Raw genomic sequence first — 60948 nt, 5'->3', positions numbered from 1 at the left:
GCGTGTGTGTGTGTGTGTGTGTGAGAGTGCACATGCATATGAAGTTTTTTGGGAAAGGAAAGAGGCAGAGATGAATGGAGGAAGAAGTGGAGAGAGTGAATGAGAATGGAAAATAGAGGCCAGTGGAAGAAAGTGAGGGACAGAGAGCAGGAATGAAGTGAATGGGAGGAGAGAGGGGGAGAGTGGGAGAGAGGGAGAGAGGGAGAGAGGGAGAGTGGGAGAGAGGGGAGAGAGGGAGAAAGGGAGAGAGGGAGAGTGCAGCCAAAGGAGAAGGAAAGGCAGAGCACATGTTTGTGAAAGAGAAGATGAAGACTACTCTCCTTTTTACGGGGATATATAAATACACGTCTTCGCCTTTTTATATTTGCTCCAGTGGGAGGAGGACAATGTGAGAGACAGGCTATTGTCCTCGGGGACAGTATCAGCTCTTTGTTCAGGTTGCATGACGCCAGTGTCGCTGTCACAAAGCAACACTAACCCCCAGCACGGAGACAGAGAAGCAGTGGCAGGAAATTCAGATTAGGAAACATTGGCATTGACAGCATTTCATGTCCGACGCCAGTTTTTGTATTTCAAAATTGTTTTTCCCTCCGGCAGAAGGAAATAAACAGGATCATGAAATGGAGAATAAATTGCATGAAAGAGCAAGATGCTGATTCTTTGTAATGCTGTAGAACAAGTTTGGACATGCAGGGTCTGAAGATGAAAACAAAGAAATACGTGACCTATCTGGGAGGTCATATTTCAGAAGTTGGACAAAAGTATATGAACACGTAGTTTTCTGTGCTTTCTGTGCTTCGGCCTTTACCTCTGATTGCCAAATAGACGTTTTAATGCTACAATACAGCATGAAATGATTCGAGATCCAATGTTTATTCTTGACCTCTTGACACTCAACAGCAGTTAGAAAAACAGTCTGGAGCTTTTGATTTCAACATCTACACTTCCAATATGAACTCTGTCTGCTGAGGAAGATTGTGCGATACAATCAAAAGCTCCGGAACAGCTACATGGATACCACGGACCTCACGCAAGAACGCTTTCGTATGTCTTGACTTTCTCTTACTTTTCTCGTACGAGTCACATCAGACCCATCAGACGCTCTGTGTAAATGACTAGTAACATGAGGAGTTGTAAATTGGCATAATTAACACCCCAATAATACCATATAAGGCCCCCTATGTCCTATATTGAAGTCCTGCTTTCTGAGATCCATAAAGGAAAGTCTATTATTTTTAACAGCAAAAGCTTAAAAATTAAGGGACCTGCTAAAGCCAAGCATTGGAGAAAAATAACAGAAGCTGTTAATGCTGTGTCACCTGTGGGTCGTACTGTAAACTCAAATAAAGAAGAGATGGTCTGATTTGAAAAAATGTCTCGCCTAGCAGAAAATTTAAAATACGAGGAAATTGGTGAAAGTTCTCCAAAATCCACTTCACGCCACTTGAGAACGAATCTGTTCATACGACTAGTTCTTTCACGTGGCCGAATGATATTTGAATGTGCTCAGCAACTTAGTAGCACCGGTTTGGGCAAGGCCCTCTTCTGTCCCCTCGTACACAAAGTCGGATCCATGAAGAAATGCTTTCCCCATGTTTTGTGAGGAAGTACTGTGACTGGACTAAAGAGGTCTGACCTCAACCCCATCACACTCCTTTGGGATGAACTGAGAGAGTGACTGTGAGTCAGGCCTCAACATCAATGCTTGACCTCACTAATGCGCCTGTGGCTGGAAGTCTCTGCAGCCAGATTCCAAAACCTGGAAAACCTGAATAGCAGCATGATAATGACTTTGTTTTTTTAATGAGATGTTCAACAATCACATACATTGTATATGGGTGTAATGACCTGGCGTCAACTTACTTTGTTTGAGTGTCGCGTAAAACTGCTCACAACTCACATGCAATAAGTGACGAGGGGTCGAAATTAGACACTGCTTTGCTTAAAGGGTCAAAAGTGTTGGCACCCAATATTCTCATACTGACTTCTGGAGTAATTTTTATTCTTGATTCATATTAGTATAAGTGAGTATAGAATCCGTTGAGGTGGAGGAGATGTTTGGAAATATCCGATATCATGCATCATACTCTACATACTTGGATGGAAACCCAGCTGTTCCAGTAGAAACCTCACATTTACTTAAGAATTCTTCACCAAAACACTCTTCTTGTGTTCTTTCCAAAGCACAGAGAGATGGAAAAGACATATATAGAGAGAGGGAGGGGGCGAGACAGCGAGTAAACAGCATGAAAACTAAGTAATGGAGAGAACAACAGAAAGAAAGCTTGATCCGTGTGTCATATGTGATGCCACTCCTCTCGAATGTTGATTTGATCAAAGTGCAACGGGGATCAAACGGGATCAAACATCGAGTATTGAACTCCTGCAAACGTCTGAAGTTCTGCTCGTCGCTCGATGAGCTCAGAGAAAAGAAGAGAAAGAGAGAAGGCAGAGGTGGAGAGGGAACCGTAGAAAAGATGGGTAAAATCTGAGGAAGATAAAAAAGGGGTGAAGTAAACGTTATTGAGTAGTCGTAGTAACAGCGGTGGTGACAGTATAGTGGATCCATGAAAACGTCTGTCTGCCCTCAATACTCCCAGCTGTGCCCTCGCTGGCTGTTATCGATCCACAAGTAATCATCTGCTGTCACACTGACACACACATCCACTTAGATGCAAACGTAAAGAGACCGTTTGAACAGCCCTTTGACGTTTGACTCAACATATAAACCCGCCTTATGACCTCGGTTACTCCCGGTCATTAACTTGATATGAGTCAGATAAAATATTGCACATTCGGTATCTTGTTCCTGCGATTTGTTGAAGCAATATTATTGTGAGTAAAGCAACCTGAGTGACCCATTGACCACCCCTCCACCCCGCCCTTAGAGGACTTCCTTGCTCTTAATACTACTTCAGTTGCTCTCTGCTAACAATAACGCGGAGGAGTTTACATTGGAGTTAGTTAACAGCCGGATGCGTCTCATTTAGACGCTAAAGAGTGCCATGTGCGTCAGTATCGAGACGCCGAGGGCCTACATACAATACGAGTGAGTCGGATCAGTTCATTGTTGGTTTTGGTATTTTCATGAGATTTGTTCTCAATAAGAAAAAACACAGAATATCACCAGACGCATCCTTTAATTAATTTGTCACCCTTGTGGTGATTCTGAGGCTGCGTTTTGCGGTGTCTTAATACCATTTCATTATCAGGCGCTTGTTGTATTTTCCTCCTTCGTATAATATATATATATAACACCCGACAATATATTGCATTCTAAAGCAACGACATCACAAAGTGCGTCCTCAAAACGTATCAAAGAATTGAGTCAACTGGTGTTGCATCTCATGAGCCCTGTTTCTGTTTTTCTGGTCGCTCTGCATTAAGGGCTGCAGCATTACATAATTTGTATACAGTGCATCTCCTAATTCAGTCTGACCTGCTTGGTCAATTTAAAAACCTGTAAAATAAAGTTCTGTGGGTTGGAATGATGCCGGCCTTCAGTGCAGTTGAAGGTTACGGTCGAGGTTAAAGGGTCGGTTCATCAAAATTATAATAAAAAGCATATTTTCCTGCTTACTTCTGTGTCTAATCATGCAAATAATTTTTGCCCATGTTTTGAGATATCTCTCTCTCTGATGTGTCTGCCTCCATTCCAATACAGAGTGACCGGGACATTGTTTCTGGAAAGACACACTTCTGTTCAAATGTCATTTTTCACTGCTGTGTCACCACAAACAAAATTCAATTCACCTTAATTGTATTGGGGTGGCGGCAGACATCTTGGAAATAGATATTCAACACTTAAGCTAATTAAGTGTAATTTGAGTGTGCCAAAACCTTTAAATCAAACCTAAATGTGGTCTTATTCAACACCTGACCCTAAATCCACATCCTGACCCTCAAAGAAGCCACACTTTGGGAACATTTCCCCCCCCCCTGCTCAAAGCTGTTTTCATTAAGGTCAGAAGATGAAGCTTCACAGACGACACACACACACACACACACACACACACACACACACACACACACACACACACAAGCTGCGTCTGTGTCTGGATTTACAGGCAGCGTCCTCACCTCTATGTCTCACATGGAAAATGTCTTCCATGTGTGGTCGGCGTCTGGGCTGCGACCACAGGTCCTGGTTTCCGTATGCTTGCCAGCGCCGGGTCAGAGAGTTTGATTGACTTGTGCCTTGACTCACTTTGGCTTCCAGGAACTCTCCACCATCAATACACATCATCATCACTAGCCAGCCCTGTGTCTCAGTGTGTCTCAGTGTGTGTGTGTGTGTGTGTGTGTGTGTGTGTGCGTCTGTGTGTGCTTTCTCAACCAGTGCAGCACAGTGTGTCTCTCAGTTAAATCACATGGTTCGGCTTTTCCCCCGCGTGCCTGCTGCTTGGCCTATTTCCATGGTAACTAGCCGAAGATGTGGGGACACACACACACATGCACAAACACATGCACACACACAGGCCACATAAACAGCGCAGGGCTTGCCAGAGCAATCTCGGTTGTGTGTGGCTGTAGGGTGCAGTCAGAGAGAGGATGTGTGATCACACACTCCACACAGGCTCAGCGGGAGACACACACACACACACTCGCAGACACACACACACACACACACACACACACACACACACACTCGCAGACACGCGTACACAACACTGTATGCTGAGACAGAAGCTCAGGATGCTGTGCTGTAGAGAAAAAATGGCACACAGGGGCATGCTAGCCAAATCCCTTTATAAATCCTCCGGCAATTTAGATGTGTTTGTTTATGGATGAATGTATCAAACGTGAATTTCTGTGTTTTTGTTTTTATGGAGATGGGTAGTTAGATAGACGGATGGATAGAAGGATTTGTGTGAGAATCTGTCAGCATGCAGTAGGACTATGTGACATTGCAATGTTGCATAATGTTTCCTTCTGTATTCGCTCTGATGCGTTTCTCTTGCCCTCCTTGTCACGACATCACCCCTACCTCTGTCCCACCCCCTCATCGCCCCGCTATACGCCACCCAAATCCCATGTGGCCATCTCCATAGCGACAGCCCACGCTGCTCGCCGCAGCATCCCTGCGCCCTCTGGCCTTTAGCCAAGGGGGATGCTGTGGCGGCAACGCAACCTGGCAATCGGGTGAGGGAGCTTTGCCAAAAGTGGGGAAGCTATAGGGGAAATGGGAGGGGGGGGGGGGGGCACTGCGGATCTGTTATACTGCCCTGTGGTGTTATGCAACTTCATGTACACGCACACACACACACCCAAGCACACTTACTGTAGGGTGAGAAGCACACACAAACTGCCTATTTTTTCTCCCTCACTCACACATTTCGGAAGCTGTGGATAGCGATGCTGGAGCCAGTATAAGCTCCAGATAATGACCCTAAGTACCGATTATGAAAATGACATAACAGATTTCTCCAAGCGGCCCCTGTGTCATATCACTGATGCAGTGCTTCTCTGTTCAATGTGGTAATTTTCATGACTCATGGTGCGTAAGATTTCTGGCCACTAAGGGGCAGAAGAACATCAAAACAAGCTGACAAACACACAGACACTTCCTTAGCTTCAATAACTGTCATGGCTAAGGTGTTAGCACACAGTTACCTGCTTAAATATCATCCAGGGAGCAGCATTAGCATTCACATAGTGTTGTTTCAGCATAACTGACAAAACTAAATCCAATATTCACTTTCCTTTTAGCTCTGTTTTGGTCTCAACCAACCTCTGAGAAATATATCTGCTTGTTTAACGTTAGCTGCGAAATGTTCAACTATCTCCGAGAGCTAGTCGCTAGCTGTGTCTGCCTGCTTTTTGTTGCTGAGTAGATTGTATTCAGTGGGTTTATTAAAAATGATGCGAACAATTCGACTAAACTGTAAAGAATCTATGCACTAAAACCAAGAATAATTAGCTTAAAAGGCTAAAAGGCAACACAAAGCTACAAGTGTGTATGTGTTAATCCTTTGTGATTTTGTCACACTGCATATTGGATTTATTGATTAATGCAGGTTAAATGTTGATTTAATCCTTAAAGGCAACGGAAAGAATATTCGCTATATCCTTGTTTGCCAAACGCATTTAAAAATCGACCACATTTTTGGGCTATGCTAGGTTAGAATTATAAAGCTGAGCTCGCCTGTCACAAGTTAAGGGTAGGCTATAGACGACATTTGTTGTCCATTTAAGTAATTCGAAATTGTCAGTGTGTCATCATCAATTGAGATAAGCTCAGCAGCAGAGGTTACATTTTCAAACCAGGAGAGGGAGTCTAACCACCAAAACAGTATTGATCTTTTCGGTTTTTACCAGTTTTGCTGACAATAATTATACTACTGATGGGACTCTCCATACACAGAAGGGTATTTTATGCAGTATACAGTTAACAGCTTAAAAAACACGTTTTTGAGTGTGTATTACCAGCTGTTTTGTGTGAGAAGTACTAACATGTTGGTCTTTGTGTCTTACAGGCAAAGTGAAAGAAGTGAAGAAAGCATTGACGGGGTCCCCACATGGGAGAAGAAGTGCTGCCTCATCAACATTTTGGACAAACTCTCATGTCCTCAAACACAAACTGCTAAATCCAAGGAGCTAAAAAAAGAAAAAGCCAACCGCTGGCTCCAGAAAGTGGACAGATTTTAAAGTAAAAACACGGCTGGAGAGGGGGAGGGTTGTATGGGTGCCAAATCCCCAGCCACACACACCGCATCTCCTCGACCTACACCCGCCGCCGCCTCCCTCCTCTTCCTCCCTCCATCTCCTCGTCCTCCTCCTCTGTTTTTCTCTTATTCTCCCTCGTTCTCTCTCATGGGAGTGACATAGAGACCTTCGCTTGGTCTGCTGCCCCGCGCCTTCCCCGCCTCACCGTGGATACGGGGGCGTCCAGGCAGTGATGTCGTGGAAGAGGAACTACTTTGCGTCGGGTGGCGGAGCAGTAGGCGGGGTGCAGGGGCTGGTGACCCCGAGAACCATGACCTCTATCGCACCCAGCAAAGGCCTGAGCAACGAGCCGGGACAGAACAGCTGCTTCCTCAACAGCGCTCTGCAGGTCAGTCGGATAAACACACGCAGTACACAAGTATTAGGGGAGTAACATGTTTTTCATGGAGTATTTTACGACTGTGTAGCGCTCTTCACTGGCCTCAACCAAACCAATTATCAGAAAAGTGTCGCACTCTGGTCCAAAGGCCACAAATATTTTGGCATGTTTTATTATTATTGTTAGCAAAACTTTATGGCCATTTATATATAAAAACTGAAAAAGTTAAATTAAACTAAAACTAGCAAAAAGCCTGAAAACGAACTAAAACAATACAAAGATGAAGAAACCAGTTTTTAGAGAAATCAGATATTGAATATGACTTAATTAGATTTTATGTCACTTTAACCAATTACTTATTATTATTACTTATTATAATCTATCTCCTAAAACTGGACAGATGTGGTAAAAAAAAACGGCACAATTTCTAGACTGATTACCTGATCAGCGTGTGAATACTCTTGTGTTAAACCTGAAAATTGTCATTTTAATGTTGTATCAGTGTTTCATTTCAAATCCAACGTACTGGAAAAATGTGTAACTTTAGTGGCACTTAATAATGCACCCTGCCATGCAAAATATACATAAAAATGAACAATGTCAGTGCTCTGCCAGAATTATTGTGCTTTATAGTGACCGCAATAATATTTCCTGTGAAGTGGCAATAATGACAGAAGCTGTGTCCTTGATACTCTTCACGCTTGTATTCTAAGACGATTTTAAAAAGTTGTTTCATCCTCTCAATGTAGAATTTTTTTTTCTGCAGTAAATTGATATTTAAGCCCGACAGGGATGAGATCAGGGGCCACATTAACGGGTTGTTTGCGTGTGTCGGCGGGTTTTGGCAGCGCTGCCGGTCTGGCTTCAGCGTGGACATCCAGTCTGTGTGTGGAGATGCTTACACTGCGCTGCTACTGCTGCATCTCCTCTCTCTCTTTACACACACACAACTCTCCTCCCTCCTCCCAAGACCTCCAGCTGGCACAAACTTACCTTCTGTACATACACACACACACACACACACACACACACACACACACACACACACACACACACACACACACACACACACACACACACACACATAAATGTCTCTTGACTACTGGCTTGAAAGAGAGAGAGAGGCAGTAAGCTGAGGAGGGAGGGGGATGATGGGGCAGAAGCTTAGGGAGAGTTGAAGAGCGCGGAGGGATAGACTAGAAGAAGAAAAGTTGCTGAAGGACAAGAAGAGAAGAAAGAGGGATGAGGAGTATGCAGTATGAAAAGACTGAGGAGAAGACTAAAGGGGATACTGTCGGGAGAAAGAGTGGAACTAAAGAGTCTGATAAGGTAGGGGGCAAAAAGGGAAAAAAAACAGTGTTTGCGGTGAAAGGAGATAGATGAAATGACATTGTGAAGGACATAAGGTATATTTCTGTGAGAAAATGCCTCAATAAAGACATGCAAAAGCAGCTTCAATGGGGAGAGAAGTGGGCCATTTCAAGGACACGCACACACAAGTGCACAAAGAGGGGAGAGGGATGTTTAACAGGACACAGATAAGTGAGGATAAACTGAATGTTAAAGTACTGAGATGCTCGTTGGCTGTTTCACTGTGTATTTCTAGGTGTGTGTGTGTGTGTGTGTGTGTGTGTTCCCGTTTGCTCATATTATCTTGTTAGATTTAAAGCGTGCGTAGGTGAAGAATAAGGGGTCAAAGTTTAGGTTCACAACAGACTACACTGGCAATTCAGCTGCATCTATCATTGATCGTTTGTCTTTTTTAATCATTTACCAATTTGTTTCTTTGGTCTTAAATAGTGAACATCCAGCACATTTTCCCAGAGCTCACGCAGATGTCTTGAAATTGCTTGATTTGTGTGGCCAACAGTCCGAAACCCAAAGATTTTCAATATAAAGTGATACAGAATTACTCATTAATCAGTTCAAAATTTGCTCTCAACGAATGTGCTGCAGTTTGCTGTTCATTGCACTCATTGATAGTGAAATACTCTTTGCTGCCTTCTGGCACCCATGGGCCCATTGGGCAAGGCACTTAACCCCCCGCTGCTGCAGTGGAGCTGCTGGGCAGCAATAGCAGCAGCAATAGCAGCGGTGGTTGTTTTGTGTGCACGTGTGAAATTTAATGAGGGAGAAGGAAGGTGCTGTGAGGTAAAGTGTATGAACACGCTCAGCAACTTTTCTCTGTGTAAACACGGTGTAAAAATAAAATAGCTAAAGGAGTTATAGGCTTTGATGAAGCAGAAACACATGGGTCCACACATCCAGCAGAGTGTGTGTGTGTGCATGTGTGTGTGTGAGATGCACAGTAAGGAAGAAATATTTATTATCAGCAAGAATTCCTCGTTCATTTGTACTCACATTTTGCCATGGTAAAGGGTTACCAAAACTTAATTGTAAGTTAAGGCCTGCATCATCAATGTATCTATATATATGTATTTAATTATTAAAAGTAAAAAACAACAACATTCCCTTTGAGAATAATCCAGTCAGCGATTACGTTTACCATCACAGTGTAATTAGGAAAACTATTGAGTAATATAGAAGCGTAATTTGTAGGAGACCGGATTGCGCTGCAGCTGGAGGAATGCCAATAAAACACTGACATTTTCCAGCCAAATACCTTATTTAAGTATTTCTGCTGATGGTGTTCTTTACATTAGTGTGCTGCTTGGATTGTTTTACTCTTCTGTTAGGCCTCCCAATGGGTTCGAGCAGCAGGATTTAGCAGGAAGAGGAGGTAATAGGAGACTGGAACAGGAGGAGCAGGAGGAGGTCGAGGAGGGCAGGAATCAACCAACACAGTCAGGAACAGCAGTGTGAGGCAGGTAGAGCAGATTATGAGAAGGAGAGCTTGTTGGAACAGAAAGATACCTTTATTGTGTCAGTTAAATACAATTGCTGGCAAAAAAAAAGTGCCTTCAACAATTTTGTGGTTGTATTTGTGCACGGATACCATTTTTGCAACAGCAGCTATTAGAAATACTGGATGCCAGTTTAATGAGGCTGCATAATAAGTGGTTTACAAGTCATAACTAATTGATTTCTTTATGTGTAATAACTTATTTATTTATGCTTACTGTTCAGTAAGACGTTCATTATGTCATGTTAAATATAGTTGTTTATCAGGGAGAACAAAATCTATTTATTAACAGAAATGATTGGCTTTTGCTACTTCAGACCATTAAAAAAAGCTACTAATTAATACTTAATAACTCTTTATAACTGATGCATTTTAACAACACTGAGGCTACATGTTAGTTAAGCTTTAATTATTCAGGGAGTATTAGAGAAGTCCTAAAATCATATATACAACACACAACAACTCAAAAATACTGTGTATTATTACTGTATGCATATATATTTAAGAAGAACTTCAAAGTGAGACTTTGTCTCACTTTGAAGATCAATTAACAGAAAGATCAATTAACACATTCCTTTTTTACTGTGTCGCGTGTGTGTTTAAGGAGGGACAAACACATTGCATTTCCTGTTGCTCCTTCACAATAAGAGCCAACCTGTGTTTTAACAGTTGAACGCTTTTAATGCAGAGCAGCAGGAATGCCTGTTTGCATTAGCAGTCATTTTATGGTGTAAAAGGAATGAACAGTAAAGGCGGATATGAGATTAAATGAGCTGGATTTCATGCCTGCAAGGGAATTTGTTATTTATTTTAGATTTCTTTCATCCAACTTTTTCCAGGATAGTCCCATGGAGATTTAAAATACCTATGGCCAAGACAGCAGCATAGCAGCTTCACACATAAAAGCACAAATAGTGAATGGCAGACTCCGCTATTAAAACTATTTAGAGAGATAATTATGAATGTAAAGACATTGAATTACTACAGCACAGAAAAGCAGCCTTTATCTCGCATTAAAAATGGGGTTTTGTTTCATGAAAATCTGAAGGATTGTAACTTTAAATATCTTGGCAGCTTAGATAGCACGGCCTTAAAAATTAAAGCATAAAAATGACCTCGAAACTCTAGTATTTTATCTCGCAATCTACTTTTTGACTTCACAAAGAAGGAGAGAACCAAGACCACCACAGCCAATCAAATACGGGCGTTTCTGCCTCCGGCTTCATTGCTCAGATTTGTCTGTGACTTCAATTACATTGTCAACGAGCAGCTTAAAACACGGGCTGATGCGGCTAATTTCTATCCCGTGTATGTTTCCATCACTTTGTATGTTCGCTAGTTATACTGTTTCTTTTCTCTGAGATGCTTCTGCAGATAAACCGAGAGAAGTTAAAAAGGGGAGGGGAGGGGAGGGAAAACCAAATGACACAAATGGGAGACGAACAGAGGAAGAGATAGAGGGGTGTGTTTGGAGGAGGATAAAAAGACGGATAGATAGATACGGATGAGGAGAGATGGGCATGGACAGTAGTGTGCCCTCCTTGTGGCTGCTGCAGTGCTGTGCAGGGAGCCGATTCATCACGACCAAATAAACTACAGAGAGAGGAGAGAAAGAGAGAGGGGGGGGGGGGGGGGGGGAAAGGTAGAACGCATACACTAGCGTCAGCATGCAGCCTGGCATCCTCCGCCCCCTTTTTCCTCCACCTATCGCTCTATCCTTAACACACACACACACACACACACGTTGCAGACTTGTATTATTGTGGTTTTTGTGTGCGTGCATGTAGATCTACAACTGTATGTGCATTCTGTAGGTGTGTGAGTGCGCTGCAGTCGAAGCCTAAGGGACAGTGTTGTGTCAATATTATCTTTCAGGATGCTGAATGAATGCACTAAGAGCTCTTTCCTCTAATTAAGCACTAGAGAGAGAGAGAGAGCGAGAAGGACACAAGGAGACCTGAATCATGCAGACCACTTCTCTACTAGTTCTCATGGCGCTCCTCCTCGTTTCTTTTTGCTTTGCGCTGGTCGTTTTTCTGTCCGTCTGTCCCACTGAATCCCTCCCTCTGACTCTTTTTGTTGCTGGAAATATACAAAGTACGCACTCAGTGGGAGCTGCTGGGAAAAACGATTAGCTGGATGTGGCTGAAAGCCACACAGAGCTGCGGACTTGAGTTTTGATTCTGTGCAACCATCTCACATTTCAGGGAGCTTTGTTTTTTAACGCTACATGGAGAGTTTATTTTTACCCTAAATCTATACATGTGAGTTACTGAGCATCCAAAGTCAGACAAAGCATCAGAATAAAGTCACGAATAAAGGATTGCAGCATCATTTCTCACATATGCAAATGAAATCAATCGAGAACTGAACTGAAAGCAGCAGCTTCACCAGTTATTCTGACAGTAACGTCTGACATCCGACATCCAGATAATCTAGATGAGTGGTTTTTTACAAAAATAACTTTTCCTTCCAAATCTTTCCATCGCCCTCTCTGTCAGTCGCTATTCCTGACTGCTGCTCACCCAGAAAGCATGTTTCGTGAGCTGTCCACCAACAGCCAACCGTGAGCTGTCATGTCAATAATCTTCGCTACGGCATAACTGCATATTTAACAGGGTTGTTTAAATTGGTGATTACAGTGTTTAGTGCTTACTTCTGTTGCAAAACACAATTTCATATTGCCTGGTTTTTGTTTAGTGAAACATTATTACAACGATATTATAAAAAGACAGGAATGAGCAAATCATGTGGCCCCCTTGGCCCGTGTTTAAGGCACCCCACGGTGCCGTGACACCCATTTTAGGAACCACTGATCTAGATACAGATCGCTGTTTTTGGAAATGAGACTTTTTGATTAGTTTGCCAGTGGGCTGAAAAAGATACTAATAACTCAAACAAGATCCTGGTTTTCAAAAAAAAAAAAAAGCATCTTGTAAAAATGATTAAGAAAGTTAAAATATGAATTATTACAAGTAGAGTCTGGACTGTCCTCCCTCTTCCGATATTGCGATACATTGCCTTTGATATACAGTACATCCCATTCAGAATCACCCAGTTCATCACCCACTTTATCTCCTTTTCCTCTGTCTGTAAATGCGTGTTCTGTCTCTCAGGTTCTGTGGCATCTCGACATCTTCCGCAGAAGCTTTCGCCAGCTGACCACACACAAGTGCATGGAGGACTCGTGTATCTTCTGCGCTTTAAAGGTAAAAACACTCTGGCTTTGTACTCTAATGGCTTGTGGAGGTCTTAGGTTTTAAGCAGCGACAATTACTCTGGTGTGTTGGCCGTGCTGTTTTCTTTCCTTCTGCTTAACACACAAACATTGTTGCCTGAAATGTAAACCAGGTTTACTGAAGCGATGTACTTATGTGAGGCACAAGTACTTTGCTTGAGTGTTTCCCCTTTGGGAGACTTTCAGTCTTTCAGAGGGAGACAGAGTACTGCATTCATCAGACTAGAACAACATGATACAAAACCTTATGAACTCATATGACATATATGTTTTGTTGTTTTCTCTTCTCTTCTTCTGTCTATTATTTTGTGGTTGTACCCGGCTGCAGGAGAGACCGATCCCCTAATAAACACAGCACTGGAGATTCTTGCAGGGGGTTATGTAACCACCGCAATACCTTTTACGAGACAAAAGAGCATTTGCAAACAAAAGGAAGACCAGCTTCATTTGTACACTTCCAACAGTGAATATAGAACTATCATGATACCTGTGACGTTACTTTTTTACTGTTTTCCCTCCTTCTTTGTTCTGTGCTTTACTTTGTAACCTCGTTTCATCATTTCTTAACATCTTCCCTTCTATTTTCCCCTTTTTCTGTCCTTCCGTTCTTGCTTCCTTCTTTTTGTCCTTCTTTCCCCATCACTGTATACTTTCCTTTCCTTTGTCGAATGACTCTTCTCTTCTTCACAAGAAGTACTTTTTTTCTAATTACTTGATAAGTTACTTGTTTACTTTTAAACACTTTGAATGCAGGACTTTAAGTTGTGATACCGTAGTTTTTTCTCTGCAGTGTTGCTTCTTCTTCGTTGTCCTCCATCGTGTAAAACACACCACGTACTTTGCACCAGACGCTTTTTCCCCAGTAAAGAGCTGCCTTACAATAAAAGTTGAGAAACACAGCAATATAGCTTTTATAACGTAGTTTCAGGTTGAATCACCGTTGTGTTTCCTGCGGCTGCTGATAGAAAGTAACCGAACAGAAGATGAACATGGTGAAACCCTCGTAATGAACGAGCCTTATGCAGCTCTGCTCCAGCCATTTGTTGCATCGATGATGACAAATATGTGTCTGAGTGAAGGGAAGTGTTGTGTGTAAGGTGCTGTAGTGTTTGTGTGTGTGTAGCGTCGTTGTGTGTTCTACACGCTGTTCTGTCTCCAGCGCTTCTCTGTAATTAATTGGCTGACTGAAAGCGCTGAGCTAGCACAGCCCACGCTGGGATGCCACACACACACACACACACACACACACACACACACACACACACACACACCTACGTATGCACATACATCTTACTTGAATGCTGCACATGTTAGGCTGCTACACACATGCACCTTGAGGTGCTCATAAATCTCTTACCACGCTGGGATACCACACACACACACACACACACACACACACACACACACACACACACACACACACAGAGGCTTGTGGGTGTGTTGTGTGTGCGTCGGCCGTCGGTGTACAAATCAAAGGTATCGTCACCATGTTCACACTTTCCTGTCAGTTTTCATTAACCGTCCTGCCGCCGTCTCTCCTTTGTCAGAAACAGATGTAACGTTGTCCTTACAGTCTGTTCGTAGCCGCGGTCCCAGCGGCAAAGCAGATAAAAGTCTGAGAATAACTGGACGAGACCACCAAATGAACTTTAATGGCGTGTTAAGTTTTCAAACAATCCGTTTTAGATAACCTAAAGAGATGAATGATGATCGTGGGTTCTTTTATTTTGGAGGGATTGTGTGTGGATTTGGGTTTATCTGCAGCAGATAAAGACGCGCTGCCTTTCTAGTAAACATAAGTTCAGAGGCTGCCTGCGGCTATCCCTCTAGAAATCACTGCAACACTTTATCTCTCTCAACAGCAAAGCACGCATACACACACACATGCACAGACGCAGATACCTGCACACACACACACACACACACACACACACACACACACACACACACACACACACACACACACACACACACAGACAATAAATAGGAAGAGAGAAGAAGGAAAGGGAGAGAGGAGGAAGTGGGAGAGAAGAAAAGAGAAAGATGAATGAAGGTGGGAGTTGGTGTAGATTGTTCTTGTCTTCACACTTGGACCAGTGCATGCACACACACCCACACCTCCCTCTCTTATTCACTCTGCCTGCTGCCTCCCTCCCTCCTTCCTCTCCTCCCTCCCTCCCTCCTTCTCTCTCTCTGTAGGGTATATTCCCCCTCCATTCTCCTTGGCGCATTGCTGCAGTCAGCATAGCCACCATAACACATACACACACACGCACACACACACACACATAGACACACACACCCTATTGCTTGTACGGTCTCTTTTTCCTCTTCTCTCTTTCTCTGTTTCTCTTTCTCCCTCCCTCTCTTCCCCCTTCCTCCCTCTCTCCCTCACACACACCTACACACACTCCCTGCCAGTACGACTGCATTACCTTTCCCATTGCCAAATCTCAGCTTGCACACACTCATTCTATTGCTTTATAACATTTTCTCCCCCATCTGATCGCGGCTGTCTTGCTTCAAAAATATCACATATGGGTTCTACATTCTTTTGAAATAACCAAAAACGTAAGGAGTGGAAATTAAACTAGATCATGGTTCGTGTAAAAAATATTGAGGTAGTATAGCTTGCGTAAATGAACAACAACCAGCTTTAGGAGACTTTCTCACGTAAAGTTACCCAACAAGCGCAACAACGTTGTGTATGAAAGTTTGGGTAACAAGCGTAAAGTCAGCGTTTCTGGTTTCACATGGGACAAGAACAGCGATCTCCTAAGTGAAAGTCCTGTGATTGTTTGACCTGTCCCCTCCTACCCACTCTTAGTGGACTTTCTTGCTTGTTGTACTCGTTATTATACCACGTACTACGTTTCCTGCTCTGGGACACGAACAGACAAACTGTGTTAAAATATCTTCAGCGTTTCTCCATCTTCAGGACACAGAGCGACTCCTGGTTTTCAGTGCAGCCATCTCTAATCAGTGATTGAATTACCGCTGGGACGGAGAACCAGCCGAGCACCAACCACTGCTCCGACACGTCATGCTGGCTTGTGTTCATTTCTGTTTTGGGCTGTTTTTAGTGTGGGTCAAAAATAGTCGCTCGGGTTTTGCTTTTTTCCAGCCGAGAATTCTTACCCAAAAAAAAAATTAGGTCATTTTTGTCCGTTGGCAATCTAGAGAAAGTTGTCCCTGGTTCTATCTCTCCCTCTTTAGACGTCTGCAGCTCTCTTCAGTCCATAAGTTACTCTCACTGCCGCTGCTTGAACTCGGTGCTACTTTTTATAATCATGTTTACTGTATTTAAAACACAGGTTCATCTGGATCAACCCGCATGAGCCACAGAGTCATTTACAAGACTGTGTCGTCTGGTACTTCAGTACTACTAAAGGTTATACTGCTATTACTGCGACTACTGCCACTATTTATGACAGTAATGATAACTAAAAAGTATTGAGCTCATACCTCCTCCAGGAAGACAACACAATAACCTAATGGTGTCATTTTTACAACAATTGTAGATAAAAGTGCACAAAGTGAAAGTCCTGCTCTTTTGGAGAAATTCTTAACCCTGTGCAGGAATATTAGACTTCTTTACCAGAATGATTTGTGCGAATTTCAAGTGTGTTACTTATTTTGCTTTGAGTCGATATCTGCACCTCTCAAACTAATTGAATTCTAGTTGCACAATGCTTTTTTATATTTTAACCCGATCCCTTGAGCCAGGGATGTTGCTGTTCGTGGTTTGTTATCTTTTTTGTGGATAGTTTTACCTCCTCAGGCACAAAAACTTCTAACACCTGTGAGCCGATCGGTTTACCAGCAGACGTTGCTTCATTCTAATAGGTCAAAAAAACGTTGGGAACCAGTGGTTTTAGAAATATGAGCAGAAATGTGAAATGCTAAATAAGCACATGTGGAAGTAAGTACTGCAAAGACCAAATTTCTCAAATGTGTATCATGAAGTTTTTAAAGATATCCTGTTCTCAAACAGGAGATACAAATAGGACCGACAAGGGTCATTATAATAACACTTGCTGTAAGGCTGTCAATCATCTGGACCTGCATGGAGGCAAACCGTGTAAAGCAGCTCTGTCCTCTCCAAACCGACTGATCCTCCTCTCACGGCTCTGCCCTCGAAACACACTTCAGTGGCCTAGCTTTCTCTCCGAGCCCCCTGCAACAGTTGGATTCGGTTTCTACTTTGCTGCTACAAAGCACTCGGAGAGCTGTTTTTTTTGCCAGAGAAAAGTGCACTACAAATGCCATCTATTATTGATATGGTCTGATATTGAGGCCAGCTGTGATGTGAGGCTTGGCCGCGGTGTTTGTATTGGTCTGGTCTGGGTTTGTTGTGCAGCACTTTGGTTCCTGACAAGTTGACAACTGGCTCCACTGGTTCTGTTTTACGGGTCAGTTTACAGAACACGGAATACGGGAGAAATGTGTTGAGAGGGATTCGTTTCAGTCTGAGAGACGTAAATACACATAAATAAACATGAGTGCACGGACTCTAACAATTTTCAAAGCATTTAACAAAGCATTTATGGCATCAGTGAAATAAATAATTAATATGTTTCTATACATGTGTGTGTGTGTGTGTGTGTGTGTGTGTGTTTGCAGAGTATCTTTGCTCAGTTCCAGTTCAGCAGTGAGCGTGTGCTGCCATCAGATGCACTGCGGAGCGCTCTGGCCAAGACTTTCCAAGACGAACAACGCTTTCAGCTGGGTATCATGGACGACGCCGCTGAGTGCTTCGTGAGTCTGATACACCACACACACACACACACACACACACACACGCACACACGCATATACGAGGAAAAGGTGAGGAGTTGCCTAAAGGCTTATCTGAGTGAGTGTCTGAGGAACTCCCATCTTCACTGCAGTCAGAAATGTTCGGGGGATACCCAGTTCAGCAGCCTGCCAAGCAACTTTTTGTGTGTGACTGTGTGTTTGTTAGGCAGCAATTTATGTTTGTAGGTTTATTTCACTGTTTTATGGTGCGAGGTGTTCCTTGTTAGTTCGTCCACCTCTTCTTCCTTTGAGCTGGTGCACAGGCTCTATTTTAAAGCTACTACGAGGAACTCTCATTTTGTGTTGATTTTGGCGGTCCCTGTGGACAAAAGAGTCCCTTTAGGAAATCTCTTGTTTTAATGCAGCAGGTGTCTGACAATTTCCCCTGCTCAGTCCTGGTTCTGGTTCTCCCGTAACTCCCTTCCCTCCAGCAGCGTGGTGTCGGCGTTGACTCCCAGCGGTGGGAAGCTCTGCTCCTGCAGGTCAAAGGCGGCAGCGACGCTTGATCTGGGTTTGTCCACGGTCTGTTGGTTGCTGCCGGAGGTCCTGCTGGGGTCTGAGATGAAGGACTTTCTGTTGAATGATTTCCTGGGATTTCATCGGAATCCGACCCGGTGGCACTGATTACAATAATTTCCACATTGTGACTTCACAAGCAAAGATCTTCACATTAGTTTTATTCAACAATGAGTGCTGCATTTTTCAAATAGCAGGTGTCTCATTTTGGAATAATTCTTCTCATTTATAGAAGGGGGAAATCAAGACAATAAAACGCTATTAGTCACAGTTCTATTATTGTATTATGTCTTTGCACTTCCTCATCGTCTTCCTCTCTTCAGCTCTTCAGTTTGCTTTCTCTGCCTCTTTCTTTACACATAAAGCCCGTCACTGTGTGTGTGTGTGTGTGTGTGTGTGTGCATGGTCTGCGCTGTCTGATCGATTGGTAGTAAATGTGTTCAGTCAGGGAATCCGTCTGCTTCTTATGAAATATAGATGCTACTGCCACGGTCAGATTAACAGGAGCACCAACAGAGAGGAACGATCAAGCACACACACACACACACACACACACACACACACACACACACACACACACACACACTGCACATATGTATACAATACAAACAAGCAACTATGCCAACTAACCACACAACACACACACATGAATTGATGTCTCTTTTGCTTTATGTGTGTCTCAGGAGAATCTTCTGATGCGTATCCACTTCCACATCAGCGCGGAGAGTAGAGAGGACATCTGCACAGCCAAACACTGTATACCACACCAGAAGTTTGCCATGACTCTGTTCGAACAGGTAGGACGTCGTTCGGTCCCGCTGTCACTTTCAATGGCTGCCGCATGGTTCACATTTGGAGCTGTAATTTAAAAAATGAAGAACTGTCCGCACAAACATTTGAAAAACGAAGCTGAGGACGTGTTTGTGTTCGCAGTGTGTGTGTAACAGCTGTGGCGCCACGTCGGACCCCTTGCCCTTCATTCAGATGGTTCATTACATCTCCACTACATCCCTCTGGTAAGACCAGACCCCCACACACACACACACACACACACACACACACACACCCACACCCACACACACACACACACTGCAGTAAATCTGGCAGCAAGCTGAGGCTGGGTGGCAGTAAAGGAAGGTACAGTGTGTTCTCTTCTTCCTCGCATGGGTCACTGCTGAACACTGAACTGTGAGCACACACATGCGCACGCACACAATATGCACACCCACACACACACACGTGTATGTTCCTACATATGCGAGAGCAGGTGAGCTCGTGCATAATGTCTCTCCCATGTTCATGTGGATGTCGTCAGCGCAGGTAAATCCACACACAGGAGAAGCATCCTCCGAGCTGTTACACAAAACTCCCACACGCTCCGAGTCAATGAAATAAGGAAACGGGGGGAAGTAATCAATCAGCTGTTTGATTCAGTAGACCCAGGGGGCCACATAAATCTATAAGTGGAACAGTGGGTCGGAAAGGTGAACGAGAGGGAAATAAGAGGATATATCACTCCATATGCCTTTTGGAAATGGAACGCGGCAGAGGAAATAGAGGGGTGAATGGGGGGCAAAAGTACAAATAAACACTGTGTGTCAAGGTAGTTGTGGGGCGCAGCGGTGCCAGCGCTCTGTGTTTGTGCCTGTTAGCACTGCCAAGCTATTTTTACCCTTAGTGGAGCCTGTTGTTTACAGTCGAGATAGACAAACATACGAAAGCCAACATGAGTAAGAGGGCAAGCAAAAAGACAAACCAACATTTCTGGTTCACGCACATTCAGACAAAAGTACACAGAAGTGTGTTTGTCGCTGGTGTGTTCTTCTTCTTTTACGTTCTTTTAGCCTGGCATCTTCCCGTGCATTTAAAGAGGAGAGGACGAGCGAGAGGTTGAAATCGAGGGAGAGAGAAAGAAAGTATAGAAGAGGTTGAGTTCATTTCGGGCTAATGGAATGGGTGAGAGGACGGGAGGAGAGGGGGGAGGAGGAGGAGGAGAGATTTGGATGTTTTAAAAAAAATCGTTATTCTTAAAGGAATACTTCACCAGTAAAAAAACAAAACAATGCTGATTCATTGCACACATAATCCCACACGTGGTACTGAGCTGCACACAGGCTCGCACAAGTCCTTTTGGTGTTCACGGATGATAATAATGTATATTTGAGTTTGTCCTTCAGAGGACAATTGTACTTAAAAAAGGGATAAATGCAGCTCAGTGTGAAAGTTATTATGGTAGTTGTAGATAATCTATATAATAATGCTTCGGTACTGTTATTGCCCCCTGTAGGGAAATTAACGTTTAGCACGACTACTTTAGGAAGGTCAAAGATCATAATCCGTCACCGGGGAGTCAGAGTGAATCTTTTTCACAGTCTTAATGACTGTTTACTCTGGACTCTAGATTTTCTTTTCTTTATTAAAGCAGATGAGAAAAACCCTGCGGGACTGACTCAGAGTCAGTGTAGATATGTATGTGTGTGTGTGTGTGTGTGTGAATGGCTGCCTTAGCAATACGCAGGGCCAGTTGAACAACACACTGTGGAATTAATAGATTTTCTACAGATTTTCTACCAAAAACAACAAGAGGAAATGAAACAATCGCCTGCAAATTACCGCACAGACCACAAAGCAGACAAACTCGACACGTTTAAAGAATGGAAACAGTGTTTCTGGTGGCCACAAATCACATTTGGGCTTCACAATAGATGTTTTCTTCTGTTCACAAAAGCTCTCCTCCCGGGAAGCATGCACATTCACTGCGTTCATCGTTCTGTTGTCGTTGTTTTTGTGTGTGATCCAATGCTGCAGTAACCAGGCGGTGAGGATGCTGGAGTGCAGAGAGAAAGCCACACCGGACATGTTTGGAGAACTGCTCCGCAACGCCAGCAACATGGGAGACCTGCGCAACTGCCCTGTGAGAGCACACACACACACACACACACACACACACACACACACACACGCGTAACACACAGACGCACGTTTCGATGCACACACAGTACACTCAGCAACTTCATACTGTTAACTTCAGAATGAGAGTATAAAAAGTATTTTATATATTAAAAGAAGAGGGGGGAAAAAAACAAATAATGATGTGAAAAGCAGGGTGAAAATCAGGTTATAAAAATATAATTCGCAGCGTAACCACTTTGGTGGTTTCATCACTTCTTGCTTGCTTTTCTCCCTTATTTTTCTTGGTGGGTCTACGTTACATAATCAGCAGCTCGTTTGCATTTTCGTCCCATTTTTCTCTTCGCTTTCTATAACCGAACGCATTTCATGACTTCTCCTCATGACCTCCTTAACAGTAAAAGGTAATGATCATCATCGCCTCGCAGATGAACACGAGAGATTGTTTGTCGTGGGGGAAAAAGTCATTTTAAAATGCTCATTTGAGAAAAATATGTGGGTATTTTTGGGTGAAAAAAAAAAGAAAAAGACGAGCCTCAAATGTGTTGTTGTGTGCTGCATTGAAGAGAGATTACAGTAAGAGAGAGAGAGAGAGAGAGAGAGAGAGAGAGGGGGGAACGTGTATGATGCCTTTGTTCTGCAGGTTTGTGTGTTGTGCTGCCACATGGGAAAATGCTGCTGCTGAATAGATCCAGCTTGGCCCCGCTCTCTGCCAAAGTGTCCGCACAAAGAGCCTTCTCAGCTGCCCCTCTCTCCACACAGCGGCACCACCACAACCGCCGCCGCGGCTCACACATACCGTTAGCTTATTCTCGGCCCAAGCGTTGACGTTGTGTGTGTGTGTGTGTGTGTGTGTGCAGTCCTGCGGGAGTCACACGAACCTGCCTTCTGTTTATCTTCCATCACTTGCAGCGCTGATCTTTTGTTAATACCACGCCGGGCTTTGCTCAAACAAAGTGATGGTATTTGGACGGGAGCGAGGCTGCTGGAGGAAACTGTAGGTGCCAGACTGATGATAGGAGAGGATGTTTGCTTGGTGCCAAAGAGTTGACAGAGGATGATTAATTGAAGTCCTGAATAGACGGTTTTTAGTGTTTTGAAATATGCTAAAATGAATTGAATTAATTGAATATATAGAAGGTGTAGTCGAATCATTTTTCAAATCTTTTCCCATGTTAAAAATAGATAATCAGGCTAAACCGCTGGCTTGTTCACAGCCTGACTCATTAACTGCTTTTGTTTCTTGCCCCATCAGACTTTGTTGTAGCCATGTTGGCATTTTCCCAGATGCCATGTTATCATGACTAATGGAAATGATGGGCAAAACTGGAAAAATAACACCCGAGTTGTAATAAACTGGGATTAACTTTGAAGTATAGTGAATGTGTGGATGTATTTTCTTCAGCAATCCCACATCTGCCTCCTCAGCTGTCAAGTCACTGATAAAAGTGGGATTGTCTCTTTGTTTCGCTGCAGTATCGAGTCTAAGAGGAAGCACAAGCAAAGACATTCCCCTAAAGTTGTTTCATTTTGTTCTGAAGAATGCCACGATCAGCATTCTGCAAACCTACAGTATCCTTTGACCAGCAGCACTATTATATAACTCACTCTCTCCTGGAAAGGTCTGCATAGCCACAGCAACAGCAACAACAGCAACAACAAAAAGAAAGAAATCTTTGCATATACCATTCAGAGAGGAGACTGCACCGATCAATGTTGCACTATGAAGCAGAGCGAATCTGTTTGTACGATCATTTGATGAATGATGTTGTCAGCGGCTGTTCCCAGCAGTGAGTGCGGCGCAGAGAGCCAACCGAGGCTGTGTGTGTCCCGTCGATGTGTCCTGAGCTAACACGCAGCCCGGGTGTCTCAGCGCTGTGCTGTTTGGCTGCTGCTCCCTGGCTTTATGTTTGTGTCCCTTCCTGAGAATTTAGAAGCGGACCCTGGCAAAATACCTTCCTGCCGTCTCCGGTGCCAGCGCGAGACAGCACGCCGCCCACGAAGGGGAGAGCTCTGTGTGTGCTTGTGCATAAGTGTGTGTGTGCGTGCGCGCGAGTGTTGTGTTTGGCAAAGTGTCTGGTTGCCAGGGTGTTCTCAGGCTGTTTCCGAGCCCGCTCTGCCAGCGCTGCGTGCATGCTTGAGTGTGTGCATGTGTGTGCATGTGTGTGCTCTTTTGAGTGTATGTGTGTGTGTGTGTGGCCAGCTCTGTGGTGGGTCATGACTCAAAGGAAGGATTCAGAACAGGCGGTTCTGAACTCAACAGAAGGCTCGAGAGACAAATAAAACTCAGCACAGCGCTTCTTCCCCTGTCGTTCTCTCTTACAATCCCCCCATCATCTTGTTTTTTTTCTCCTGCCTTTTATCTCTGCCTCTCGTTCTCCTACTGTTCAGTTTATCCCCGTGTGTAACTGCGTGCGTGCCCATGTATTCATCACTGCCAAATAAAGGGATGGTTTTAGCGATGATAACGCAGGACGAATAAACCTGTTTGATCACACGCTCTCCCTTTTTTTATTTCTCTACCTCCCTCCCTCCCTCCTGCCATCCCAGAGTAACTGTGGGGAGGTGTTGCGTATCCGCCGGGTGCTGATGAACTCACCGGAGATCGTGTCCATCGGGCTGGTGTGGGACTCAGACCACTCTGACCTGGCGGAGGACGTCATACACAGCCTGGGGACCTGCCTGCGTCTGGGAGATGTAAGGGGATCACACACACATTACACACGCACATTACCGCTGTCATTACAACACATTAACATATGTTATGTACGCCTATGTGAGCCAAGCGCGCACGCCCACATAAATACAGACGCAAGACTCTAAATGTGTTTGTGAAAATAACTTTTTGTAGAGCGCGTGCCAATGAGATATTTATGGTGGTGATTGCACCGTCAGTGCCTCGGGGAGCTCATGAGACTTCCCATGGATGTGCCAGATTTATAGCTTATCTGGTGGCAGGATTGTGGGGAGGTCGTGTGGTCCACCACTATGGTCGAGATTGAGATGTTTCGACACATATTGGATGGATTGCCATTAAATAGCATTCATGTTTCACTGACTTTGGTGATCCTCTGACTTTTAAGTTAGCGCCACCATCAGGCTAAATGACCATTACCTCACCCATTGGTTGGTGGACTACGAATGTGAAGCCTCGAGTTCGTCATTTTGGCCGTCACCATCTTGGTTTTTTGGAACCAGAAGTGACACGAGAGGGTGAAACAACAGAAGACATTTTTAAGCGCCCAAAATGTTAACAGAGTAACATATAAATATGTATATATGTATATAATACAATATAATCGTAGCGGCATGCCAATCTCTAGGCCACACACTAAAGCATACTCCGCTTTATTGTCTATTTGACTAAATTATGAAATGAACATCATGCTGTGTTGAAGAAGACTTGAAACTAACGATTGAAATCATAAACTCATGTTTACAATATTTACAGAGGTGTTAAATAATAAATAACAATATAGAATAATAAATATCTGATGGATTGCCATGAAATTTGGTACAAACATTCGTGGTTTTAGCAGTTGCTATTAGAGACTGAAATCTATGTGATTCTTTTTGCTGTAATCTTTTCTGTCCAAAACTTCTAGAACATTTGCTACTTCGTCCTGCTCATCTGTTCTCACGATTCATTCGTACCCCTTGACTCGGCTCTTTTGTTTAGCCGCGATGTCAAAGGCCAATAAAAAACTGAAATATTAAATAAACGATACCAGAAAGACACGTGTAAATGCAACACTGTGCAACACTCAAATACACTCTCGACATGCGCTTCAGAGCCCAGTAAACTGAACCAATACCATTCCAGCTCACTCTGAAAAACAACACATTATAACACATTTCCCCACCTGACTTCCGTTATTCTCATGTAGCTGCTGCTTTCACACCTCACACGTGTCCGACCCCTGATACTCCGTGTCGCGACTGAGTAATGTTGATGCATTCCAAGGCAACTGTAACATCTCCAGCCGCATTCTGAAGCGATATCTATGAATAATGGATAAGTGAATATGTGTTACAGTGAGTCAAGTCCTTTCCTCTACAGCCTGCTGCTGTTTCCCTCCTTTTCATCCCGCTCCTGTGAGATGAAGCTAGTTGTCAGATACGAATCTGAGGCACAATCTGTCGCATTCTCTGCTTTTGTTTAGTCGTTGAAATCAGACAAAGTGAATCCATCTGCCTCCTGTATCTCTCCTCCTCTTCCACTGCTTTCACTTTCTCTCTTTGTCTGTCCTCTGCATCTGCTTTCTCTCCGGGTTTGCTTCCCCATTACTCTTTCATGTTCTTTCTCTCCTTAGATTAGATCATTTTAGTGCTGAAACGATTAGTCTATTGCAATTAATAGATGACATCATGTCTTTTATCAAGCAGAAATGCTGGAAACTTGCTGGTTCAAACTGATCAGATATGAGGATTTGCTGTTTTTCTTTGATTTGTATCGTTGTAAATTTAATATCTTTGAGTTTTTTTGATTGTTGGTCTGATATTTTATTTTCTGCTATTTTGTAGACAAAAGACTAATTGATTAAAAGCAGTTATCAACTAGAAAAGAACTCGCAGTAGAGTGCAGCTCTCCGCCAGGTGTGTCTGCAAAGACCACTGCTGTAATGTTAAATGAATGAAGCAGATTTTTCACTCGCACGTCTCACACAACAGATTCACGCTCACTTTAATCAACGCAGCTGTCTGCACCGGCTCCGTGCAGCTGAACTGCAGTTCACTGTGTATTAGCCCGGTTAGCTGTTAGCTCCAAAACACACTGTAGTACACCCACCGGCTGCTAACATCTAAGTAGTATAAAACAGCCAATAAAATATGTTTTTTAAAAAGTGTGAGTCAGTGTAACCGAGAGGTCCTTGAGCATACAGTCGCAAAAAAATATTAGGCTGACGGGTCCAGCAGTGCGCAGGATTAGCCGTGGACAGCCATTACTTTCTTAAACCAACACCTTCAGTACTTTACTTTGCATTGATCTGTGTATGTAACACCTGCAAATTGTATTACTGTGAGATCTGTGCATCCCATCTGTATGAAGAGCTGCAGTATATGTGCATCACTGTGCAGTATGTGCTGCATACAGTGAGAGAGTACAGTGTGTGAAGGATTACTGCATGCAGCATACTGTATAGGTGACCAAAAATGTGCTTGTATTCACATTAACTCCCCCTATCTCTATCTCCCTCCCCTACCTCTCTTCCCTGCATCCCCCCCCTCCCTCCCTGTCTCCTCTCCCTCCCCTCTCTACCTCTCTCTCTCCCTCTCTCTCCCTCTGTAGTTGTTCTACCGTGTGACAGAGGAGAGGGCTCGCCAGGCGGAGCTCTACTTGGTGGGCATGGTGTGCTACTACGGCAAGCACTACTCCACCTTCTTCTTCCAGACCAAGATACGCAAGTGGATGTACTTCGACGACGCCCACGTCAAAGAGGTGAGACACAGTGTGGAGTCTGCATGCTGCAACGCGGGCAGGGTGTGCGGTGCTGCACAGTATCCGCTGCATCTCCAGTTGTGCCCGTGAGAGCAGCAGTGACAACAACTACGCCGTGTGTGTGAGTTCATGTGATGCATGGTCAGCGGGGGCGGCTTGAGATGGAGTATGTGCTGGAGGTCTAATCCCTGTCTTTGTTCAATCGTAGCACGTCTTGTGTTGTGATACTTCATGATTCAAACAGGAGCTATCCTCCGTAAGGCTGGGAAATGATATACACTTTGCAGTGACTGAGCCGACGGAGGCCCGGTTTGTTTGTGCCAAAAGTGTGATTTATAGTAATACTATATGTCCTTGACACTTTTATCAGGCACTGTGCACACTGTCGGTCATATTAGGCCATTGAGCGAATGGAAGAATGGGATAATATGATATCAAGAAGTACCTACAGCAGCACAATGTGTGTTTGACCTTCTAGTTATCGTGGGATATGTTCTATCTTAATATGGATAGATTTACTTTCTCTTTGTGTGTGTGTTTGTGTGTGTGTGTGGGGGGGGTTATATGTATGTTCATGCGTGTCTTTGTGTGTGTTGCCCTGCTGCTCCTCCAGATCGGCCCTAAGTGGAAGGACGTGGTGTCTCGCTGTATCAAAGGCCACTATCAGCCCCTGCTGCTGCTCTACGCTGACCCCCGTGGGACGCCGGTGATACTGCAGGAGAGCGCCAACCCCTGTACCAGCTCCAACCCACAGCTGGAGCTGCAGCACTGCAGCAGCAAGGCTGGTTACGACAGCGAAGACTCAGGTACAGCAAAGATGCCACACTCTGCTACGGATCAGATTACTGAGTGTTTATCATCGGGGGGGGGGGGAGGCAGGCATTGTTTCAGCTTTAAAGCTCTGACTTTCAACCCTGTAATCCAACTTCAGCCTCTGTATACTGCAGAGCCTGAACTTATTTCCCTGATTTTGACTGTAACCATATGGGGATGCAGGATTAACTGAAAGGTCATCTCCCTTTCTCTTGTTCAGGTCGGGAGCCGTCCATATCCAGCGATACTCGTACCGACTCTTCGACGGAGAGCTCGAGTCACCGCGCCTCCCGCAGCCGATCCCTCCACCAGTCCACGGGCAGCCACCTCTCCAGCGAATCCCAGACCACGGTGGTCTGTAATCACGACACCGGCACACCGCCGCACGGTGCTGACGCCGGAGGTAATACTGCATTTGAGTCCAGGGGCAAAGTTACTGATACAAGTTACCTATGCTCACAGAGTAAAGCTGCACCTTTGGTAAAAACACTCTTACAGCTTCGAACAACTGCAAATACACAAGTGACTGCAGTGTTTTCAGAGAAAGTACTAAACTGCGGAACTTGTCCGAGGAACAAGTAAGAGCAAACAGTGGTAATGAAGTGAGTTGTTTGTGCTTCGTCCCTGCAGACTCTTTAGGTTATCCGCCTTGTTACTGGTTATTCTCATGTTTACTTGCACTGCTGCCTACATAATTGGCCCCTGTGGGATAAATGAAAATGTTATTGGGTTTACTTTTTCTGTCTTTCTCTCCCACGTTCAGAGTCAGCAGTGGAGGGTCCTCCCCGCCCTCCCTCTCCTCCTCTGCAGGAGACGGCCGTCTTCCTCCTCTCCTCCCGCCGGCCACTCACCTCCTCCTCCTCCTCCTCTCGTCCCCTGTCCTCCTCCTCTTCGTCAGGAGTTGGGGGCTGTGAGGGCGGGGCTGGGGGACCCCACTGGGAGGATGAAAGCACCAGCAGTGAGAGCAAGTCCAGGTACTGCGCCACTGAGACACACGAACACATCAACTTTAGGCACCCTGCCTTTTGAATTCCCATTCAAACCGTGTAAAGTTGCATTTCATATATTTTTTTTATTATTTTATTTTCTGACTATTTACATAAGCAAAGATCAGTACACCTTGCAGTTAATAAGTGAGAAGTCCTCTACCTTATGCAAACAGATGTAAAAGTCCTGCTCTCAAAATCTTACTGAAGTTAGTGTACTATTAAGAATAAAATGTACCATGTGCAACTTTTGACTATTTTTCACCAGTCAAGCAACTTATATTTGGCTAGGACATAACATCATTCTTTCCTCTCCTGGGGTCGTGTAACATCTCGTGTAACATCTTCCTCCCTTGCTTTGTAGTTCTTCTGGAGGACGCTACAGGCCAACCTGGAGGCCCAGAAGAGAGGCCCTGAACATCGACAGCATCTTCACCCGACCGAAAGGCTCCTCTGTGGGCTACAACACCCTGCCTGGTCCCTCTCTCCCTCCGGAGCCCCAGGACTTCTTTCCCTCGGCGGGACCCGCTCCACCCTCACAGCCGGGGCTGCAAGAGGCGGAAGGGAGGGAGGCTGGGGAGTTGGAGGCGGGGATTGGGCTGGTCGGACAGCCCAGGTCTCTGGGCAGCGGGCGGACAATGGGTCCCCCTCCCCCTCCACCTCTGAGAGGGGTGGAGCACCAGCCACGTCTGATTCAGAGGATGGAAAGTGGCTACGAGAGCAGTGAGAGGAACAGCAGCAGCCCCGACAGGTAGGAGACTCACCAATAACAATTACTGTCCCTTCCTTTCCGTCTCTGTCGTTCATTGTCTTTCCCTCTCGGGGTTTCTCTGCCACATTCAATTTCCCTTCATCAGCTTGAAATACGAATGTGAAAATGAACAACAACAACATGTCCAACAATCCATAACAAAGAATCAATCAATGGACAGATTTGTCAAGAGACATATGATCTGCACTCTCAACATTTCTTCCTCTTTTGTCTCTTTTTCTTGCTCTCTTTCCCTCCACAGGGAGGTGGGGCAACAGAAACGGGTGCTGATGTCAGGACCTTCATGGCGCTCGGTGCCCAAGTCAAAGAGCAGCGGTGCCATCCTGCAGGAGCTGCCCTCGCCCAGCTGGGGCGGCGGCACCAACACAGGTGTGTATTACTGCGTGTGTTTTCATTAATCTACTGCAACTTGGATTTGACCCGATTGATCGTTTCCATCTTTTTTTTTTGTGTTTGCTCAGGTGGACCAGGGCGCAGTGAGCTGGACGAACTGCAGGAGGAGGTGGCGAGGAGAGCCCGTCAGCAGGAGCAGCAGAAGCGGAGGGAGGCAGAGCGGGAGGCTGCCATGGGATTCAACCCCAAACCCAGCAAATTCATGGACCTGGACCAGCTCCAACACCAGGGTATGGAAACGGAAAGAGGGACGAAGAGAGAGAGAGACAGAAAGAGACAAGTGGGAGGGAGAAAGAAGAGATGGGAGGTTAGAAGTTATTTAAGGAGAGGGAAAAAGAACTGTTCACCCAACTTACAGAAAACATCTTCACTCACTTACCTCTAGTGGTATCTAACGATGCAGATAGATCCTGTTTTTGATGCCAAAGTTTTATAATATTCGTCTCTTTTTCCACACAATTGATGGGAATAGAATTCAATTTTTGATTCTTACAGCAGTACATATGGACAATTTCTTTTCTGGAAATTAGTTCCGATGCAAACTGTGTCTACATGCCATGAATCAGTAAGTGAAAATATGTTTTTGTATATTTGTGTGAACTGGCCCTTAAACAGCGGCATTAAAAGCTGCACAGGGAAACGTTTTATGTTTAAAGAAGAACCACATACATTTTCCCTCACAAAAAGTAAAAGCACGGCAAATTTATGGCATTTTCAGTTGAAGGGTTGTGAGGCTATTTTAGGATCCGGGCTAATAAAGTGTATTTTTATGTTAAAATCTGGCCCGGTGCAGATTCAAGGTCACATTATCACCTGTTGTCTAGTTTAGTCACAGTCACATTGACTTATACGTTCTGTCTGACCTCCTCTTTGTCCTCATTCCCATCTGTTCGTCTGTCTCTCCATCTGTCTCCCTCCGTCAGAATGTTTTATGTGTCTATTAATTCAGTGTGTGTGACTCTTAGTCGTACTTTATATATACAGTATATATATATATATATATATTTTTTTTTTTTTTGTGTGTCATCCATAAGACTTTTATGTCAGAATAAGTGTGTGTGTGTGTGTGTGTGTGTGTGTGTGTGTGTGTGTGTGTGTGTGACATTTACAGCTAGCAAAGTTCAGGAAGCAAATCCTGGTCAGATCAGGTTTTACCGACATGACTCCTGCGGGACGTTTACTGACCAACAATAAGAGTTGGAAACTTTTCAGGGTCATTTCCATTCAAAGTCACAAACCCAGTCCAAGTTCAGAGCTCTAGGGAGTTCACAATGCTCCTGAGTTTCTTAATTTGCATATTCCGAGTGTGTGTGTGTGTGTGTGTGTGTACACCGTGTATGTTTGTGTCTCCCTGTGTTCATGTAGTCATGTGTGTATCTGTGTATCTTTACGTATGTGTGTGTGTGTGTGTGTAGGGTTGTGTTTTTCAGAGCTTTAGATGTGAGACTTAAGTCAAACTTAAAGGGACACTCCACCAATTGTACATGTCAAAGTCAATTTACTAGAATAATGAGACTGTAATGTCTTCTGTGGCTCTGGAGGAGCTTCTGGGGTAATTACTCAATTTACATCAGATGAGTAATCTCATTTTGGGCTTTGGGACTCCTCATTTACGTTACAATGGGGCCGTGGAGTTATGAAAGATTTGGTCACATACCAGGAATCGAGGGTCCAACGAAAAACATATAGTGGTGCATTATGGGAAGTCCATTGTTTTGGGAGCTTGACTCATACTAGAGACTAAAAGCTGGTCGTTGCATCAATTCCTTCTTCAGCCCCCCTACCAGCTCTGTTGGTGCACCAATTTGGTCTCGACTGAAATATCTCAACACCTATTGGTTGGATTGCTTGGATATTTTGTTCATACATTTGTGGTTTGAAGAGGATGAATCCTCCCTGACTCTGTTGAGCTCCTGACTTCTCCTGCAGCACCCCAACAATATAATTTGTCCAAACTAATGAGTTTCCCATCAACCTCAGCTGTACTTTGTGTTTTTACCATGTGCTAACATGCTAACACGCTAAACAAAAATGCTGAACAATATATCTGGTAATTATTTTTAGCTCGAAGCGCCGCTGGGCCTAAGTACAGATAGTCACAGAGACGCCAGCATGGCTGTAGACTCTTAGTCTCGTTTAATCTGTCTCTGGCAAGTCCCCCAACTTTGTGGATTTGCACTACTAAATACACAATCAGGACTTGAGACTTGACTTGGACTTGATTGCTGTGAGCTGACTTATTTCAGACTTAAACGTTAAGATACAAAAACACTTCAACAGCAACATTGTCATGGGTAGCATTCAGACACTTTAAAGATCTATTGCTTGCAATTTGCAGACTTGTGACTTGACGTTGACATGACCTAAATGACACGAGACGTTTATCAGGACTTACTCTGACAGACTTGACACGTGGCTCTGGTGTGGTCCACATTCCTGTATGTGTGTGTTGTCGTGCATATGTGGTTCTTGCATCCACACATTATGTGTTTCTGTGCCTGTGTTACTATTTTAAGAAAATACGTGTTGGTGTGTGAGAGAGCCTCGTCTGAACTGCAGGTGTGCAGGTTTTCCCCTCCAGCTCAGCACTTACTAAATCTATATCAGGGATTATCATGTTGTGTCCTGTCTGTCCTACTGTGTGTGCTTCAGTGTGTTCAGCTTCACGTACCTGACACACACTCACACACACACACACACACACACACCCCTGTGAGTACACTCAACCTTGATGACGTGAAAGGACGACTTGCGAATGAACAGATGGCATCACTATCAGTGCCATTACGTAACAGAATTTGGTTTCCCACATCCGTATCGATGGTTTCAGCCGGACTCTAAACAATCTGCCTCAGTGTTTTAGAGGATGTTACAGCCAATGACAACAACAGAGCTGCCGTCAACCGTCCTTCATTCTGTCTCTATCAATCAAAAGTCTGTAAAGTCAAGCCAGGATGGATAATGGCTGCTCTTTTATTGTCCTCTTCTGCATCTTTTCTGATAACAAACTAACACCATTCAGGGTGCGTTCAAAAGGCTTCGCACCATAGAAAGCTTAGTACTTCTGGAGACACCCTGTCTGGTGTCTGTGGCTTCATCAACGTAGCCTTTACGTTGCTCCTCATGTATCTAATCTTGACTTTTTGACTTACTAACTACAGTCCAAGTTTACAGATTGATGCATTTACTGTAGAGTTGCAAAGTGGCAAGTGATGCTGGGTTTGGGAATATTCTTCCACCCTGTAAAGTCATTGTTATCCTCAATGTTGGTCAACATAATTGGTTAAACTAAGTGTAACGGTAGAGTAGCACAAGTAGAGAAGAGTCACAAACTCAGAGAACAGACTGAGTGCTGTTTGTTATACTGGACAGAAATATTGAATATGCTAACATTAGCTGACATTAGCCATCATAAGCTACTGGTCTTACCAGACCAGGTCATAATTGAGCATTATTATGTTATGTATTTCTTATGGATGTAACTTTTAATTTGTAAGAGTATAAATATCTCAAGAGTTACATGATCTAGTTTTAAAGATGCTATAAGTGGATCATTAACACATCAATATCATGGTATTTTGTATGTATTGTTTAACCAATCCAAAGAAGTTCTCCAACTGTCACATAACATTGTCACTGCGTAGACGCCCGACAATAAATCCTCCCACTCTGCAACTCTAAACATGTATAAAATAGACACGCACTGACTTTCAGCAGAGGAGCGTATTGCATGCCGGCCCCCTCATAACCACTCCTTCTGCTCTGCTTCTATTTTCTCTGTCTCCTTCTGTCTCAGCTGTTCTTTCATCCTCATACGTTGTCTCTGTCTTTATCTTTTTACTCTCTCTCCTTCTGGTATTCCTCTTGTTCGTTTTCATTCCTTTCGCGTTCCCTCACTCTTTCTTTCTCTCGGCCACTCTGTCGTTATATCTTCCTGTCTTTTTCTCTTTTTTATCTCCCACTCTGTTGTTAACATCCTCAGCTGTGCTCAGACCCCTGCATGAGGCTAACGCTCATAGCGGATTGGTTGTAGCTGCGTGCATGAGGAGCACTGGGGGCCCAATCAAACGCAGGCAGGAACAGGAAATGGAACGGGAGACAGGAAGCACCCACCCACAGGGGCCTCGCAGGTACCACCACTGTCCCCCTTTATGTGTCCGCAGCGGTGCCTGTCTCAAAACCACCTCAGACCCCCTTCCTCCCTTCCTCCCTCCCTCACTTGGTGTGTGTCCTCGGCTCAAGCTGTCCTTAAACCCAGCCCAGGACTTCTCTGTGTGTCCTCTGGGTACTGGCTGTCTAAAAACACCTCAACACCCTCATGTTTGTGTCTTCAGCTCTGGCTGCCCAAAATCCCAGAACCCTTTTTTTTTTTTTTTTGTAAATCCAAGCACTGCACTCTCCCATCCTGCTGTGTGTGTGTGTGTGTGTGTGTGTGTACGTGTGCCTGAATGTGTGTGTTCTCAAGCACACACTTGACTATATACAGTAACTTCTTATCCCCTTTGTGTTTGTGTGTTTGTTGCAGTGCAGTAAAAACCTGCTTTGCTCGGCTCTGTGTAGCCATCGAGAGTAAAAAGAGGGAGACGGAGTCGCTCTGCTTTTCCGTGCTTCACTGCTTCCCTGCGCTGCTGTTGTGCTGCTCTTTGTAGCCGTGTGCTGCCAAGGCTTCCCTCTGCTCTTTGTGTGCCGCTGATCTGTCCCTCTGTACACTGTAAAGCTGCAGTCCGTCGCTGTGTTTCTGTCCCGTGTGCTGCTGTGCGATTGTAGTCACAGATCCTGTGCTGTGGCTTGTTGTTTTGTTTTTGTTTGTTTTTTTGCTCTGTGTTTGTGTGTTGCAGTAAGTCAGTCCGCTTCCCACCTTATGTGTTAGTTTGGCTGTGTGAGGAGGGGAAAGAGAGCTTCAGCAGTGAAGTTTTCATAATAAGGGTATAATAAGGTATATTTAATATTTAAATAGAGTGAGGCAGCTTATCTAGAAGCTGATATAAAGAATAAATCACATTTAATATAGTTAAATAATAGTAGTTAGACTATGCAGGCAAGTATCGGGCCCAAGCATCCCATAGATTTAATTATTAGTTTATTTATACCTTTGGGTTTTGGACTGTTGGTCACACAAAACAAGCTATTTAAAGATGTCAACTGTTTTACTGACCAATTTATTATAAATGAATTAAACAAAATACTCGAAAAAGAAAATGCATCGATCATAGAAAATAATAATAATAATAATACAATTTAAAAAAGGAGATTAAATAGAATAAAAATGTGATTAATAAAAGTACGAATGCAATAAAACACAGAGAGACACAGAATAAAAACTATTTAAAAGCTATTTTGAAATAAAAAAATTGTTTTAATTGCAAAGGCCCTGTCTCCTGTTTTTATCACAGGGGATCTCGGGTTAAACTCATATGACGTTAGCAAGTTAGAAATATAGACAGAAGTTATGGTGATAAGGTAAGGTAAGACAATGATTGATTTACTTAATTAGTCACGTTAATGTTGGGTTAAGTCTTTGCTTCATTAGAACTCAATTAAAACTGCAGCGGAATTTGTAAAAAATGAATTAATTGTAAATCCAACAGCAGGAAGGAGGGATGAAGGAGGAGGTAAAGCTCAGCGCTCAGCCTCTTTTATTACCTTCCTCCTCTCCTCTATTGATCAACACAAGCCTCAGATTTATAGCTTGCTGCTGCAAAGCCTGCTGGGTAATTACTAAGGCTGAAAAGAGACGGGAGAGTTTAGTGTGGGGGATGGGGGCTGACACTCACGTAGACACAGACAGGTTAGCGCACACGCTCTTTAAAAATAGACCAACACATTTACAGACTTGTTGTTCACACATACCAACACACACATTAGTTTATCACACACACACACACACACACACACACACACACACACACACACTGCTTCACTGATAGAGTACAGAATCTCTGCAGAGAGGATCCACTAATGTTCAACATATATCATGTCCTCCACATATCAATGTATGTAAATCAATAACGTAATATAGTGGCCCGCCGAGACTGAATTACTCCAGACTGTAGAGGCCACATTTATTTTCCGTGTTGATCTACTGCATCAGCGCAGCAGCGGCTAGATTGCTGTTTTGATAATGAGATTGAATTCTTCAAGTCTTTGGTTGTTTGGGGATGTGGATGTGTTCGGATCAGAGAGTGAAGTTTGGTGAATCTGCAGCGAGCTGTCAGTCTCCGGAGCTGAGCTTGTGCCTCACTCATGAACAGCATGGCTGTGAGATCCCACACACAAAGCTGCATCATTGTGTGTTTGTAGCTGTTCGCTCTGTATGAAAGTGAGCTTGTGTGTGTGTGCGTCTGTTTTCTGCTTGTTTATCCTGGTGTGCTGTTGTGACCTTCCCTCTATGCAGTAACTCACCCGACGTCAGAGCAGCTCTGTTTGTTTTTTTGTTGGGTGGGGGGGTTTGTTCCGTGCTGCTGGCTGACTGACACCCTCCTTCCCTTGTGTCCTCCAGTGAACAGCCTGGCCCGGTCCAAGTACTGCTGACGCCCAATCAGGAGGAGGAAGAGGACCAGGCAACGCCCAACCAGGACGCTGCTCTGGGCCCGGACCCGCCCCCTCCACCCTATCGGCCCGCTCCCCCTCGACCCCCGCTCACCCTCAGCATCCCTCACCCTTGCGCCCCTTCCAGCCAAGGGGGGGAGGAAGAGGGTGCGTGCGCAGGGAGGAGAGGGGAGGAAGGCGAGGATGGGAGGGAGGGGACGGGAGTGAGGCTGTGCGAGTTGCTGCAGGCAGGGGGGGTGAGTGTCAGACCCCTGGGGAAGCACTTAGCCATCTCTCTGCCCTCGCTTCCTCTGCGTCTCTGGGATACACACACCACACACACCGCACACTCCACACACCTTGAACCCACACGCACACACCCTCCCCCTCCGCCCTCCTCTCCTCCCCCATCTTCCCCCCTGGAAGCTTCTGGGCAAAGGAAACCTCTCACGCCTCTCTGGCAGCCCCCCCAGCCCCATTCCACCGCCGGTGCCGCTCAGCATTGGCCGAGGCACGAAGCTGCCGGCGACAGCGGCACACGCCATTGGTCCTCCTGGAGTTTGGACCGTCCCGACGCCGTGGTGACGCCGTATGACACGCCCCCCGACCGATGTGTCCCCATCAGGCCGCAGGCGACCAGTCAGCACTACAGCTACAGTTGCCAGGCTTCTCCAGGGCACTACATCTCCCAGCATGCCCCAGGGCAACACGGGGATCCCTGCTGTGACTGTGAAGAGGCTGAGCTGTCTGAGCTTGACTCCCTTTACCAGGCCAGTCTGCAGGCTGGAAAGACAGGTACACACACACACACACACACACACACACACACACACACACACACACACACACACACACAGGCACAAACAACATAACTCAGAGCTACCACGGTACAACTTCTAAAATATATTACAATGACATATATTACATTACAGTTTAATTTGAATTAATTTATAGTAGAGCTGAAACGATTAGTCTATTAATTAATTTGTCAATTGTCAGAACATTGATCAACAATTTTGATTATCAATTAATTGTATGAGCAATTTATCAGAGTTACCTTTCGTTATTAACATCGTTAAAATGTCTGATTGTCGAATAAAACAGTTTAAAGACGCTACCTGAGAGCCTGAGAACTTTATGATCGGGATTTTTCACTTAATGATTATTAATGAATCAACCAACAAGCAACAGATCAATTGGTAATGAAAATAACTGTTGTAGTACTATGGTACTGTATAATAAAGTTTACTGAATTCAAGTTTTTGGTAAAAAGATACCATTTTTAATTGAATTGGTATATTGCATTATATCACTACCTGCTAGTATAAAACCGATGTATGTTGATTTGTTATTCATGTTGAATAAATATTAATGTTTTACCTCGGATATGTAAGGGTATAGATTTATGAACATAGGGAGTTTTTTGAAAGCTTCCACTAAAATGGCAGACAACATGTTTCAGAGACCATCCTTGTATGTTCGTGTTTTGACCTCCAGCCCTGCTTTGTGTGTGTTTTCAGGCTGCAGCCCATCAGAGAGGCTCATATCAAGGGTGGGAGGCCAGGCTCGCTCCAAGACCCCCAACGCAGACATGGAGAGGAGTGTGTACGGGACGGACTGCCCCCCCACCTACCTCAACAAGGTATAACGTCCACGTCTTTTCAGCCCCTCACAGGTCATCTGATCCATTTTCCAGCGTCTGACAGATCATTTTCTCCCTCTGCAGCCAATGATGTTGCGGGATCTGCGTTTCGGGGTGGAGCCTGATGATGGGGAAAACCTGAGACGAATCGGACGCAGTCTGAGCGGCACAGTGGTGACCTCGCGCCGCAGCCGCCTGACTGCAACGCGCAGCTTTGTGAGTGTGACTTCCTATGCTCTGCCGCCTCCCTGTGGCCGTGCCGTTAAACTGCACCCGCCCGACGTCCCGTGGCCGTTGCACTTTACACTTAGCTCTTCCCTGGGCTCCTCTCCCCCGCTGTTTGTCTCATTTATCCCTTTTGTTTCTGCTTTTTCGACTTCCAATCTGTCCCCCTCTCTCTGCTTGTCCTACTCTTTCTCTCTCAAAGGTGAAGCAGGCTGATGTCAGTGCCTCTCCTTGCTTACTTCCTCTCTTCTGAGTCCCTGTTGCTATTCCACCACTATCATCTCCTCCATCATCCTCATCACCAACACCTTCTCATCATCACCTCCCTCCACCGCTTCACAGGTAAACACTGCGCTGATCTTTAAAGGGAAATACAGTACCACTCATCTGCTTAGGACTTGGAAGAGTGTACTTATTTCCTTGGTTGAGCTACTTTGAGTGCTAGAGGAGAGTGTGTACGTGTGTGTGTGTGTGTGTGTGTGTGTGTGTGTGTGTGTGTGTGTGTGTGTGGGAGAGAGAGAGAGCAATTTCTAAATCAGGTCAGAATAGCAAAGTCAAATTCTTTTCTTGGTATGTTATTCATTTTTTTGGTGAACATTTTAATTTTTGGCAAACTCATCTGGCACAGAAGTAGGTTAAGCCCCTATTTGCACATAGCTATATCCTGGGGATGGGATGTGCATTCATTTAATAACTGTGAGGACCCACAGGTTATTTACACCCCTGTGCAAATGTGTCATGTGTCAAATTTCGTTAAACTCTCCAAAAGAAAACACCCAGCTTCTATAAAAAAAACACTATCTATCTATACCATCATCTTTAAGGATCACAAATGAGTTGTGAACAACGACATCATTTTAATCCGATCCTGCTTCAGAAACAACGGCGGTTATTTCTAACTTTTGTAGCTCTGCTCCGCCAGAATGACGCATTGAAAAACTGCTGAGCTGTCTGGTTTGTTTGAGTCAATTAAGGTCTCTCTTTTTAGATACTTTTTATAGTCCGCGGCATCTGCCGTGTTTTTACGCTTCTTCAGTTTCAGTGTGCGAATATCGCTGTGGGAGCTAAGACCAATGCGCATCGATCTGAAATATTTTTCTAGATGTTCTTGTTCTCTACAGTAGAAAAACTGTTGAATATTATAATTAGTAATAATTCCATTATTTTGCCCTAAACAACAGCTTGGAACAACTGGCTCTAGCCCTAATGAAGGCACTGCTGCTTTGAAGAAGAACATCTTGATATATCACATGTCAGTTCTCTTCAGCAGCTTCCTTTTGTAGAGGAAACACTGACAACAGAAAATACTTTTTTTTTTTTATCCCAAACAGATATGTAATACATCAAACTGAAACTCCTGTGGGGGAAGCTGCCTGAGGCACCCAAATAATAAACAAACCCGGAAACAGTGATATTCCAAATACAAAACAGAAGAAGAGAAAACACAGCGAGTCGACACTGACTCATAAAACCTGTCACATTTGTTTTCTGTCTGTTTTGGATGTGAAGCCGCGCAACTGCTCTCTAAAATACAAGGCTTTATTCCCCCGTTTGTTTTCGGCTGCCTTGCTTTCGTTCTGTGCATGTAAACGTTACATCCTGGTTTTCAGACACCTCGGTAAAAACAGCTCGAGTATTCTGAGAGGAACCAGGAAACTCTGATGTTCCATGTAAAGGTCATGACCGGACGAGGATGATAACATGTAAATGCTGTGGTGTGGCATTTGGGACTGTTTCTGGTTGACTTTTCACCGTCCATCAATTAGTCACATGACTGGAGAAGACTAGACAAGAGGACCATAAATTACCATAAATACAAGATATACAAAACATTAAAGCCATACAGGTCTTTCTTTTACAAAATAAAATATCAGGTTTTCATCCGTTATCGGGTAGAAAAGGTTGAATCCTGTTCATACAGTAACAATAATAACTTTCACTGCTCTTTAACACCTAAATTTGTGGATAGTTGAAATTGAATTGAATAAATAACAGTTCACCTGGAAACATCCCTCTTTTAATGAAATTCACTGTACGAATGTGCAAAAGATACCCCCAAAAAATATGCTGATGGTAGAAAAGTTTTGCACACATGTTGCTGAAGTCAATTCTTTTTTTATTCATGTGGATTTTCTACATCATATTAGATATATCTTGCGCTCCAGTCCTGTTCTGGAAGAGATGTTTTGGTGTGATGTCAAATCACTTTACTAAGAACTTTACATTAAATTTCAGCCACATTTAAAAGTTTGCATAGATAAAATTATATGAAATAAAAGACATTTAATTAATTCAACTGAAATGGTGCAGCAATAAACATGACATCTTGTGTTTAAGCAGTTCACTCAATGAGTGTATTGGTTCGGCGAACGTTCTACTTCGATTTAAGTAGAACGTTGGAAACGTCAGTGTTCAAGTAGTGAAAAGCTTCCACCGAAGAGCACACGGCATGCTGTTTAGAGCACCAGTGGGTTTGTGTTTGGACCTTCTGCATCTGTTTGCAAGCTGTCGCCCATCAGAAAGGCTCAAGTAGTTTAACACTTAAACCTCTCAAAATGGTTGAATTTGAGGCGCACCTTCATGCTGATCCGACCTGTTGTCTCCTGTCTCGTCTCAGGAGCTGCCGGGCAGTGCGGGGAGCTTCTGGCTGTGTCTGACGGGCGTCAAGCTGTCTTCTGACCAGAGTCCCGCTCTGCTTCACTAATGTCTCATAAGCGGCCACCTCCGTGCGGGGGTGGGGCGGGGGGCAGCAGCGCCGGCGTCCTGGACGGGGCCTCGCCTTGACGGACCTGGAATCGGCTCGGGAGGATCCAGCTCGACTCGTATCCTGTTTCTCCTCCTTGTCCCCGCAAACAACATGCACACGCAAACACATGCACGCACACATGCACATCTGCACTGACGTAGAGCCTCCCTCAGCGCCTGCAGCACCCCGCTTAGCCTCTCCTTGCCTTCCTCCCTCCCTCCCTCTCTTGACCTACTATTCTGTCTATGCAGTCACTCTGACCCCCAACTACAACCTCAACCTTCCCCCCTTACTTCCCGGGACTGTTGTTTCTTGTCTCCCCCCTGGGTTTTTAAGAGGGCTTCCCTATGCAGTCAGCCTGGCGAGCATGCCGCTGTCAGTGGTGTCGTCGGCTTGGCCGCTCACTCGGCCGCTCACTCGGCCGCTCACTCGGCCGCTCACTCGGCCGGGTCTGACGGGGACCTGAGCTCTCGGCAGACTTGTTCTCCATCCTATGGGACCCTCAGCTCAGGGGGGGGGACTCTTACCAAGTAGCTACGCCTCTTCCTCTTTCTTCACGGGCCTTTCCTGTTGGACGCACACATAGCAGAACTGGGTCTATTTCAGATGGACAGCCATATTTTTTCTCTCTTTGTTTTGGGGTTCGTTTGTTTCGTTTTTTTCTTCCTGTGTGCGCGCACAGTAAACCCGCCCGAGACCGAACTCACTAATTACTAAAAGTCATGTACAGAAACACTCATGTATGAAACCTGTATGTTAATTAATAAGACCTCATGGAATGTTGATAATGATAATTAACAAATATTGGTAAACTTAAAGTGGTACTTCCTCATGTCTGCATTTCAAATAGGAGTGGAGTGCACTTCACAAGTGTCTAGCAGGAGTTTCCGCCCCCCCCCCCCCCCCCCCCAAACCGCTCGCCGACCTAATGACAGCTCTCCCGTTTCTACCGGGAGATTAAACAAGAAAAGCGCTTCCTTTTTCTCTGCTTCTTTCCTCGTTCCCTTTTTCCCTCTTTCTCGCTGTCGTTTATTCGCGCTTTCTTTCTTACTTCCAAACAGGAAACGGTAGCACTAGAAATAGGCCAACAGGGGAGGAAAGTCATGAAGGAATGAGACGTATGTAGGTTAGGAAACCCTTCTCTTAGGCTTTATCAATGAATAAAAGAGATGACTCAAGTGCGCTTTACAAGGTTACTCGGCAGAAGTGCACTTTCCGAAGACTATTTGACTGAGAAGCAGCTGGAGAGAAGTCGATGGCGTTTGTTTTACTTAAAGGCCTCAGGTGAACTTTAGTGGCACTTATCAATTCACACTTTATTATTTCTCCCTCAAACTGAAACTGGTTTTGAGACCTCAGATGTGAATAGAAAATGCTCATCTTCAGCCTGAGACAGTGACATGTCTAATATGAATATGCTTTATATGATATATATGTATTAGAGGTATATTTTCAGCCAGTGAGCTATCTTCTTCAGAGATGTCAACCATTCCTCAGTTGTATGAACAGTTATTATAAAGTGTCGAACAGTTATAACTTAATTCACCCCCTTTACTGAGGAGCATTTTGACATGTGTAGAGTACATTTATTATATACTTTATTCTAATTAATATGATATATAATAACAGAGTCCTTATACAACAATTGGCCAATATAAAGTTCTTTAAGAATTTTAATGATGTTGATTGATCGTTGTAACTAAACCAAAGGTTGGCACTTAACTCAGAGAGCGTATTTAACATTGCTGTTTTTATTTTAAATTTAGGTTCAGATTTTGTTGTTGTTGTTGTGGTTTTTGTTTGTTTGTTTGTTTGTTTTTGGGTTCTGGATGTGGGAGAATGTAGCCAATTGTAGCGCATGAGTCCGCTATGCAAATCAACCTTCCCTCACGATCCTGTATCAGAGACAGTCAGGAGGCAGACACACCCACCCACGGGCGCTCTCATGGACTCTGGCAATGGCACGCAGAGGTGCAGGAGATCTCACGTTTAATGCTGCTGGGGAACTTTGTTGTTCTGCAATCTAACTGCTATGTTTCAACCGACGGAATGCAAAAAGAGAGCAACAAGTAGGGAGAGAGCAAAAAAAGGGAGAAAGAGAGCGAATGAATGTAAACCAAAGGATGAAAGTGTGTGTTTGCGAATGATGTGGTGGTCAGAGACGAGAGAGGTTTGGAGAATGCAGACGGTTCACCGTATGTGGGTGTGTGTAGACTGTGTGTGTGTCAGTTCTGGGGTGGTGTTGCTCGGGGAAAGAGGGAACCTGTATTTTTGCAATAAAGTTATTACCAATGCACTCCCACAGGGGGCGTAACCACCGTACGTCTGTGTCGTCATTTGTTGGTGGAAAGATCAGGAGTAAAGATGATGTCCACTTGTTTCAGCCTGAGAACTGCAGTGACCTAGTACAAGACAAAAAAAACATGTTCCACTCTCTGTTTGTAATAATTTATTCCACAAATCTATGATTTTATTTCTGCATGGAATGTTTACAATACTGCATTTCGTTTATTCTCTGAGGAATCCTTTAATATATTGTAATGGTGTCTGTCATTTCACACCACACAGGTTACTTGTAAAAAAAACAAAACATTTTAGAGCTCAGAAAAAGCTCCTGCCTAAATATTTGAACAGGTGTCAGCGCTTACACATGAAAAATGACCTAAATTACATGTCACAGCACTCATTTCTGTAGAAATAGTATATTAGAAATGACAGGTGTTAGAAATGTAAAATTAAAGAAAGCGCTAGGTTGTGGGCTGTCTCAAGGGCCTTGTGTCGTGATAAGAAACAATATCAATCATATCTTTGAAAAATGCACACTTGCACACAAAATATCCAGATGTTTTCTTAATTAGCCACTTAACTCCTATTGTATCCGGGGAGTGATGGCTGCATGGGCAAAGACAAGCAATTGTAATTTGATTACATAGTTTTACATAGTGATACAAGTAATGTTATTTATACTTTTAATTGGAGAAAATGCAAACATGTAACATGCTGAGTCCTTTTCTTTATTCCAATAGTTAGACATACGCTCATGTAAAATTAATATAATGTAATTTATCTTTTAAGACACGGAAACAATCACAACACAGAACACTTAATACTTTAACAAATTAACTGTAATGTAAGTCTTAATGTTAACAATATTTGGTATTCTTTTGTGCATGCAAATGAAGATGAACATCTTTTGGGCTATTTGTAGTCGGGCTGATTCATTTGCGGGGTGTAAACAGGAAGAAGAATGTCGACATGGGCCCACTCAGCTGTGGTATAACATGTTTTAGTTTAGCCTATATTTGTTAACATTTTGGCAAATTAGCACAATTAAAAGTATGCTGAATTAGCTGTTAGCGGTTCATGTTTGTAATGTAGTCATTGCCTTACAGACAACTATCACTACGTTTCTTTGACACCGAAGAAAACGTAAAAATGTGAAGATTCTCGGACAAGTTCTGGAGTATGGAGCGTCTTTTCTATGGTTTCTAAGCGGATTTATGGACGTTGTTTGCAGCGGACCTCGGTTATCGGTAAGTGTAAGTCACACTGAATCTAAAAGATGAATGTCTGTATGTCCATATTTGACAGAGTTAAGACACCGACGAGGAGTAAAACCATTATTTTGACGCTAATTGCAACTCAAGTCAGATGAAAAAAATCACTGGGGGTAAAAATGCTGATAATCGTTTTTAAATACTAATGCTATACAAATGTACCCTACGTGTGGTGTGTGGCCCTGTATAGAGCTCTGAAAGTGGTTACAAGTAATTTACTCAAGGTAGGAAGCCTATTTGGATATTTCCCTCATCTGTTTGGCTACTTTGTATTTCTACTTCACTACATTTCGGAGGGTATTCATTTAATTTACTCCACTAAATGTATTAAAAAGCTTAAGTATAATGAGTTAAAATGATCCCGAACTTTAGTAGCTGCAACATTAAAGTGATTTTAGTGGCCTGATTTAAGTTTATTTTGATGCTTATACTTTTGTACTTTTTATACATCATTTTGACAAGTTTTGGTTTTTCTTCAATAAAAGCAACAACTGCACTCTTGCAGTAGTGGCTTCATACAATGGAAGATGCATTGTGGACATTTTTTAAAAATGTAACATGGAGTAAAGATTCCTGCAGTAACATGAAGAGGATGCGTACATGTATACGTGGATCATATCAAAACTACCACCAAGTGCACCAGCCTGTGAAGCTCCCACGTCAATATGTTGTCATGTAGGCCGGTCTGCAGTCTGTGCTTCTACCACTAGATGTAAGCAGCGACACACTGGCCTCCCACATGCATTCACAAATTCAATCACTCCCACTCATTCACAGAAGCATCGACACACTGTCATCACTGACAAACACGCTCACACAAACAGCCTTTTGTTGTCAACGTTTTCTGTTTTAATTCAAGGTGACAGAGTTTGCCAGAATTCTTGCTGAGGAAACAGGAAGAAGAAATCTCAGGAATCCCTGCAGAACAGAGCAGAGAGAAAAATGTGATAAGTGAATAGCCTTTACCTTTCACATACACCTCTCTCCGGTACTGGGAGAGTACATTTAACGGTTCTTTTATGTCGGTGCGTGTTTATGTTTTTCCTGCTATCCTGCTGAGATCCAGTCACCTTAATTCAGAGATACTGGATGTTGTTGCTAAGTGCAGTCGTTTGAATTGGTCTTCTCTCCTCGCTTCTTCAAAGGCTGGAATGTGTGTACGCTCATGTGCTTTTCACATCTCTGGTGCTTGGAACAACCTTCTTGCTTGGTATCAGAAGTGAGGTGTTTGCAGTTGATTGTTAAAATGCAAATTTGCAAATATGGGCTTAATTTAAAGACGGACATGGCGGAGTACCTGGAAGCCAAGGCTACAGAAGCTAATGTTGGGGTGCAAATCAGAGTTTCTTTGTTACTGCATGTTAATGAAGAATATATGAACAAGACAAGTGTGTGCAACGTTTAGATCAGTCATGAATTAACTCATATATTAGGTAAAATTATACAATATAACTTATAGTATAATTATTTTGGGAATGATGCATGACTGATTCTTTTTTAATAAGCATCGTTAAATCCTCTCACGAACAACCTGCACAGCTCCAATGTCCCAATTAGAGGTAATTACAGTCTGCAAGTAGTGGTGAAGGAAAAGGTTAAACTAATTACCACCTGCCTGAATTGATTGTGAAATTGCTAGAAGACACATTGAAGAAGGGCGTCTTGCCCGAAACATAAGTGTAAAAAAAGCCAGTATTAGCCCTGAAAGCTTTTGTTGAAATAAGGTGGGTCAACATAACAAATACAGATAGTATAAAATATAATATCACAGATGATTTTCTTTTAGAAAACAAGAATGTGTCTCTCACGGCTGCCTGGAGGGAAAACAAACCACTGGAAGGAAACTGCTGTACCAAATGTTTACACTTTAAGAAAAATCCCTTCCTGACTGAGGGATAAATTGATGAAATCGGAGTTGTTCAGAAGACTGATGAGTCCACTGAATGTAGAAGGAAATCCAACTGGAAGTCTCGGAATTTGTCTCGATCCATAAAATCTAAATTGAGCAATAAAATGAAAAAAACGCTATCAGCATTCGGTGGATGAAATCACGATATGATAATCATCTCCCAATGATAAAAGCTCTTAATCAACATCCCATGTTGACTGTTGATTCTCAAGGCGTACATCTGGACATTTTCCAGCCAGTTTCAGAGAAAATAATGCAGAAATAACCTGGATTAAATGAAATACCTCAGACACAATTTGTCAGAAGATTAGAACCAGACCAGACAAGGTGAAGGTTATCATGAACATGTTAATGCAAAAACAGGTACTTTGTAATTGAAACTTTATTCCCATCCTATCTGAACAGACAGCACGGCTCCAAGAGCTCAGGCAGGAAGGTGTGACGTGGCACTGTGAGAATAAGCATGGAGTAAAAACTAATTACTCACTGCAACATTTGTACTTTAAACACTGTGGCGTCAACCTGCCTGTGAAATTGTCAGTGGATGCTTCCAGGAGTGGATTAGGAGCGGTCCGCCTCCAGGAAGGAGAAGCTGTAAAGCAGCGTGTGAAGACAGATTCAATTAGTTTTTCAGTGGAAAACATTTTGAATCTGATCGTAAACCACATGTTATATTGTAAATAAGACACTCAGGAGAGGTTACTGCTGAAAACACGCCAAAAAACACCCTGATTTAAATATACGAAGGATGTCTCAGTCTCACCTTTTCAGACTCGGATAAACTTTTCAATTTCAGCTTCACTGTTTGACTCTATAGCTCAACTTCCTTTAGCTTTGTCAGCTTACTTCTTCCCTTTCAGATGTCCGTCATCATCTTCAGCTGCGCCTTGCCAACTTCAGCAGAACTTTATTTGGTCTGGATTTTATTAATGCTAAATTCAGCACATTAGCATTGACATTAATCACAAGGATGCACCAATATGACTTCTTCAGTCCAGATACGGATACCTGGGCTTTTGGTATCGGCCGATACCGAGTACCAATCCGATAGAGATGTGTACCTCACTTTGTAAAAGTGACCGGGATCTTATGCAAAAGGCTTGACTTGAGCCTGGCTCTGTTCAAAGGTAACAAAATACACCGACCAGCATCTGTAAAGCTTAGTGATGAAAAAGGTATAGAACTTTGATTGAGGAATTTGGTCATAAATAAAAGTAGTGGGCAAAATTACATTTTGACCTGATTAATGCGCTAGAAGAGAAGTCAGGGGCAAGTTGTTATAATTCATCATGACTGTCTGTATTAAAATGTCATGGCGATCCATCCATGTCAACCTGCTGGTGGTGCTATAGACGAAACGTCAGCGGCTCACTTAAGTCGGTAGCATTTAGGTCCGAGAGCCACGCTGCTAGTGTGGCTGAAAATCCTACGAATTTGTTTTTGCCGTATCACATAAAGCCCAGAGTTCCTGCAGCCACATTAAGTTTCAAATGTCACATTCGTGCTCAAGAAAACACGTGCAGATGGTATCCCTACCATGCATTTTTTTTAACCAATGAAATGCAGCTCAGCTACATTTGGGAAGGTGTCAGAGAGCACATTCCTGCAGCACAAAAGCAGATGAGACCACATGCAGTCACAAAATCTGTAAAATTATTATCATCTATCCAGAATGTTATCTATCCTATCCCCCCCATCGTCTTTTCTTCTTCTTCTCTCCTGCTGCGGTTGGTACCGTCGGCAGCGGTGGTGTGGGTCGTGTCTCTGCACGTGCGCGGGACTCACGTGCGGTGTGGCGGCAGACAGAAGCTCACGCTCTCTGTGGGAGAGTCATCGCGGGCTAAAAATAGCACAGCAGCGGCCGAGGGAGATGAGCTGGAGAAGACAACTGAAATAGAAACGTTGGGGTTATTTTTACCCCATGAGTCCCTCTGCTGTATCCCGCCGTGACTTCCTCCCTGTAAAAAAAACCTTTTTCATCTATTGGTCTGTTTTTGTCTGTGTGCACCCCCCCCCCCCCCCCCCCCCCCCCCCCCTTGCATCTTTGTTCAGTTCAGACTCAAGGTCATAAAGTAAAAGCTGGCATGTTGCTTCCCTCATTAACACACACACACACACACACACACACACACAAACACACACAATGGCTGGGAGAAATGCGAACAAGCAGTAATCACTGCAATTATTATTATCATTATCACCGCCTTTTATTTCAGCCCTCGGAAGCACAGCATCTCTGCATATGTGTGTGTGTGATGGAAGTATTCCGCTCTTATATTAAAGCCTCCAGTTGAACATTAACTCTTAATCCATCACAGTAATGGTTGAAGCCAATGCCATCCGCTCTCTCCCGGCATAATGGACCCTTTTTCCGTTGCCTATCTCTGTATCTTTTTCTGCGACTTTATTTCCACTCTGCCTCTTATTAAGTCATCCTTTCTCTCATCCTCCCTGACTCTTCAGTGCATTTACAATCCTCCTTATTTGTCTCCACGTTTCTGTTCCCTTTCAGTCATCCTCTCCGTCTCTCAGCCCCCAAAGTCTCTCATATCTCCTCGCTTCATCCCTCCAGATCAGGTGGCTTAACTGTTCCCTGTCACTCATGTGGCAGCTCCAGCCAGAGGACACATTAATGATAATATACTGAAAAAATCAATTGAAACATTACCTTAAGGGGGGGGGGGGGGGGGGGGGGGGATATTGCGTTTTTAATGTCAGACAAAATGAGCAAAGTGACTCACCAGTCCGATGTTAGATGCACATGGTTAAGGTTAGGGAGAGATTATCGTGGTGGTAAAAAAGAAAGAAGGAAAAGAAAGCGGGATTGGTTGTTGGTCTAAGATAGGACATGTCCGTATTTCATTGATTTCAGTTTAAGCCCATATTGCAGAACTCAACTCCTCCTCGGAGGGATTCATTGCCTCTCAGAAGAAGTAAATGGAAGCTGGCTGTTTTGTGTAGCTTGTCTCATTCGGTCTGGCTAAATCCAATTTTCTTTCTTCTCCATGCTACATAACCAACACATCACTTACACCGAAAGTTGGCTCCAGATGTAAATTGTGTTCAGCAGGATCATCCAACTTGGGCTGATGTTTCCTGTCATCTGTGGTGCTACTTTTTCCAGGTATTGTCAAAGGGGCGTCATACGTTTTTTTTGGACTCACAGGCATTCTGGTGCTCTGTGACACAATACTGGCTAAATCTGAGTGACTGACGCGTCTGTCTCTTTTAATGCTCATCGCTGTCATTTCCGATTCCCAGAGAGAGATTTATCTCTCCTCCTTAGTGCCTCCATCTTCCATTCATCTCTGCTGACCAGCTAATTGGCCCTCAGCCCGAACCCCCATGGCACAGTTATAATTGGATGAGCAGCAGGACATCATACAGATTGTGTCACACAGACATGTGTGACGTGCGTGCGGTATGCTTGCCACATATACTGGACAAATTGAATTTAAACTTAGTTCGCTTAAAAGATGTTTGTTTCCACGAGGACTTAAGCGCAGCCTCCTGTGAACCAGTTCAACATGTTTACATTAGATCCCTTCATGATCTCCATGCAGATGAGCAACTATCTCACCAATCTCTCCTTTCTTAATAAATTAATAAATCGATAAAATAATCGCTGGATGCAACGCTAGATTAGCGGCACAGTGCAATGTGTGTTCAGCGTGAGAAGGGGATTCATATGTATGTGTTTGAATGTGGGTCACACCTGGCAGCACTGCACTGTAAACATTGTTGTGTGTGGTTAAGCATGTATGTATTTAGAGGGCTTTGTCATTTGAACACAAACATACCGTTTTTAGTCTTGGGGCACTTCTTCAAATGACTGTTTGAGTCGTTCTTTCTTTAAAAAAAAACTGGCTTTTCGTAGTTCAGGTTTATAAAGATTCAGAGTTTTCATTTGGCAGCAGCGAAAAGTTGTGGTAGTGAAGTCAATTTGTCTGTCTGGAGTGTGTGGAAGTCAAATATGTGCCACAGATGTGAAGGAAGCAATCAGTTATTCTTAAATAAATCTGTGCGATTGAGGACTAAATAAGGCTGTGCCTCTGTCAAAGCTGCATTCGAGCAAATAAATTATTCCTTCAGAGCAAATTAGAGTTCATGCTTTGGTAGTGGATTGATTTGCTCCATTGGAAACGTTCATTTACATGCGAGGGGAGAGATGTACAGTAATGATGCAATCCCAGAACAGATCCTAACAAGCAGAGACGGACCCCTTGACTTTGAACTGCTGGGATCATCTCAACAAACACAACCCGGTGGGCAGAGCAGAGGATATCTGCAACAAGACAGAGAATGGAACGTTTGGTTGGTTGAAGCGTGTCCAGTGTGCATGTAACTAATTGCAGCACTGATGCTCATCAAGTCCTTTTCTACACTGACAAGGAGTGCAGATAGATTGCACAGTATGTTGTATACGTGTTTACATCTTTCATGATGACACACGAGTGGTACGAAGTACCGACTTGGAGGATGATAGTGAATGAACGGGAGGACATCACTTAATCACAATTTATGGCTGACGTCTCTTAGTTTGATGGGGTCACCGCAAAAAAAAGCATCTGCCCCAAAAGGGAGCATCGCTCTACTCCTCACATAAAAGGCAAACAGATTACATTAAAATGGCATACAAGAGATTATGACGGCACAGCGGGTGAAGAGATTTCATACAGCTGGCAGACGAGATGAACGAGGGCATGTCAAAACTTTATCTGCGTGTATACGTGCATGTATAAAAAGAAGAGATTAGGTGAGACTGAGTAAGGGGGAGAGAAAGACATCAATCATCAGGTTTTTGAGAGAGTAGAGGGGGTTGAAGCGTGTGTGGGGAGGGGGGGATTTTGAATGTGGAATAAAGATGAAAAAACATAACAGTAAGAAGTGACTCTCAGCGACTTTAAAAGGGAAAATAATATGTCAAAGGGTACACAGATTTTGGCAAAAGAGGCTGTGCCGGATAAGCCGCTCTGCTTCTGACTGACCCTTGAAGTGAAGCACTCTGGGGTAGACAACATAGCCGTGGCATTGTGGGTAGAAAGCATAATGGTGGAGCAGGGGTGGCTGGACAGCACTGCTGCGTCCAAACATAATTTTTAGACATAGAGAGCTAGACAACAAAACATAGGCCATAGACGAGCTCTTATTAGGATTTTCCACCTGCTCATAGCTGTATGACGGGGTCAAAGGTGAAGTCAGGGACGTTGTTTCAAAACAACCTTTAACGGAGGAGCCCACTTTTCATCTCCTTTTTCTTACAGACAAACAATGTTGGTTCCTTTTAACCATGACCAAGGTTGTTGCAAATCCTTAGACGCATGTTCTGTTATTGTAATTATCACGACAAAGCTCCCTTTATCGAAACGAAGTAGTCATTGTAACCCAAACCAAGATTCCTGAACCCAACCAAGTAGTTTTTATACCATCCTGCCGATACGGGCTGAGATCAGAAAACGATTTATTTGACATCGTAGAGAGCATCGGCAAACAACGTCTTTTGTTGTATAATTCTCGGACCTAAAGAGACCAACAATTCAACTTATTTATAAAAAAAACTTATTTTTCTTTGGGCAGCAATGATCTGCTGTTGCTCATTATTGTTTAGAAGGCATTATTTAGCAAAAAGGACGTCTAGCTGGCGAACATAGTGGAACATTCAGCAACTGATGAGCGAGATATTTCCCTCAGGAGACCAAATACAGAGCCAAAAGAGAGTGAATATTGAACTTCCATTCACAATGTGGACAGAGGCATGACTCCAAATGCATGCTGATATGACTCTGTATCTGTGCAAATAAACAACTATTTGCTAACGAGTTCACCACATCAACTGAAAAAGTGCTAATATCTCAGTGTTGTGTTCACAGCTTGCGACTGTGGAATCACACACATGCAGAGCGTCTCTGTGATTGCTTGCCAAGGAGAAAGGAAACTTCAGCCAATCATTTTTTTTCAGAACAGCTTTGCAGACGACAGGAAAGTAGAACAGCTTCTATTGTATCTTCCCACGGACGGCTTCAGAAAAAGATTGCAGACACATGCACACATGATATTCCGTGCCTTTTTATTGGGCATCGACCTCACTTTTACATGATATTGTCGAAAAAATAGACTTAAATAGACCTAAATAAATGCTACACATTGGGATTACCCCCAAGACGAAGCTGAGACGCACGCCTGCACAGAGCCGGTGTTGTCATCTGCATAGATTTAAAATGAGAGCATATCTGTTGTGCGAGACATGCGAGTGAAAAACACGTCTGAGACACTTGTGTCACTTGTGTCTCAGACGTGGCACAAGTGTCGTGCAGTCTGTGTCCAATGGGTTGTGTTTCTCCAATGAAACATTACAGCAGTGGTCGATGCAGACACACCTGGCAGAGATCTGCACTCCACTGAGAGCACCTTTCTAGTTTTCGTTATGTTACTTTCCTGGAGTCTTTGTACCATCCTGAAGTGTCGCTCGCATGCATCAGAAGAAAGAGAACTGTAGTGTGTCTAGGAGGAAGTAATTTAAAAAGTCTCACTCTAGAGTCAAGGGGCCAAAACAAAGAAGGAAAAGCCTTCTTGAGCCTGACCTGGACATTTGCTGAAACGCGTAGGTGTCATGCAATATTAAAGGCTTTTTATTATACTCTGAACTCAAGCTGTGCCATTTAATTCACTTTTCTCACACTGATGTGAATTTCTGCAGACATTTGGCCCAAGAGACAGAAGCTCATCCGACCCCAAGACCTCCTGGAGCCTTCTGTAAGTAAACGTATCATTTATTTCATTATTTATTTGCTGATTCCAGCTGATAATGTGAAAACATAACTGCTATAGTCTGAAGCTTCAGACTGAACACCTTTTACCTTTGCCTCCTTTGTTTAAAATCCTCCCGCCTCTTATTTCTTTCCCTCTTTTTTTAAAACACACATGTTGGTATTTTACATGTGTGTGTGTGTGTGTAAGAAAGAGAGTAATGTTTAAGGATGCATTTATAAGGTAAATTCAAAAGCATTCATCGTATTAAGTGGTATCAAGCGGATGTTGCTGCATGTTATCGTACACATCACTGCTGCGACTGTGTATGTGTTATATCCGTTTGTCTCTCTGTGTCCGATAGTATTTTCTATTATATCAAGAGTGTCATCTGTTGCAGGACGGTCTTAACAGGATTTAGACACTAACTGACCTCAAGCATGAACAAAATAGCGCCGCAGAAGAATTGGTTCACCTGCAAAATATCGCTGATTCTGTTTTATTACATTATATCATTTTATTGTCTTGCGTCTTCGCATGCATTTTCTGCAGGAAAAGCATTTTCTAGTGACGTTTGAGACAGAGCTACCATGTGGACAGCCAGAAGAAGAGATAATTCTACGATAAGCCTGTCAGTCTGTTGCATCCTAGAAACTCTGACAAACCCCTCTTAACAGTCGTTAAACTGCTTGTTCTGGAGCGATTCCAGGTCCCAGAGCAGCTTACCAGTACCAGCTTCTACCGACAGCCTCTGCCAGCTCTCTTACATCACCAAATACACATACAGATGGTCGTTAATGTCCCATGAATATGAGTTGATGCAGTACGCTAACCTTCTATTGGCTTAATATATGTCATTAAACAATCATTTGGTTTTAACTTTGACACTTAAGTTGAACATTTAATCGACCTAATCAATTCGAGCAGATTACTCGTTTTTTAATAGCTTGTACATCTAATGCCAGTATGCCAGAAGTGGGACACGGGCAGCTTGTCAACATAACCGGCCCTTGTAATACCATTTGAACAGCCCTAATAATTAGTCATGTTAATCCAGCTCTCTGGGGTCAAACAGTGCCGTGCTTACGTTGGACATTAGCAAACCACAGTTGTTGCTTCATGATAGTCCTCTCTAATGCGGGGTGAGCAAATGAGCAAATTAGACATTAGCAGAATTTGTACGATACTTTAATCAGATCACTCTTCTTATCATTTTAATGAACAGCTGTGGGGGTTGACGTAGACGAATGCAACGTGTTTTATGTCATCAGGAGGTATTCTATTTCATTTTAAGAGTTCTTATCTAAAATATTATTCATGAAATGAGTAATACATATCTGAATAGAAGGGTTTAAGACCTTGAATGTTAGACATTGGGTTGCTGGTGCGGCTTTTAAATCATTACATTGGTATAATTAAAAATCTATTTAATTGCCTTAAATGTTTATTCTTCAGTTCAGCCTTTTTTTCCGACAGCTGTAAATTATGAAACGAGAACAATCGGGTTAAATTGATGTGATAACAATGTGTAGCTGATTGAGTATAGCTCAACACAGTATTACTTCAAAATGGGTCCTAATGTGGTTTAACACAAATCCTTTTGTCTCGTGATTTATCTGTCTTGAAAGGTGTTTTGTTGAAAGAAGCTTAAAGGTTCAGAGCTGAGAGGAAATTGCAATTTGCATTGTCAAACTGCAAAAAACCTCCCGTTGGAAATTCCTTTGTAATCTCTGGAATTTAAAGGGGAATCTGCTATTGTTTGAAACAGACAATGTTTTCAATTTGTTTGGCTGTTGTGGAAATATTATGCATGTAGATTATGTGTGTATGTGTGCATTCATGTTAACATCATCTGTGCATATGCACCTGCACAGCCTTCCAGCGCTCTCACAGGTGCACATATACAGTGTATATATATAGTGTGTATAGTGTGTGTGTGTGTATATATATATATATATATATATATATATATATATATATATATATATATATATATATATATATATATATATGACTCCAGAGGAGAGCTGCTGACCCTGAGTGAGAATGAGAAGGATGAAAGAACAATAAAACAAGCTGCAGTGATCCGAACACTGACTCACATGATACCTATAGTGTCTGCTGGACCGGATGCCCTGAAGTGTCTTCACCTATATGCCTGTGTCTCGGTAATAGTGCGAATGGTTGCTTTCAGCCCTTTCCATTCAGTGTCTCCAGGTCACTGAGAGAAGGGGACATCTGTGGTCTTTTTTTGATACACCACTGTGAAGCTGATTTCACAGTTACTGTTGCATGTTGGGAACATTAATGCTTTGCTTTCTGACCAAATACTAGCAAGACTAAGTATGTTATGCTAATTTATAGCATTTTGTTAAAAAAAAAACAGGTTTGTCTGAAAAGCTATCAGCATCAACCGCCGTATGAGAGCAGTGCAGAGCGGCGGGAACTACTCTGTGTTTCTCAATGCACAGCTTTCTTTCTATTTGTATAGCTTAGTTGTTATGTTCTCCATTACTTGCCGGGAGTTATGACTGTACTGACCCCAGATTTGGTTTCTGGGAAGTTTGGGATATCAGTCGCACAATCTGACCTGCTGTCCCACACCCAGGCAGATTTTCTAAATGTCAGCTATAGGTAACTTGTCTGAAATAAGCTGTCCCATAAGACATGTTCAACACAAGTTGACTGCAGTCAAGGTGAATTAGTTGTGAGTTTTAAAAAATGAAACTATCCCAGAGCTGTCTCTTTATCTCACTGATCCACGACCCCTGACAGTGTAAAAAAGAGCTCTCTTCAATGGAGGACAGAAATCGTTGCTCAAGGGGACAATTTATTAGCTCCTGTGAGAACAGGGAGAAAGGGCTCTATTCATTTTATTTAAAGACATAAAATCAGATATATGAGTCACGTATTGAACCTACATTCACTCGTGCATTGCCTGTATGCCCCTTTGGATGCACGCACTGAAAAAGCTGGAGGGAGTGCAGCTGGGGAACTGGTTTACCTCAACACACACAATCTCTTTAGCAGCAAGTGAGGAAGGACAGTTGATGGTGGAGTTTTAAGACTGGTCTGCTGTTAAAAGATATCTAAAGCTTTTGACCTGGCCTCAGAGACACTACACTTTCCCAAATCGCTCCACATACCCTGCATTGAAACACCAGTTCCAACAACATGTCTAGAAGCAGAACGCCACTAGACATCATCAGTCAGACTGAAGTGGCTCATTGCCCCCTGTGGTCATCGAAAAGCTCTTTCATTTCCCCATCTGATGGCTCTTCTCTTCATCTTACCAATCATTCATGGCAGCCCCCTGTCACACAGAAACCCTATCGTCTTGTATGCAGAACTACACCTAGCGAAACAGTTTTGTCTGAGGCATATACAGTAGCCAGGCTGATATCACTGTGTACTTATATAAAGCCTTAAATAAAGGCTGAGATGGGGTCTCTGACCCAATGGGAGCTATGGGGTATGACACTTTGCAACTGGAGCTGCGATGTTGGAGGGTAACAGCAGATGGCGCTAGTAATAAAGGGATGGTGTCCGCTCAGGTGCTCTTTGGGTTTGCTCGGCCCGACAGAACTTTTTGGAACAAAAAACTGAGTTTTGTTGCGTAATAACATTTAATGATAGCGAGTTTTTGAAAAGCAAATTCCCAAGTCTCCTCTCTGACTGAAGTTTATCTGCTAACGACGTCTGCATTCCTCATATCTTTATTTTTCATATTTGACATGTTGTAGATGTAACATTAACAGGGATGGAGCCATTATTCATGTGCTTTTCCCACCATGAAAAACTCATTTTATTTTTACTAGTTTATCCAAATTCCTCTGCCCTTCACCAGAGTGAGTGGGCATGCAAGTAGAGGAATCTGACTGTTACAATTGATAACAGTTTGTTACTTTTAATTGCTATTTAATGAAATGACTCCGCAAACAGCTGAGTCATTACTACAGGCTTTAATTTATTCTGCTGTATATGTTTATGTAGGATTTACTTACTATTTAGTTTCTCTGAATGTTGCTTAATAGACTAATCTGGTAGACGCATTATGTTTTTCTGACAACAAAACAAACAAACATAAATTGGGTCATTAAATAACCTCACCTGACCTGAACAGGAATAAGATGGAGGAAGGAAGGAAGGTCGAGGGGGGGGGGGGGGGGGGTCTTGCCACACAAAGTGGTATTGTTTTGGTTTTTGTATTAGTTGCTTTGTTTATATAATGTTACTGTTGTGTAAGTCCAGATTGTGATCCTCTTAATATCAGCCAGAACTCCCCGTCATGGGACCAGTTATTTTGTGGGTCTTGCAGCTCCCATGGACCGCGTTGCTTGCAGATACACACGCATGGACACGCTTTACGCACAACATCAAAATACACAACCCCTGTTCAGGAAGGATGTGATTGTTTGTTTGTTTGTTAGAGAGTTCAGTGAGAAGGGAAGAAGATTAGATGTGAAACGGTTAGACACCCTAAACTCACGTGTGTGTGTCTGTGTGTGTGTGTTTGTGGATATTTTGTGGCAGAGAAGTTGTTAAAAGTAAATGAGTTAGTGCGGTGCTATGAAAGAGGCAAATGTGCAGAGAGCATGGTGACCCTGTGCGCAGGGGTCAAGCCCGGAAAAGGCACTCGATACTTTTTCTTGTCACTCACCTTTCCTGTAACCAATTACATCTTTCTACAGGCCAAAAAAGCGTAAATCCCAGAGTTAACTTTGATCCGCTGTGTCCCAGAATTTCCTCATTTCAACATTTAGCATTCCAGAGGTGGGTTACCTTGATCAAGTTTAAGGCAGTTATGCTGTATGGAGCATTACACAGCATTAGAGAGCATTAGCAAAATATTATTGTTGACTACGGAATAGGGCGTTATATAAGCGGTGAATTGGATTATGGGGGCATGGGTTAGTGTGCAAAAACCAAAAGCAAGCACAAAGGCTAACAGAGAGGGATGCAGCAAGAAGAACGAAAGGAGGTTAAGGGATACAACATCATGACAGCGAGGCATCACAAGACCTCGCTCTTCTCTCCAGAACCAACAAAAACTGGAAGATTGTCACGCTAAAATTCCTCAACATCTGAACATATTTCCAATCAATTATTCAGCCTTTCATCCTTTCTGCCGTTTGGCTAAATGTCATCTTGTGTAGAGGTTAAAGACACGCTTTATTGTTCACAGGAGCAGTGAGAGTCACAAGTAATCATGCTCTAGCACAGTTCTCTCTTCCTCGCCCTCTACAGCAGCTCAGCCATCCATTTGTACCTTCCCCAGAGATCATGAGACATGAGAGAAATTCCTGCAGCCGCACACATTTTAGTGCATCTTCAATGTGTAATAATGCTGCCTGTGCTGTGACGGCACTGGATATTAAATAGGGGGTAGATATATGTCTCCGTTAATGGAACGGAGCAAAAGGGGATCGTCAGGCTGTTCATACCGGATTCCCCTTGTGCTCTCTTTATTCCTTTGATTCTTTGTTGAAGGGCAGTGTTGAATACTTTAGCCTGCGCCCAAAGGGCAGTTAGACGTCGAAGCACATTTTCTTTACCAGCCCCTCGGGAGTGTTGCGATCCAGCACCTTCTTTATCGCTGTGAAGTCATCTTCTGATAGTAAAGCATGATGATGTTGTGATGTTAAGTCCTTACTTTCTAAGGGTCTTCACAACGCCAGTGAGTACATTGTTGTCTTCAGGGGGCAATTACAGGGCCATTAATGGTAATCAATAATGACAGTTGCATTAATGACAGGTTGAATAGCAGGAGGAGAGGGCAGAATCATTACGCTTTGCGGCGCTTCTGCGTCCGGTGTGAACCCAGCTTCAAGCAGCTCTGCTTGTCATTTAGCGATTTTATTTCTGGAGACTGCTCAGACCACTCCCCATAATTAGACCACTCGAGGTCAAAGTTAACCTTAAATGTTATCATTTTGTAACGGGTGTTTTGTGTTTTCATGTAACGGTATGTTGGTGGAAGTGACCCTGTCGCAAAGCAACCACAGTTCATTCATCTTGATGGGGTTTTTTTCAGACGCGGAATGATACTGATTATCATAATCAAAGCCGTGGTATCTGGTTACTATATCACAGCTATGAACCAATCAGATTGCTTTCTTTGAGCTACCCCTTTAATACATTGTACAAAGCATACATTCACACACAAATGGGATTTTCTTACAGTTGAACCGAGAAAAGAAATGGCTTAGGGAAATATCTTCATGCTTCTAGATTTAAAAGTGATATAATAAATATATATACAATGCATCACACAACTACTTATATATATGAACGGGGTCATGAGACTCTCGGCTCTGCACTTCACCTCAGCTCTATGAAGCTCATAGCATCTTTTGAGCTCGTTGTTTAGCTGCCCAGCCCGAAACTTTACTGTTCTGGTTCACTCTCACTACTCTTATAACGTCGAACAGGCAGCGGTTGTTCAGTGTTCAGTGAGGAATCTCTGAAAAGTCCACCTACACGCTACCTGCTCAGCTTCAAACGACAGACATACAGAATTAACGACGAGCTGGTTAATATAGTGGAGCATCTGCTGCATTTAGCAGCTAAACCCCATTGATTTCCCTCAGGAGTTGGTGGAGAACAAAGACGGAACAAAAAGAGAGAGAATATTGGACTTCCCTTCATCATGGCCAGAAACACAAATCAATACTTGTGTTCCTCAGTACCTGCTGGATGTGTAAAAACGAAACCGTTGCTAGAATATTGCTTACACATGCCCCAAAGAGCAAAAAACCCAGTTATCGTAGGAGTAAATCGATTGATTTAAAAGAAAATGATTGTGTTTTTCATTTGAACTGCTCCGTACTATTCCATTGGCTAGGACAAGCAGCGCCAGCCTCCTGAAGTTTTCCCAATTAACTTAAGTTTCACATTCATGTTTTAAAACGCTTGTTTCTGAGTCTGACCAAAAGTAAACACAGCCTCCGTCATCAGTTTTTTACCAACTGCATTGGGATCCTAACAATGTGTCTGCAGTAATAATAAATAAACTACGTTACAGAGACCAGTTGTCAGAATGGACGCAGAAAAGACTCAAGTTGAAAATGAAAACAATTTCCCGTGAAGTTGTCATGTTTCCTTTCAGTACATCCCTCCATTTTTTGTCTGAGTTCTTACTTCTTCACTCAATCCTTCTTTCCTTTTTGTAGGATTAAAACATTACATACTCTGAATATCTGTCCAAATCAACCCTGAACAACAAATTCCTTTTAATCCTATCTCCTTCTCCAGTCTTTATAGCAGCATGTTCTACTGCGACCTCGACCTTTTCCCACAGATGCACTAAAAATCCAAAGCCCGTCTCTGCCCTTATGAAACACAGTCCAGTTGTCTGAGTCATGTCGCGGCAATACAATGAATAAAGATTTCATAGAAGATGTGAGCAATACTTCTGCAAGCTATACCTGAACATGTTGTTCTCTGCTGCTGCACAAGGGGACAAAAATACACTGTAAATGGATCACAAGCCAGGGATTTTATTCTGTGAGAAATATTGTTGTGATTGCATGAATTGTATTAATGACTGCCCTATTTAGTTGTGTCTGTGGAGAGAGCACATGAAACAAAATAAAAAGGGAGTATTGATATGAGAGGAAACACCGCTCCATTGATTCCTTGAAGTTAAACAAATAAACAAACAGAAAAATGTCCAGTTCTGCAGTGCACGCACGCACATGACACACTCAAAGGCATCCCCGGAGCAGAGATTGGACGAGAGACAGAGAACATTTCTTTCCCACCCCTCCACAGCTGCTGTACTCCCAGTAGCCCTGTCAGAGTGGGTAAGAGAGCAGGATG

The 60948-nt window shown here is 43.4% G+C and overlaps 1 protein-coding gene across 1 annotated transcript; it reads left to right on the top strand.

Annotated features, from left to right (window-relative positions):
• The first annotated feature begins 6898 nt into the window (after positions 1-6898).
• LOC142951304 (ubiquitin carboxyl-terminal hydrolase 54-like) lies at positions 6899-40872 on the top strand. The gene is made up of 19 exons (XM_076092801.1): positions 6899-7054; positions 13025-13117; positions 17770-17904; positions 19143-19256; positions 19393-19475; positions 21268-21373; positions 23920-24066; positions 26660-26809; positions 27423-27615; positions 27843-28025; positions 28521-28596; positions 28973-29359; positions 29622-29749; positions 29842-30003; positions 33756-33903; positions 36273-37096; positions 37822-37943; positions 38028-38159; positions 40786-40872. The coding sequence occupies exons 1-19, from the start codon at positions 6899-6901 to the stop codon at positions 40870-40872; spliced, it is 3426 nt and encodes a 1141-aa protein (XP_075948916.1).
• The last annotated feature ends 20076 nt before the right edge of the window (positions 40873-60948 follow it).

Source organism: Anarhichas minor, unplaced genomic scaffold (genome assembly GCF_050575085.1).
Source record: "Anarhichas minor isolate MPS153535 unplaced genomic scaffold, ASM5057508v1 ptg000017l, whole genome shotgun sequence".
NCBI lineage: Eukaryota > Metazoa > Chordata > Actinopteri > Perciformes > Anarhichadidae > Anarhichas > Anarhichas minor.
Note: the sequence above shows the minus strand (reverse complement) of the source record. Positions and strands in the feature narration are given on the sequence as shown.

Excerpts from the sequence above, each read along its gene's own strand:
- LOC142951304 (XM_076092801.1), top strand. The coding sequence starts at position 6,899 with ATGTCGTGGAAGAGGAACTACTTTGCGTCGGGTGGCGGAGCAGTAGGC. Across the intron at positions 19,476-21,267 it reads ATCTCCACTACATCCCTCTG|TAACCAGGCGGTGAGGATGC; the intron begins GTAAGACCAGAC and ends CCAATGCTGCAG. Across the intron at positions 37,097-37,821 it reads TCTGCAGGCTGGAAAGACAG|GCTGCAGCCCATCAGAGAGG; the intron begins GTACACACACAC and ends GTGTGTTTTCAG.